Below are 72089 nucleotides of genomic sequence, written 5' to 3' on the forward strand. Positions count from 1 at the left end.
TTTTTTTTTTTGGGAGGAGGTTGGAAGACTTTAAATGATTATTTCTATTTTCTTAGAGTTACAGGACTATGTAGATAGTTTACCTGATCTTGATTTATGGTAATTGGTATCTGTCTATAAAACCATCCATTTCATTTAGATTTTCCAATTTTGTGAAGTACAGGTTTTTGAAATAAGACATAGTGATTCACTGAATTTCCTCAGTGTCCATTGTTATCTCTTCCTTTACATTTCTGATTTTGTTGTTGTGGATACAGTTTCTCTGCCATTTAGTTAGTTTGGCTAAGAGGGTATCACTCCACTTGATGCCCTCTCTGCCGGAGGTGGACTCTACAAGTTCCCTCTCTCCATTGTTGTGCAGTTGATCTAAGATCACTCTCTTTGAGTCCCAAAAGTTTCTCACCTTCCACATCTCTGGTACATTCTAGAGGGTCCTCCAACCTCCTGAGCTTGCCTGTTTCCATTCATTCTGGTAGCTCTTTGTGCTTCACTCCTGCCACCCTTACTCCACTAATACATGATCATGTTTCCCTTTTCCCCTCTCTGTCTCCCATCTCACACTCAAGTACCTTCCTGCCTCTGTTTCCCCATCTCCAGCCCCCTAATTTCTTTCTTCTTCCTCCCAAAAGAAATTGAGGCATCCTCATTTGTGCCCTTTGGCTTGTTTAAACTTCTTGTGTTCTGTGGATTCTATCCTGGGTATTCCATACTTTTTTGGCTGCTTATTAGTGAGTACATACCATGCATCTCCTTTTGGGTCTGACTTATCTCACTCAGGAAGATATTTTCTAGTTCCATCCATATGCCCATAAAACTCATGTTGTCCTGTTCTTAATAGTTTAGTAGTATTCCATTGAGTTTGATTGTTTCCTTCCTGGTCTACTCCTTCTCATTGTGTTTGCATCCTTTTTCTTCTAGTATCTTCAGATGTACTTTTAATTCTTTAGTATGGAAACTCCAATTTCTTTGTGAGGGCACTTAGTGCTATGAACTTTCCTCTTAGCACTGATTTTATACTGTCCCATAAGTTTGGCTATGTTCTATACTCACTTTCACTTTCATTGAATTCTAGAAAGTATTTCCTTTCTTTCCTTTTGTTCTCCCTGACCCCATGGTTGAGTGGAGTGGAGAGTGGTTTAGTTTCTATTAATGTGTAGGCTTTCTGTTGTTTTTATTGTTAAAAAGTCAAGATTTAATCCATAATGACCTATAAGATGCAAGGAGTTATTTCAATCTTCTTGTATCTGTTGAGGTTTGCTTTATGATAGATTAAACGGTAATTTTTGAAGAAGTTTCTGTGAGGTGTTAAGAAAAAGGTATACTATTTTGTGTTTAGGTTAAATGTTCTATAATCAACTGTTAGGTCCATTTGAATCATAAGTTCTGTTAGTTTCTTGATTCCTCTTCAGTTTCTAAATGATGATCTGTTCATTGGTAAGAAAGGGGTGTTGAGGTTTCCTACTGCTAGTGTGTGGGGTTTGATGTGTGAATTAAGCTTTAGTAATGTTTCTCTTATAAATGTGGATTCCCTTGCTTTTGGAGCATAGAAATTCAAAATTGAGATGTCTTCTTGGTGGTTATTTCCTTGAGGAGTTCTACGTGTCCTTCCCTGGCTCTTTTGATTACTTTTGTTTTGAAGTCTATTTTATTAGGTATTAGATTACGATTTCAGCTTTTTTAACATGACTTTTTGGGCATATCTTTCTTTAGATAAGGAAAATTTTCTTCTATGATTTTTTTTTGTTTGAAGATGTTTTCTGGTCCTTGGACCTAGTAATCTTCTTCTTATATTCCTATTATTCTTAAGTTTGGTGTTTTCATAGATTCCCAAATTATCAGTATGTTTTGTGTTATAACAAAGATTTTGCTTATTTATTGGTATATTGATATATTGACTTCTTCTACTTTATTGTCTATATGTGAGATTCTCTCTTTAATGTTTGTACATTTTTGGTGCTTATGTCTGTAATTCCTATTTTTTCCTAGGTATTTCATTTCCATAATTGCATCAGTTTGTGTTTTTTTTTATTGATTCATTTCCCCTTTCAGGTCTTAAAAGTTTTATTCATATATTTCATCAGTTTGATTGTATTTTCCTGCATTTATATTTATTTGTGTATTTTTTTATGTTTGAATATATTTTCTGTATTTCCCTAAGGAATTTATTCATATCTTTTTTAAAGGCCTCTATTATCTTTATATGATTGTATTTAAGATCTTCTTTTTGTGCTTCAGTTTCATTAGGATATCCAGGGTTTGCTGTAACATCATTGCTAGGCTCTGGTGGTGCCATATTACCCTGGGGCTTGTTGATTGTGTTCTGAGCCTGGCCTTTCAGAATCTAGTTTTCTCTGGTGTTGGCTGGATGATTCTGATGGCAGCAGGTCTTCTTGAGAAGGTGGGAGTTAGGGGGAATGGGCAAGACAGCAGTGTTCAAGATACTCTTTTCTGTTAGCTGTGCCTTAAGTAGACTCTTCCTTGCTGGCTGTGTCCCAGTCAGACCCAGTTGGGTTGTTGGGAGGATACAAATCCACAGGTTATGCTAGGCAGACCAGCTGGAATAGTTGAAGGATCCAACTTTCATGGGTGTTCAAGCAGTGTTTCAAGCAGGTTAATTTTGATGTCACTCAGAAGGTTTCCATGGGACATCAGTATACTCCTGGGGTCCTGCAAAGCTCTTCCAGACCAAGAAGCAAGGTAAGAGCAAGACAATGGTGCTCTGGGGACCACACAGGCCACTCAGATTTCTCTGTATACTTGTTATACCTTGATAAGTATCTACTTCTTTAAGTTATAAAATTTTTCCTCTATAATTTTGTTAAAAATATTTTCTGTCTTTCACTAACATTATTCATAGATTTGATCCTTTTATACTCTTCCAAATTTCCTGATAAATTTCAACTATTCCTCTTTTTAAATTTTCTTTGATTTCTCTTCTGTTTTATTTTCAATGTCAGATTTTCACTTCCATTTCTTTTATTCTATTAGTGAGGCTTGATTCTTGTCTCGGACCATCCTTTCAATGTCGGAACCCTCACTGCCAAAAGCCTTGGGGACTAACTTGTTAGCGCACACTGCCCCAAGCAGCTCCAGTCCACGGGTCAGAGTTCAGCAAGAGTGAGAGTGAGGAAGGACTCGAAGAATGGAGACCAGACAGAGTACGATACAATCCCATTTATTCTTCAGTCTCTCTTCTTCTCTCCAAGTCCCTAGTTCCTAGTCCCTAGTTCTTAGTTCCTAGTGCCTCCAAGTTCCAAGTTCTTTCTCTAAGTGCCAAGTGCTTAATTCTCTGTTGCAAGCGTCTAACCTAATTCCTAGTTAAAGTTGTACTATAAGTTGTTCTCTTCCAAGTGTCTAATGTCTATTCCTACTCCTAGTGTCTGAATCTCTGTTACTCCAAATTGTTCTGAACTCTCCTGTCTGCTTCTCGAGTTTTATATGTCTCACTTCTAAGCCACAACTCTAAGTCACACCTTTAATCATGCCCTTAGGTCTTGTCTCTAAATCTGATCTCTAAGTCATGCCCTTAAGTCACACACGTTTAATCTCACACACCCAAGGGAAGATCCTGGGTATCTAAAGCAAGATGTTATCAGAGTGTGCTCAGCTATTGTAGGCTGATGTAATCAAATCTCTTGTCAGAGTATATGGCTCAAGATGGCTACAAGGATGATAGCCGCCTTCTGTCGGCTCCCCACAGACTAGATATGGGGAGAATGGGCATCCTTGTCTTGTCCCTGATTTTAGTAGAATTGCTTCAAAGTATAATTTCATTTAATTTGATAATGGCTGTTGGTTTGCAGTAAATTGCTTTTATTATGTTTAGGTATAGGCCTTGAATTCTTGATCTCTCCAATACTTTTAACATGAAAGGGTGTTTTATTTTTTCAAGATCTTTAAACATATAAGCAAAAAGATAGCCAACAGTTCTCCCTCTTGAGAGGAATGGCCTTCCACTTGGACTGACTTTTCCCTATTTCCCCCACTATCCTTTCTAAAGGAACTATTATTACCTTTGAGATATTTATGTCTTTACTAAGATAATAATATTTTATTTTTAAATACTCCCATAAAATACATTATAATACTGCTTTCAAAAGGAGAAAACTAGATGATCTGAAACTCAAAAAAGAAGAATCTGTAAAAAACAGTATTTTTATATTTGTACTATTTAAAACACAATGTGTGTGGGTTTTCTACACCAGTATGCCAGCTAGGAGTGAAATAACTTAAGAATGATTCTGACACTAGTCACTCAAGCTACTACAGATCATGCAGAAGGAAGGCTGGGCCTCAGTTCAGACTCCAATTTTTGGTGTCAGATGTCAAGGCCTCATAAACATATATCAGATTATTTATTATAAACTAGGGAAGATAATTTATTAGCATATAGTAGAAGTTATTACACAATTATGCAAAATCATCAAGGTTAAGGGGAAAATAATGTTCTAAATGATCTCAAACATCTAACTGCATTGGTGGAGTTCTCCAACCTGGGAACATATTGGTGTATAGAGGAACCCACAAGTTCTCATGGTAGCATTTTGAGATGTTTATAGAAGCTGTAATCTTTAAGATGTGAAAAATTATGAATTTAATCAGGACCACCTCTATCCAGATGATAGTACAGGGTTGCAATCTCCAATGTTCTAATCAAGCTTTGTTCTTATTGCTGTATTTTTCCTCTTAAATACACCAAGGTACACAGGAAGTCTGCTTTTAGCAAAATCCTGTTCAATCCACAAAAAGTAATGTATACATTATTCATTTTAACCTCATTAATCAGGAAGTTAATAGGGTTTTAGAAACTGTGCCAAACACCAATTGTTAGGAAAAAATAAATAATAACAACAAGAACCAAACAAACCAAACAACCTAACAAACGAATAAAAAAAAACCTCACATGCTCCTCTCATTCTTGTTACAAAGATATTTTTTTAATTTGTGTCAGAGAACAAGTGTAGACTTCAAGTCTCTATTTTTTTAGTGCTTTATAATATATTAGCATTTTCACAATTAAATCTTCACATGAGTTTTGTTTCTAAACAAATAGACACCCAACCATCATTTCCTTCTTTCCTGTTTTAAGTGAGAAACAACATCCAATTGGAAGTAAAACAAATAAATTATTTTATCTCATTTCTAAACTAATTAATTCACAAGAAGATTACAAAAATATCCTTTAATCAACTAAAGTGGAAGATTAATAGCAAATTTTTAGTACTACCTTGGAGTCATATTCATTTTTAAATTAAATGTTTTCAATTGTCTTTTTAATTTTTGCTCACAGAGTATGATGCTTTGTATATACTTGGTCAGGAAATGATACTATTTGAAGTTGTGGCCTTGTTGGATGAGGTGTATCACTGTGGGCATTGGCCTTGTCCTAGCTGCCTGGAAGCCAGTCTTCTCCTAGCAGCCTTCAGATGAATATGTAGAACTCTCAGCTCCTCTTGCATCATGCCAACCTTGATGATACTGGACTGAACCTCTGAACCTATAAGCCAGTCTCAATTAAATGTTATCCTTTATAAGAGTTGCTTTGCCAACTGGCTGATCCAAAAAGCCATCTTTCCATTGTTCCCAGGTCTTGCTCTGGTGCTCACTGCAATCCACCTTCACTGCCCACCACCTCCTGACAAGAGGACTCTGGCAGCTTTCTCACCAGAGTCCTCGAACTCCACTAATTCCTCACTCGCTGCAGTGGACCACCGGCATGCCTCACCATGTCAGACACAGCAGTGGACACCAGCTCCCAGATCACCACCAAGGACTTGAAGGAGAAGAAGGAATTTGTGGAGGAGGCAGAGAATGGAAGAGAGGCACCTGCCAATGGGAACGCTCAAAATGAGGAAAAATGGGGAGCAGGAGGCTGACAATGAAGTATATGAAGAAGAGGAAGACAGTGGAGAGGAAGAGGAGGAAGAAGAAGAAGGTAACTGAGGAAGATGACTGAGATGAAGATGAGGAAGCTGAGGCTCCTATGGGCAAGCAGGTAGCTGAGGATAAAGAGGACGATGATGTTGACACTAAGAAGCAGAAGACTGAGGAGGATGACTGGACAGCAAAAGGAAAAGCTAACCTTATGCACTGTGACCTATTCACCTTCCACTTCCGGTCTCAGAATTTAAACAAGGTCATCTTTGAGCAGAGAAGCAGGCCCCACCCACAGTGGGCAATGCCATCCATAGATGACGTGCAGAAACCACAACATGATTTGGCAACATGGAAGGAAAAAAGAACCAGAACTTCCCAGGCCCTGCTTCTTTTTTCTTAAAAATACTTTAAAAGGAAAAATTGTTTGTATTTGTTATTTATAGTTTATATTTTTTGTACATATTTTTAGGGAGCCAGCCATTTTTAATTGATAATGGGTGACCAAAGCAGCCTTCAGAACATTTTCTGTCTTACTTCAGACTTTACTTGTGGTGTGATCATGTTCATTATAATCTGAAAGGAGGAAAAAACCTTGTTAAAAAACAAAAACAACAACCACAACAAAAACAATTTTATTCCGAGCATTCCAGTAACTTTTTTTGTGTATGTACCTAGCTGTATTATAAGTAGTTGGTTTGTATGAGATGGTTAAAAAAGCCAAAGCCAAAGTTTTTTTTTTTCCCTTTTTTTTTGTCTATGAAGTTGTTGTTTGTTTATTTATTTATTTAGGCCTGTTTGATGTATGTGTAAAACAATGCCCAACAATAAACAGAAATTTTATTTTGCTGAGTTGTTATAAAAAACAAAAAAGTTGCCTTGGACACTGTGTCTTTTCACAGCAGTATAAACCTAAGTAACACATATGGCTAAAATTTTTTATTTATGAGGAATTTATTGTGAATGAATGTGTGTGGAGGCCTCAGATGGACAGTATGCTGCAGTTAGTTACTTCATACTATTTGGGATCAATGGATAAACCTGAGTGTGCTAGCTTGCTTGCAAAGTGTTACAAGCTAAGATAGCTTGCTGCCCCTTTATCCTTTCTTATTGTTAATACAAGTATGGTTGTTAAATGTTTCTAAAATATCCATTAACTTTGGGTTTTGAAATCATTAGTTAGAAAAATTATATTTTTAAAAAAGCATTGATTGTGATGTGTTTATTGATGTTATTGTTTATTATTTGTCCCAGATGTGAGACAGAGACACTGGGACAAATGGTCCCGTGAAATGAGTGCTTTTCTAGAAATTGCCTAGTACTTTCCAAAAGCTCTCTAGTCTTGTTTATGTGAAAGAAAGTTCTTCACTGTAAACTACAGGATCAAATCTCAGTTTTGTCTCACTGACTATTGTACTGCAAGTTCCTCACTGTGACTAGGAACTGCTTCTCGGCATGTTTTCATCACACTTGTTCAAAAATATATTTGCATGTCTCAGATAAATTTCATTAAAATTATTTTTAATCTAAATTGCCTTTTTGAGATTTTTTTTTCCTTCTTCTAGTATGGATCATTTTATCCTTGTTTTTGTAAAAAAAAAAAAAATCATGCTGATTCTTTTTTTTTCTGTTCTAACTTACAATGTGTGAAGCAGCTTTGATCAGTCTAATTAAAACTTATGGGAAGAACAGAAAACAAAGTATGTGATGGGAGCTTTCTGAAGTTATTGGAAATAATGCTAACATCAATGCTCTAACTGGTTGTGTACCATCAGGTATGTGCAAATCAAAGTAAATAAATTTCTTGCATTTTTCACAGTATAATTAGTATTAAGGTACATTACACTGGTGACTTGAAAGATCTTTCTAACGAACAGTAATGCAAATATGTTAAGAAATAATTCCAATGATGATAGAGATTTTACAAATAACTAGTTTTGAAGTGGTACAAAGCCTTTAAAATAAATAAACAGGATGAATATGATTACATACTTTATTCTTTTTTTTCTATTACTTTTATTTTCTTACAGTCTAATTGCTACCCTACTCCCAGTTAGACCTCTCACAGTTTTTCAGCACATACTTTTTCTGCTCTGTGTCCAAGAGGATGTCTCCAACCCACACCATCCCTACCAGAACTCCCCACTTCCTGAGGCCTCAACTCTCTTAAGGGTTGGGCACATCTCCTCCCACTGAGGCCAGAACAGGCAATCTTCTCCTGTATATGTGAAGGAGGGTTCAGGCCAGCTCCTGTAAGCTGACTGGTTGGTGGCTCAGTGTCTGAGAGATCTCAGGGGTTCAGATTAGTTGAAACTGCTGGTCTTCTTTTTGGGGTCACTTCATTCTCAGCTTCTTCCTTCCTTTCCGTAATTTGACCACAGAGATCCCTGACTTCAGTTACTTGATTGGGTGTAAGTATCTGCTTCTATCTCAGACATTCATACTAGGCTATTCTCTGTAAGAACATCATAGCAACAATAACAGTGTCAGTCTTAGAGTCTCCCCTTGAGATGGATCCCAAGTTGGTCTGGTCACCAGATCACCTTTTTCTCAGTCTGTTCTCCATTTTTGTCCCTGCAGTTCTTTTAGACAGGAACAATTTTGGGTCAGATTTTTTTTGACTATAGGATGGCAACCCCATCCCTCCACTTGATGCCCTGTATTTCTACTAGAGGTGGACTTTACAAGTTCCCTCTCCCCACTGTTGGGCATTTCATCTATTTTTATTTGATAAAAAAATAATAATACAGGAAGAAAATGAAGTCAGACAAATGTGAATAATGTGTAAAGGAAAAGAACAAAAATAAAGTCCAGAATTCTGTTTCTAAAATAAAATCAGATATATTTTCACAGATCAAATCTGGGGCCAGTAGTACAATTTAATGAGGGGTTTTCAGCACTCAGGTTGATCTTTTCGAGGAATAAAAAAAAAAGGAATGAGAACAACAAACAAGTCTCTAAATCTGGAGCATTCCTTGTTGCTCTTTTGTTCCTCAGGCACTGAGTTCCTTTCTCTTCTTCAAGTTTCCAATACCAGATATGCTGGGTGTACCACTCTTAGAGTTTCTGGGGCAAGCACATAAAAGCTACACTAGTGTTAAAAAAATCACAAAACTCATCTAAAAAGTTTTCTGTGGTCATGGAGAACAACACTTTTACATAGGATGGTCTATTACCGACAGATTAATCCTATGCTAAACATTCATTAAAACCATTAGGTCAGACATTATAACAATAAAGACCCCACTGTAGACTTAGATTTTTTTCAAAAACTAATTTAATTATTGTTCTTGAATGCTTCAACCTCCCTTCTAGCCCACCACCAGTAAGAGGTAGGGGAGTAGAAAGGTTAATAGGAGAGGGTACTTGTGGACCTGTTAGAAATAGTCTTTTGAGGTGAGTCCAATCTTTGTTGTCAGTAGTTCAGTTAACTTGCAAAATACCAAACAGGAATCATCAGCAGCAAGTCCAGACTCCTAGGAAACACCAAACATGAATCGCTAGCAACAGCTAGATCTAGGAAAAAAAAAAAAAAAAAAAAAAAAAAACAAGAGGTTTTACTGATCTGACCAGCATGAGTCAGCAAAAGCAGCAAGAAGCACCCAAAATACCCCCAGAAGTTCTTTGGTATATTTCTCTCCAAGATGTCATGGCAAGTGAAGATCAGCAAAGAAAGCAAGGTGAACCAATGCAAGAACATCTTCAACAAAGACCAGCAAAGCATCGCAAGGAGAACCAATGCAAGAATATTGTCAGCAAAGACCAGCATCAACAAAGCTCAAAGACTACAAGCAAAGAGTTGCAAGCCAAGCCAATGCAAGAGTATTGCCCACTGTCTATTGGGTTACACTAATATTCTTTCCAAACATCATGGGTCCTCTCAAGTGTATGCTCCAGTAAAACATCACATACCCTTTCATCAGGCAATTTCTAGAAAAACACTACGTGTCTGTTCTCAGCAAAATACCCTCTCACGTGTCTGCTTCAGCAAAACTTACTCTTATAAGACAGTTTCTAGAAAAAAAATCAGGTGATACAACTGAGTCTCCAACAAAACCAGAAATATCCAATTCATCTAACTATTAAGTACATAAAAACACCAAATTCTCAGAATTTAAATAATAAAAAATTAAACTGATTATGAGATAATGCACATTGACTTATATATTAAATATATTATTATAGGATATTTCTGAACTCAATAAGTATATAAATGTGTATAGCATTATAGTATGGATATAAATCCTTTTTGTGCCAAGAAAATATATTTTTACTTAGATTAAAAAATCACATATACATGGTTTAAGCGATGCTGGTATTGAATGCAGTCATTTATGAACTTCTTATCCATCTCTCCAGCCTGCAGGCCTGTGTTCTAATTGCAGCTGACAGAATCATTGCAAACATTATATTTGTGGAATATATACCAGAGTCTAAACATATATCAATAGTCTTTTGAGTTTCTTAATCACTAAGATAGATCAGTTGTACAGAAATTACAATGAAGGCAAGGAGGCATATACATTTCAAGTTAAAATTGCTCAACATGAAAGTTCACATCAAGAATAATTAACAGACAAATAGACAACATATACTATCACTTTAATCAGATTCTGGCTGAAATAAAATTTTAAATTGACTTTAACATTCTATGCAGAATATTTTAAGGTGGCAAATATTTTTGTTTGCATTCAAAAAAAATGAAACCTCCGAACAAACACTATAGCTTTTGAACTTCTATAAATATCTTACTTTGACTTAAGACTTGATTATAATAGGTATATGGGTGAAACTTGAAATTTTTATCTAGGTACTAAATATATAATCAAGGTTTATAAGATAGAGAATAAGATTGTATGAGTTTACATAAAAGACATATCTTTATTATGCATATTTGAGCACAAAATCAGATATATGAATATTCATCTTGCTCTCAAAACACTCTATCTCAACCCAGCTCTTTAGAAAGGTCTATATGCTTCATATCTAGATCCTTTTATGTCTCATACAGACAAACACTGTTGTTATATGGAATTTATAGATTATCCTTGGTCTTGTAGCTTTTAGTGAGGAAATCATAATGTATAGCGAGTGTGTATATGTGTGTATGAGTGTGTGTATGTGTGTGTGTCTATGTCTGCATGTTCAGGCATGCACATGTGACTCACACACATGAATGGTGACATACCAACATGCTTTGGAATTTCTTTTTTCCTACAAGTAGATCCTCACACAAAACTTAAATACAAACATTTTCTATTGAGTTCTGTTGTCCGGAATATCAAGGTGAAAGAATGATACAGAATAAAAACTGGCCCTGAAAGGTACATTGTAGGTATCCATGGCAAATAGCACACAGAATTTAATTCCACTGGATACTCTTACAAATGATAAAACATTACACTAGTAATTATTCCACTGAGTGCAAGAAGCTGCTATATTTATTCATCAATTCCCTAAGTCATTATTTTTTTTTGGGCTGCTACCAGCATGTTATGAATTTCACATTCTCTATACTCAGAGGAAGAGTAACTTTCATGTCTTCAAGAAAAAAAGCTCCCAGGCAGAGATCGACACTGGGACACTAACCATAATATTTTGCACTGTGTGAAGTAATTGAACAGAACTTGGAATACATACTTCTGTTTTCACCTTACAGAGCTCCAGTCACCATAGGAACTAATAATAATTTCACAGTTCACTTAATATTACTACTTCTTCAAGTTTGGTTTTTTGAGATTTTAAAACAAAAACAAAACCAGTAGACTTCCGACAACCAATAAACTAAACACAAACTTCAGCCTTGACGTTGCAGTTGGCCCAAGTCCTGTCAAGGTTGGAGCTCTCCACTTCTATTGCTAAGATTGCCCTGTTGTTTTCTGTTTAGCCATGGGAATTTGTCAGTCTAGGAAATGATAATTTCAGGTCTGAACATTTTGATCCTTGCCTTATCAATTGCCTTTTTAGATCCTATATCTTGTTACTGCGGTTTAAAACTGGAGCTGGAGAAATGGCTCTATGAAAAGTGCATACTATTATTGCATAGTTTGAATCCCAGCACTCATACCCAGCAGCCCACAACTGCCTAATCCAGGTCCAGAATTATCAGACACCTCTGATCTCTGTGGATTTCACACTCATGTGCACATACCTCATATGCATACATAAATTAAAAATAATTCCTTAGAAGAAAAATACCATGGCTCCAAAAGAGATAAGAGCTCTAAGGGATCTCTATGTATCCAAAGACTCTTTTTTTTTATGTCTATTATACCTTAATAACCAATGTGATCTTCAGAATTGCAGTTATCCATTGCAACCTACTACCTCCTCTTTACTAACATTACTGAGTGGGGTCAAGCATTTAAATTAATGGTGATCCTTCCAGAGTCCAGCCCTGATGGGGATCAGAACCCAAAGATATGTAGAATTGGTGAATGAAGACTTGGACTTTTTTTTAATTTTTGATATTAAAATATAAGGACGTCATTTCTTCCCTCCCCTTTTCTCCCTCAGACCTGTCCCCAACTTCTTATTCTCTCTCAAATTCCATGGCTTATTTTATTTTAATTGTTATATAATAAAGTCAAATCTAAGTTAATGGATTAATGCAACATATACTATTTCACAAACGTTTAATTTGTCAAATCAAAATGTGATGACATTCAACTAAATTTTACTTCTGGATGTCTTTTAAAGCACAGGATGCTTTTTGGAAATAGTTACAACAGTGGAATTTGGTCTTTGTAGTTTCAATAGATGAGTTCAATGCATAGAATATTATAGACATAAAGAAAATTTGTAATGAATAGAAAAAGTAAAAAGGAAATTTTATTTGAAAATAAAATTATAGTATTCCAAATTTGTGTATGTATTCTGTTGATAGCTAAAAGTGAAGACTATCTTAACTTATAATATACTAAAATATTATGCTAAAGCATTTAAAAATTTACCAACATTTCATGTGTGTGCATATGTATGTTTTTGAATGTGTGTTAGTTACTTTATGTGGAAGCATATACATGTGACCCCTGAGGCTGACAGCACTTTCTCAATCATTCCCACTTTCTATTTGATGTGTGGTTCTCAGTGAAACCAAGAGTTTGCAGATTCTACACGCTAGTGACTTAGCTTGCTCCAATGATCTCCAGTCTCCAGCTTCTGAATTCTTGGAGTTACAGATGACCAGTGACACACCATACTCAACCACCACCTACCTGGGTGCTAGGGATCTTGATCCTGGCTCTCATGTATGCATAACAAATTCTTTATTTGAATAATAAATTCCCATATTCCTGCATATCACTTTTAGTTATATATTTCAGCAACAAATATAAAACTTCATTAACATGAAATCTACTACTTTCATACACTTGAGTTAATATTCAGATGTGGATATTTATTATTTTGGTTTTTGGAAATAAAGTGTTGTGTCTATCCTGGTCCTGAACTACTATACAGCTGAGATAACCTCAAATTTTTAATACTTCTGCAGCTTGCTTGCAAGTGAATGGATCACAGGTTGTGCCATCAAAGCAAGCTTATATGGTGTTGGGATTTCATGCATGCTATGAAAGTCCTCTACGAACAGGACTATATCTCCAACCAGCAGATGCTAATTCTAGATTATTCCTACAGTATGTACCCTATAGATAGCTTCCTCATTAATGTAGAATGTGAATATTATCTTTGTCAATTTTCATGAAGGTTACAGAAAAAAACTTGTAATTAGTTCAATAAGTGAAAACAAATTCCCGTTTGAGCTCAACAACTGTTCAATTAACTTAATTGCTTCACTGACATCGAAGCAACAGGAATAAATATCACAATAATGAAGGCCATATATTTTTAGATACATTCTCCATATTCAGTATTCTGATTCTTTAAAAGTAAGTTAGTTTATTTCTAATGAGCCTGACTTCTGTATATTTGCTACACTTCACAGTTAGACTTTTACTAGTTAAGCAGAAAAGTATTCACCTAATTCCAAAGAAGAAAATATCAGCCCATTCCAGAGAGGGGAAACAAGTGTGAGACTCCCATATTGTCTTGGAAAACTAACCAGACTCAGGAAAGAAATAAATTGAAATGAATTATGTGAAGGAAACCACGGAGTAAAAAATATTCAATCTGTTGTCTATGTGCAATATTAATATGGTTTATAAAATAATCTTGAGTTAATGGGCAATCTATTTGTTTGAATGAAGTACATGTTTTGCTAGAAAACATATTTTAATTTTTATGAAATCATAACTTATTTTTACTTTTGTTAGTATAAAACCTACTTTAGTAGATGCATAATAGTTTTTTTTTAATCAATCATGTTTAACATCTTCTTACATTAGAAAGTAAAGAGTCTTTCATGGAAAGACCGTAGTACTTAAGGGGCACTGAAGGCCTGCCTACTTTTCTACACAGGGAACCCCAGTCATCAAATGCTAGGAGATCTGATGTACATCTTGGACTACAGTCCTTTACATAAGACATTTAAACAAGAGAAACCACACATGCATAATGCATTACTATTAATAAACTATGCAGATCGTATCAGGTGAACAGCAATATATGCTCTGTTTGTAACCTCTTAACTGTTTTATAAAAGATCATTTTGACATTTGGTACCAACTTAATTAAAAACCTAATTTAATATCATACTCAATTGCTGGAAAGCAACTTCTGATATTGTCAATGCTGAAGACACGTTAACCTGAATGGTAATCCTGCATTACTCGCAAGGTGCTACTGCTCAGTATAAACACTGATGCTCTGATATACGTATAGAATTTAGAAGAAACAGCTGATAGGAAAACAGAAAAAAATGTTGATCAAGCTTTTAAGTGGGCTTGTAACAAAGCCTGAAATATATGAATAGGTTCATTTTCTATCTCATGCCATTAAAATGCATTTTGTTAGTTATTAGAATCTGCTAAGTTTCCTTATATAAACCTGCTAAAACATATGTCAGGTTATCAGTACCAACAATGTTCTACCATGCTTAAAATTAAGAACACTCCAAATATTATGATGTTCTTAATTGGGCCAAGCAATTGTTAAAGACTTATATAGAACCTCCTTCACACAAGTACTTTTTTCTTGTTCAGAATTCCAAATATTATTTTATTGGCACACACAGAGAGAGAGAGAGAGAGAGAGAGAGAGAGAGAGAGAGAGAGAGAGAGAGAGAGACAGAGAGAGAGAGAGAGAGAGAGAGAGAGACAGAGAGACAGACAGAGAGAGAGAGAGAGAGAGAGAGAGAGAGAGAGAGAGAGAGAGACAGACACACACACATTAAATTACGTGCTAGCTAGTTTTATGTCAACTTGATATAAGCTAGAGTCATTGGAGAGGAGGGAGCCTCACCTGAGAAAATGCTTCCATAAAATCCTGCTCTAAGCTAGCCTGTAGAACATTTTCTTAGTGATTAATGTAAGAGAACCCAACTTACTGTGATTAGTTCCATCCTTGGGTTGGTGGTCCTGGATTCTATGAGAAAGCAGGATAAGCAAACCATGGGGAGCAAGCAGTCAATAAGCTGGTAAGCATCACCCAGGCATGGCAATCACATTGTTATTTTGCTGTCTAGGTTCATACATGGTGTGGGTTACTGTCCTGACATTATTGTTATGATGAACAATTATGTGGATGCATAAGCCAAACAAAACCTTTTCTCTCCAAGTTGTTAGGATCATGATGTTTAATCAACGCAACAGAAATATTAACTGGGACATAGTTATAGAATAAATGAGAAGGGGAAGGGCTAAATGGATGATGAAATGATGGAGATCAAAAGGTAGTTTTAATATAAAAGTAGATTTATGTAAACCAGTCTTGAACAGTTCTCTGTTCAAGAATATATATTATATTATCTTTATAGAATGAAAAATTGGAAAACTCAAGAAAATTTTTTATATAAAAATGAGTGAATTTAAATTACTGCACTTAAAAACTTAATGGGAATGCATTAGTATACTAAATGTATGAATAACTGTTGTGATTAAAACACTATGTGTGGTAAATTTGTTTGGAAAAATACAGCATTTTGGTATTATAGAATTGCTTAGGTTAGATATGAAAAAAATTGTGTTATAATAAAGTAAATTGTTCAGAATGTACTTAAAATAAGTACATTTATAGAACTTTTAACTAGAATGGGGGATTGATAAAAGTATAATTAATCATGGGAAATAAGAGAAAAGCTAAGCAGAATGTGAAACCACCTGAGAGAATGGGTGTAGTTTTTTCAAAGTACTGTCACAGAAAGGCAAATACACCTCAATGTGGTAAAGAGCAACTCAAAGAAGAGCCGTTGCTTCTTCTCTCATCTTAATCTATCCTTATAGGAATATGTCTAGCTTCTGAGATTCCATAAAATAAAATAAACCATAATTTGAATGTGATTGGGGAAATGAATTAAATAGTATATAAACACATGCTGGTTTTCTCCCTACAAGACTTCATCTTTACAACTCTCAAGAGTATTCCTTGCTGAAGATATTGTCTTGTTTCTTCCCAGTCTACCTGTTTAGTATCCATTCAATATTCATTATGTAGTAGAAGAAAGTCACAGCAGAAGAAAGAGAGAGCAGAAGAAAGAGAGAGTCTCAGCAAAGAGAGAGAGAGAGAGAGAGAGAGAGAGAGAGAGAGAGAGAGAAGGAAAAGAGTGGGAAGAGAGAATTAAACGTAATGATGTACAACGTCAAGAAAAACAAGAAACATCTGAAGTGGAGTAAGTGAGAGTAGTGAGCTAGCATCACCTAATTATACTCAAATACTTATTCAGATCAAAGTGGTTTTCCTCCTGATAACCCGTTCCACATTTATTACAGGTGAATTAGGCACTTGATTCAATACTGCAATTCAGTGAATTGAAATGACAATTACTTTAATAATAACCAAATAGCAATAATACTTTCAAATCAAAATATTCAAACCTATGTTTTAGTTCAACAAATACAACACACTAAAATGAGGAAGATTATGTGTCATGTAGACTTTATAACAATAGCCCATGGTATATTTAAACAATGTACAAGTCTGCCATTTTCTAACCCAAGAGAAAGTTATACAATAGTGATCTGTAACATCTGTTTTGTGCTTACTTAAGAAAATGCACCTTAACATGGCAAACATATGAGTCAAATAAAGAATCGTGAAATGTAATTTATTTTATTTTCACTGATTAAAAGATTTCCTTAAGAAATCAACAAAATATTTTGAAATTATTTCAGGGCAACGTTAGGAATCAAAATTTCTAAAATGATCCCCAGATTGCAATGTATTTTTCATTAATTATTTTTTTACTTTGTGCACTGATAGCCAAGCAATTTCGTTGCTTTTTGAAGCTTTTTTCAAACATTCTTGGCAGTGAAGTGTTGTTGATGAATAATGTAATAATTTGCAAAAACACCTGGTGTTTCTTTTTTAAGTTGGTCATAAACTCCTGTTACCCACTAACCCATGTAAGTGTTCCATCTGTTGTATGGGCAATATCAGAGCAGGGAATATTTCCTTGTGAACCTATTTTAATGTTGTTAAAAATGACAAACTGATTTGCAGAGCAGTTTTCTAAAAGATTTCTCTGTTATTCTTTTTCTCTCTGTTTGAAATTTGTGAACAACAACTGTGATATGACACATCCACAATTTTATTTTTCCTATTGATTTGTCTGAAAACAACGTTGTATATCAATACATGAACTGCTCTGCATTACCATACAAATGACTTCTAATACATTTGCTATGATTAATTTTCTTGATTACCAAGAGAGTCAACATATTTTGCATTAATTGTGCTTTTTGCGTAAGGAGATAAATTCAGTTGGTTTTTAAAATTTTGAAACATTCAAATATCAATGTAAACATTGTTAAATATCATTAAATGTCAAAATTATACTACCATGTTTCTTTTGAATGTGTCTACAGAGTGCCTGTCCTGCTAACTGACACACTTTTAAGTTCTTTTTCACAATGGTTAGTTTAAACCATCTTTATGCATTTCAAAATTTAAAAAAAAATTACTCTATAATATTTGTTAAATGTCTACTATTTACTGTTATCACATACTTAGAGGCAGATACTCTCACAATTCCTTGTGTCCCATAGCTGATATTACTTTCCTATCATGAAGAATTCTTCTACCTCTTCACAAAGCAAATGCAATCTCTCCTTAACTTCCTGGTAATTGTTATTGATATGCATGCATTTGGTGTGGATTGTGTTATTCATTTACATGTGAAATGGATGTAAATTCCAGGCAACTTAAACACTCTGCCTCAGCCACTTTGATATGACTGTTTTTTTTGTTTGTTTGTTTTGTTTTGTTTTGTTTTTCAAATCTGGCCTGAGCTAGGATGATCAGCTATCTAATTGTTTTGTTAATCTAAACCTGATCTTTTCTTCATTGCCATTCACAAACATTCATACACTCTTGCCAATATCAATGTAGACTCACAATCCTCCTTCTATATTTTCACACACACACACACACACACACACACACACACACACACACACACCTACTAGAGAGTAAACATACTGATACAAGAAACTTCCTTCCTGAAATTGCTCTATCCTACATACACTTGACATAAATAAGTATCTGGAAAATAAATAGTTTTCATTTTCCTTCTTTTATTTGATTTAAATGCATTGCTCTCTAAGTGAATTTTATACAATTGCTTATAAAAAATTGCTGTAACAATTTTAGAGCAATTCAGGAAAATTGTAGTATGATTAATAGTTCTTGCTTCTTATGTGGTTATCGTAACTGCAACTTGGTTATTTTAACACTAACTCGAAGAAAATGCATATTTAAATGTGAAGGCAGTTTTCAAATTCAAAAATTTGAAATATAAAACCTAAATGAACCAACAGTATTAATCATTCAATCTGGTATCCAAGAGGCTCTTTTTCCCCCTCTCTCCAATAAGAAGAAATTGTTAAAACTAGAGGCATTGAATTTGACAGAGATTAAGGAAAGGTATATGAGGAATTTGGAAGGAAGAAAGAGAAGATACACATAATATAGCTATATTAAAATCTCAAAAATTAAAATAAATATTTTTTTTTAAAAAAGAAACATTATCATGCCACAGTCTGAATAATACACAGACCTCTGTATCACGCATTTAGCATTGCAGTGTGCCTCAGGAGTACAAGAGTGGCAGAGTTGCTCAGGCCTGCATATTTAGATTAACAGTACATTTCTGCAGGGCCTGTACAATAATTAGAACTTAAATAACATTGCAGGGCATTATCAAAGAGAATGAAAAGACCCAAAGAGAATGTCTGTCATTATACAAAATGCCTAATTAAGTACAAGTAATTTAGCTGATAATTTACATGTTCATTTTCTAATAGAAATTATTTAGTTTTAGGTCCTCTTTATATTTCTAAGGTAATGTTGACTCAAGGGATCACTGACTATTAGAAGGGGTATAAATTTTAGAATAAGACATATGTTTAGCTGATGCATACAGCTTTTGTTATGCTAATGATTCCTCAAGCAATAATTGCATAATGAAACATCTTTTTTTAAGCTAATAATGCTCATTGCTTCTTATATCTGCTGTCACTTTACAACATTAATGGAAAAGAGTCCTAAGTTCTTGATTACTTTTCCAAGGATATATACTGGTTTAAATTAATTTTCAGCAAAAAAAAAAAAAAAACCATTAATACCCATATTACCCAGCAAAGTTTTCTTACAAATGTGGATGCCCAAAAAGTAGATAATAATTCAATAGTTTATTAAAAGCATCAATGCACTCCTGAAATATTCATGCAGATAGTACACATGTATATATGATTATGCATATACATATATACTTCTAATACAAAATCCATACAAAAAATTGAGTAGGTTACACATTGTGTGCTATTTAATAGCTATTGACTTTATCTGTAAGTGCGATTATTTTAGTACTGCAGACAGGTATTTATAAATTCTGACTTTACCTACATTTGCTAGGAAATGTTACTCTAACATTACTTAAGTGGGATATGAAATCACACTCTTTTCTCAAGATCTCTTGTGAGCTGGATAATTGTTTAGAAATTTAGGTTTTGTTTTGTATATGTATATATATGTACATATATATATACATATATGTGTGTATATATATGTACATATATACACACATATATGCATATATATAAACTTATATAGGTATATATAAAATCAAAAACACCCTAAGAGTAGTAGAGATTTAGTTCATTCAATACTCGTAAAACAGTAACATAAAATGTTGTTCATTTACATAAGAACTCCCACAAAACTTTTTCTGGATTATATTTGTTTTTATAAACTTATTGTTGGTTTTAAATCCTTATTTAAAATTTAAGATTTTCTTTCTCCCTTTATCTCTCCTCTCTTCTCTCTCTCTGTTTTTCTCTTTGTGTGTATGAGAAAGAGCAAGAGAGAGAGAGAGAGAGAGAGAGAGAGAGAGAGAGAGAGAGAGAGAATAGCTCCACATGATGAACAAGCGGAAAAAGGAAACAAGCAGGACAGGTTATGATTGGAGCATTTCCTGCATATCTGATTGCTCAGTTACTGCAGATATTGTTTGAGTGAGACAGAACTTCCTACCAGTTCATTTTCATAAAGATAACAACGTTTTTTTCTGAATGGCTGTTCTAAGTTTATAAAAGTTTGTTGGAATGAATAGATTTTAGAACTGCTAAATTTTTATCTGTGTTTAATTTTTTAAAATACAATTAAAATTATAAAATTTTAGAAACTCTTTTAAGTATTGATGATTTTTGTACATAAATAAATTCAGCAGTCATTTACTCACAAACAAATTGAAACAGTGTTTGTTTCTTGTGATATATAACTTCCTGTTCATTAAAATGCTTAGCCTTTGTGTGGGACAGGGAACAATTCACTTCAATAGAGCATAAAGGAACCTGGGTTATTTCTAGAATGTTGAACTAGTAGCATTGAAACAACAAAAGAACAAAAAGATAACTGGGAGTAAGACAACTAAGTCCCCTTGACCTTAGTAAGAACTGCATCCTATGTAAGAGCAGAGAATGCCAAGACTGATTTCTAGGGAAGAGAATACTATCATTGAGTTTTTAATTCCAATATTACCTAAGTGGAGATTAGAGCAAAGAGTAGAAAACTGTTGTTTTTGCAGAGCAACAACAGACTGCTTTTCGATCTTCAAAATGTTTTCAAAATATTATGAGTAAAATGATAATGAACACAGTAACTGTTAGCATTCCTTCTAAGCTCACACCCCCTCCCCCCCCAGTTACCCTGACTCAGTGTAAAAGGAGATTCTTGCCCCTTCCTCTCTTGCCCTCCCGGTCTTCTCTTGCTCTCTTTCCTTCTTCCCCCTCTGTCCATTCTCCTTCCCCTTGCTCTCCACATCCTCATGGTCAGATTTTATATCTCTATTCTTCTCTTTGCCTTTCTCTGTCTCTACTACCCCTTTAACTCCTGTCCTCATGCCCTAAATATACCTTTGGGTGGCTGGTACCTCATGTGGAAGGGATGCCTCAGCCTTCATCTGCAGAGGAACCCCACACTATACAGCACCTCTACCAAACATATCTCTGGCTTCTCTCTCTCTTTTTTATAAAACACAACAGTGACCAGTTGCATTAGAGTCCATTAAAGATTCCTTTCTCCTCTTTTTTGATTGTGAGATATTAGAGAATGTGCTAATGAGACGAACTGAGGCTACACTGAACTGAAAGTTAAGAAAGCAACAGCTTAGAAAGTGTGATCTGTACAGATTAAGTTCTGACCCTTTGAATCTTTTGATAACTATGTGTTTTGGTAAGTCAGGTGGCTGAATTGAATCGGATCTGTTCAGTTGTGGTTTTCAATGTGCTCTCTCTTTAGCTCCATTAGGTTATGCTGTCAAACAGCAACATGAATCCTTTGACCAAATAAAACAAATTGTGTTTCATACTTACTACTGGTTTAAACCTGCTTGATTTATTCCCCACAGTGATTATGCAAAAGAAAGTAGGAGGAAATCATTAGCTTTAGTGTTGTATACTATTTGTAAAACAGAAACAAGAAATCTATAAAAAATGACTAAAAAGAACTGTCTGTAAGTAATTTTAAAAGTTGAGAAAATTCTAATTTATGAATACAGACCATGAAAACGATCCTAGGTTACCGTAATGAATACTCTGTATCCATTTAGATCCTATTTCTCCCTGTTAAAACCTCATTCCACAGAAAACTTGGAAATTGATACATATGACAGTGGCATATCTCTTTGAATATCTGTACAAATGCTAAGAAACAATAATTGAGGAGGGTGGTTTCTAGAAAATATCATTGCCTTTTGATTAAAGCTGGGTCTGTGGGCCGATAGGCATGTTCATAACCACCACGTAAGTGGCAGATAATATAAGCCAAGATTTTGAAAGGGATGAGCAAGGAGACTCCAGCAAAGATAGACAGAAACCTGACCCAAGATGACTGAGGAGCCTTCACTCTGAGTATTTTCAGAAAACAACATACTTTTTCAGTTTGAGTTAGTTTTTCTGTTAGTAAAAGCCGAAATAAAATCATAAAAAAACAAAAATATACAATCATTGGTATGTATTTAAAATCATATTATGAACCATATTTCAAAATAAAAGAGAAAAAATTATCCTGAACACCCAACATTTTACATGAGTTTATGCTTTTTTTTTTTTTTTAAATTCTTTATTTATATGCAGTTTGTCACTCAAGCACTTACGTGAGGAAGTTATGCCTCATTTCAAGGCACATAGAATGCAAACCTTATCTCACATTGGCTGTACACAACATGTCTTTGGGTGGTGATAGAGTAGACAACCTCCATCAGCTGGAGCCTCCATAGTAAAAGGTTGGAGGCTATTGCATGGGAGGGGGAGGGAGAGAAGGAACAGAGCGAGCACACATGTATGTTCCCTCTCATCTAGTGATGGTAGGACCATTCTTAGACTCTGGTAAAGCCATCACAAAGATTGGCCTGTCAAACTTTGATTTATAAGGTATCATGCATTTTTTTTGACATTTTTATTATTGTGCTTTAATGATTTCATACATAGAGTACTGGTCTGAACTAATATAACAGTCAACTCATGAAAACTGACTATGTATCAGAACTGCTGCTGAATTCCCGATCCTTTCATTGTGAATCAGTCCAGAACCAAATTTCAGGTCATAGACTCATGAAACCTTTAGAAACATAAAACATGAACAACTACACTTAGAAACAGAAAATTACAATGAACATTAATAACTTCAGACATATCCATCATTGACAGGCTCAATTTTATTTAGTATTGTCTCTTTAGGTTTAGAAGAATATAGAGAACATTCAATTATATTTTAACAATTTCCATTTGACTTTTGAAAACTAGAACAAGGCACATATGTGCTACATCACCTGTAAAACACAGTCACCCATACAACAGATTTGGCAGTGCATGTGGAGGCATGGAGATACTGACTGAAAGTTAATCTGTTTGGATTGGCTTTTACTTATTAATAAAGCAAAGATTGTCTTTTGTGTTCAAGGCACTTGGGTACAAACATTTTTTAATTTGTGAAAAAATGTTAATTGGGATGATACAATGTATTTGTTGAAACATTCACACATGCACACATATGCATATGTTCATGCACATGCACAAACATGCACACAATTTTAGAATGAATAAAATTTAAAAATTGAAGGGAATGGACTGACGAATTTTATGATAAATACTGGAAATGTACAATTTCTGCTAAGGCATTAGGATACTGCATTATTAAGTTGATACAACAATATGTCTGTGTACTTGGTAAACTGTTTGACTAGTTACTTGTGCACCATATATATATATATATATATATAGTTTATCAATCATGTGGACACTTTTACAGATTAAATATCCCAGAAAGTATTGTCATGACCTGACACACATGTGTACTGTCTAGACCTGGCAAGTTATATGGTTCTTCTGATATTAAAAATACACATTAAGGTAGATATTCTGCAAGCCAATGGATTTAAGTGCATACATGAGTTAGTTTATATCAGTACTAACCCAAACATAAGCTGCTTATAAATTTAGAGGCAAGACATATCTAAAAGACTTATTCTACTTTTCATACAAAATATAAACAAGTTTTGTTTATAAAAATATTGATAACATGAACCGTACACATTAATAGAAGACAACATGGATTGTATGTATATGTCTCCCTGTTTCCATGTTTATGCTCCATACACATGTACATGTACCTGTGTATACACAGACATTTTGAAGTATTTAGAACAAATCTCAAGAAAAAATATCATCTCAATAAGATACTGGAAAAGTTGAGTTCACAATTGGCCTTTGGAACAGCTTTCCAAACTGGAAACAAAGGGAGAACATCCGTAAGGTAAGTTTAAAATATTTTGACGTGAAATAAATTCATGGAAATACAAATTACTCAAGAGAAAAAAATAGCTTAGGTTCTTAAAAACCTAAATTTACAAGTATTGAAATATTAATGCAATGGATACAGGTGAAACTTTGACAATTAAAAAAAGAAAAAAAAAAAAAAGAAGAAGAAGAAGAAGAAGCTTGCCGGGCAGTGGTGGCACACGCCTTTAATCCCAGCACTTGGGCAGAGGCAGGAGGATTTCTGAGTTCGAGGCCAGCCTGGTCTACAGAGTTCCAGGACACCCAAGGCTATCAGAAAAACCCTGTCTCGAAAAACAAACAACAAAAAACAAACAAAAAAAGAAGCTAAAACCATACAATAAAAGAATCGTGGGGATTTGTCATAACTATACTAAATCTGCTAGATGCTAACAAAATATTTTAGGCCCCTGGACAATATGAAAATTTGCATTTGCCTATACTTATAATGAAAATGTTATTATTATGAAATATCTGTCAGGCATTTGGGCAATAGATCAAAATAAACTTTAAATTGATTTTAAGTCATGAATTAGTTTATTTTTGCAGAAAAGAATTGGAAACATCTCGGTAATAGTTGGGAAGAATGCATACCTTCAAGTTATCTTGGCAGAAAACAAAATCAGAAGAAGCATTGCAAAGCCATCCATATTTCCCAAGAGTTTAGGAATCATGGAAAACCCACTAGCCAGTCAAAAGCCACTAAAGTAATAGGTAAATCGTTCCTTGAGTAAGTTGAATTTGAGCATCCCACAACATCAAATCCACAACAGTAATTTTGAAGAAAATTGTTGATGTTGCATTTCCTAAATCAGCTCTTAGTGTACACATAAAACGTTAGAGACAATATACAGCAGATTTTAGCTTTTATTTTTTACTCTTTTCTCATTGAGATTAGAAAAGTGTGCAATATATAAAGCCAAGAAAAAAAGTGTACTTGTAAATGAAAAGGTGGTAGTAAGAAATGACCAAACAATCAAAAAACAGAAAAGAACCAAAGAACCAGAAAGAATCGAAAGCAGCAGAATCAACAAGGGTTTTCAAACCTTTGGTAACCTTGTAAGGTAATGAATAAGTTTTAAATAAATAACTCTTACCTCTTATTTCAAATAGATTTGAGGTAGTCCATATGAAAAGCCAATATAACAGTGTCTTTGTAAAAATGAGCTAATATTTATGGACACAATAGAGACATCATGTGGGAAAAGTGTCAAAATAAAACATGCTAAAAGACACAGCAAGTAACATAACCACACATTTGTCAGAACAGCAGCTAAGGCCAGGAGCAAACGCCAGAACTAACACAGTCTAATAAAAGGAGGTGGAGATTTATAAAAATAAGGCACTTATATTCTGAACACTGGAATAGATTATTATAACATGAAGTTTTTTTTTCAAGATTGATGCTATATGGAGTTTCTGAGTTGCATAGATATGACTTTCATAACATCAACATTTAGTGAAAACCTAAAAATGCATCACAGTGAACCACATGGGTGTGGTGCGATTTAAGATGACGTTAAATGTCCATGAATAGCATACATAGATGTATATAACATAAAGAAGTAGAAAAGTAAGGCTTTACTATAGAAGTAAAATTAGACATTAAAAAAAAAAAAAACTGCAGGTTACAGTAAATACACAAAAAGTGTAAGAACCAAAGCAAAACAAAACTACAGAACGCTCTACCACCATCTTAAAATAGAATAAAACCAAATACACTAGAATATGTGCATGCACACATATTAGAACTTTGGCTTGGAGGGATTAATCCAGAAGTGAAATTTGAGATTTAACTGAATTCTGTCTATCAATTTCTAAAATTTTGAATTGCCCCCCCAAAATAGTGTTAAGATTCCTGTTGCCTTAAAAAAAATAGAGATTTGTCTTGGATAATTTTTATAGAAGAAATTAAAGCTCACATCACTATTGCCCTGAAAAACAGAAAATATTCAATAAATACAAGTATGTGCTTCACTTATTTCAAAACATGATACAAATGTAACCAACTAAACAGTTCTAAATGGTAGAAAATAAGAATATTTTTTAAAAAAAAAATTGAAGATGTGCCCTGTAAAACAAACCAAGCTTCTAATGCACCTTTTTCATTCACATAAAATGAAATGTTTCTGTATACACATTTCCTTGCACGATTGCAATGAATTAAGCAGCCTCTGGGTTTTGAAGATTACCCTTCCTTATAGCACCCGATAGATGGAGAGCAGTACTGTTCTCCTAGCTGCTGCTCAGATTGCGAGGTAGGATCATATTGGGCTCAGTGCTTCTGACCCAGAGCAATGTTGAGGGGCTTGGAGCCGAGGATCCGGCCATTCATCTCAGCCATTGCTTTAGCAGCTGCCTCTGGGGAGAAGAAGCAGATCAAACCAAAGCCTTTGCTCTGCCCTGCTTCCTTCATCACTTTAACTCGGCAGATAGACCCAAAGGCAGAAAATTCCTTGCGCAGTGTTTCATCATCAATGGTGTCATCCAGGTTCTTAATGTAGAGCTTAGCTGCCTGACGTGCACGGATTCTTTCCTTCTTCATCTGCTCAAACATTTCCTTTAACTCAGCCTGTCGTTCTACCTTCTTCTGGGCTCTGCCTACAAAAACTGTCTGCCCGTTTATGTCCTGTCCATTCATGTCTTCAATTGCGTTTTTCGCAGCCTCATGGCTATCGAAACTCACAAATCCAAAGCCTTTGGACTTCCCAGTGGCATCTTTCATTACCTTAACACTCAGAGTTTGGCCATATTTGCTGAAAACTTCCCTCAGCTTCTCATCGTCCACATCATCCGCAAAGTTTTTGATATAAACATTAGTGAATTCGGTGGGTTTCTCTCTGAGCTCAGCCTCCCGATCCTTACGGCTTTTGAACCTGGCCACGAACAAAGTGCTCTCTCTCAGCAGCTTCCCATTCATCTCCTCAATGGCCCGGTCTGCTGCTCTCTGGTCCTGGTAGTGCACGAAGCCATAGCCCTTTGAGCCTTCTTCATCGGCCATCACCTTGGAGGACATGATCTTTCCAAAAGGTGAGAAGTGTTCATACAAGGTCTTGTTATCAATGGACTTGTCTAGATTCTTGATAAACACATTCCCGACTCCCGATTTCCTCAAGCAAGCATCCCGTTGAGACCACATGAGACGGATGGATTTACCTTTGATCACATCAAAGTTCATGGTTTCTAGGGCCTTTTTGGCATCATTCACTTGAAGAAAATTGACATAGGCGTAGCCTAGTGAGCGATGGGAAATCAGATCCCTGCAGATTCGTATGGACAACACCGGCCCCACTGTGTTGAACTTCCTGAACAGCACGTCCTCGGTGACATCTTCGTGGAGATCACCCACATACAGGGAAGCTGCACGGTACTTAGCTTCAACACTCATGTTTTTGTTCTTGGCCTTTTTGGTTTGTTTCTTTTTTTACCCCAACAGTACAAGTCCAGCAGCTCCCAAGGATGTATCTTCCTGCAAGAGGGAAAGAGGGGAAGCACAGTCACAACTCAGGACCTGCACAGTGGCCTCCAATGACCACTTAAGAGTCCAGCTGCTGGGTCAGTTGCACTTTCCCCGAGCCAGGCAACACCTCAGAAACCAATGCCCTCCCCTGGTGGTAGTCAGCAATCTGCCTTCAGCTCTCAGTCTCAGACTTTCCTTCCCTTCCAACTCAGCAACAACTTACAAGTGGCTGGCCAGGACAGGCCCTCCATCTGACTCCATCCCAGCAGCTGGTGGCTTGTTTCCTCCGAGAGCACAAACAGGCCCTGTGTTCGGCTGGCTTAGCCTTCTAGCCAAGCCTGGAGCAAGCAAGGCAGCGGGGGCGTGCAGCCCAGGCCCGTGGCTGGAGGCCCCGCTCCGCCCCGCGCAGGGAGCCGGACCCACACCGCCCACCACGCCGCTGAGAGCGCGCCTGGGCCGCGTCCGTGGCCACCCACCCCGCACCCCGGTGGCCAGAGGCACCCAGGACGAGCCTGGCTGAAGATTGAAGCTCACCAGGTTAAGGATTGCAGGCGGCAGGAACACGGAGCTCGCTGGCTAGCACTGTTTGCTCTTTCACACTTTTGGGGGGAACCGTGTTCCTCCCCCGCCCCTCTGGCTCGCTCCCCAGCCTCTGCCGCTGGGCTGCGGGAAGGAGGCGGTGTCAGGGGTGGAGAAAACGGCTGGGGGTGTGGCCGGGCAACCCACCACCGGGCTGCTCCCCCCAGGGTCTGTTTTGTCCACACCAGTCGTCCCAAGCAAAGACCAGGATCCCGCAAGTCCTGGAAGCACCCAGTGATGGCTTTGACCAGGTCCGGACAGAGCAGCTAGTCCAGCAACTTTTTGCAGAATCTGCATGCCCTCCTTCCCAGGAAACTCCGAACCTCACTTGCTTTTTCTTGTGAGGTCAACTTTTAAAAGGTTTTCTTTTTAAACAGCAGATTCAACCCTCCGCGAAGAAAACTTTTCCCAGCATCCCTTCCCATAGTCTAGGTTTCTCTTTTTCACACAGTTGCACCATCTCACGATCTCATACCTGAGTATAACAGACTCCATTCCAGAAACATATGTCATGTGTATTTTGTATTCAGAGATTTCTGGAAATGAGTGATTTATTAAAATGGTGTCCACTATGTATTGAATACTTCACCTTGTGGAATAGATGAGGGAGTTACTGAAGCTATCTGGAGATAGTGGCGCTTAACTCAGTGTGCAGCAGATGTTAAATAAATTAATAGATTTAAAGATGTTGATGAAGTATCAAGAGTATAATTGATTTCTTGTAATAGTGCCTCCACTTCCTCTTACATTAAATAATAATAATAAAAAAATGATTCCTAGCACATCTTACAATTTGAAACATGATAGCCTTAGAAAATTAAAATTATTTACCTGAAGAACTGAACTGGACACAAAACAAAACAACAACAATTTTAATACGTTGCAAAGTTTAATCAACATAGACATTGCCTAAAAACTTTAGTTAAAAGCAGATTCTGGTCCAATAACTTAGACGGATGGGAGACTCAACAGTTCCAACTAATGAGACAGTCTGTGGTACTCTGTTTTACATGTTAGGTAGAAGGATTTTGTGTCTAATGAGTCCAGAATTAATGGGGTGTTTTCTAATGTAGCCAGAAAAAAATAATATGCATTTCTCCTAGGGAAGAAAATGGCATTGTTTTAAAAGCCATTGTCAATGCATATTAAAAAGTACTCCAATTTTCACTATAAAATAGAAATGTATGTTAGCCAACTTAAAATTAATTATGTAAGAGACAAGAATATCTCATCCAATATGTGACAGACTGTTGAAGAACAATTATAAATAAACAATATTATGAAACTATCTCCTCTCTAATGATTTATCTGAAAGGAGAACATAAATTTTCTACATAAAAATTCACTGGTCTCCTCTTTAAGAAGAAACACAAAGTCAATCACTGAAAACAACTTGAGAACATTAGGAGGCTGGGAATGATACCAGAGGCATCTCAATTATTAAGGAGACTATTTGCCTAGTATCTTGCCTTGCAAATATTTTGTATCTACAGACTGGATACCTTTCTCCATTTGCTTTCCCAGTTCTGTGAAAATACTCTGTTCTAAACTGGAACTCAAAACCATTCCTGTGAAATCTACTCATTAGCTGTATCTTCCACTATAAAATGGATCAATAATAAGTGGGCATTTGCTTTTCTTCTGTAAATCTATTTCTTGTTAATGGATTTGTTCTAACCAAGGGTCTATAAAGTTCTGGGAAATGTTATTTTAATATAGTAGTGGATTTATGATTACTTACAAGCCAATCTTGGTTGACCATATTTGTCTTCAGATCATTTATGTGTTGTTTCTTCTTAAAGAATTGTTTGTAAAAACAGGTGATTGTGTTCTAAACTGTAACTTTCAAGAGGTAGACAGCACAATAGCATATTAGATACTATTACAGATTTGTGCAATATGCCAGCATGAGTTTTAAATTTGAGACAATGACACTGAAATCAATAATATATAAACCCTTTCATTTTCTTTTATGTGTAATAATTTGAGGAATACTAGTATTAGTTCTTCTTTCAAAGTCTGACAGAATTCTGCACTAAAGATTTTTCTCCCTAATGGAAAGTTACTTACAGCCAAGTGGGTGGATTCAAGATTAACTCAAAACAAACAAACAAAGAAACAAACAAAGAAACAAACAAATCTTCCTATATACAAAAGCAAACAGTAAATGAGCTTAGAATGATATCAGGGAAACAACTTTCACAATAGTAAGAAATATTGTAAAATATATTGGGCCAACTCTAACCAAACAAATGAGAGACCTGTATAACAAGAATTTGAAGTCTTTAAAATAAGAATTAAAAGAAGACATCAGAAGATGAATCAGAAAAAGATCTGTCATCCTAGTGAACAGTAAGAATAACATTGTAAAAATAAACATCCAAACAAAAGCAATCTACAGATAAAACACAATCCCCATTAAAATTTCAACACAATATTTACACACTCTGAAAGAACAGTGCTCAACTTCATATGAAAACAAAAAAAAAAAACAAAAAAAAAAAAAAACAAAACAAAAACCAAAAAACAAAATACCCAGGATAGCTAAAGCAATCATGAACTGGAAAAGAAATTTTGTAGTTATCACTATTACTGATTGCATGCACTACCACAATGCCATAGTAAGAAAATCCACATGATGTTGACAAAAATGTAGAGAATTTGATCCATGGAATCAAATCATAAAACCAGATATAAATCCACAACTTGTGGAGACTTGATTCTTTTTAACAAAGCCAGAAATATACAATGGAGAAGAGAAAGCATATTCAGTTAATGCCATCAATCTAAATGGATGTCAGCATCAAGAATGCATCAGACCCAAATCTATCTGGATCAGAGTCTTCAACATAAAATTGGATACAGTGAATATGATAAAATATTAAATTGGGAATAGCCTTGGATTCATGGACACAGGATATAGCTTCTTGAACAGAAAATCAATAGTGCAGGCACTAAGATCAATGAAACTGAAAAGCTTCTGCAAGTCAAAGGATACCATCAGTAGAACAAAATGAGAACCTACAGATTGGGAAAAGATCTCCACTAACCTTATATGCAACAGAGGGCTAATAACCAAAATATATAAAGAACTCCGAGTCTCTTAGCAATGGGAGTTATGAAGCCTGGCCATTTTCTCAAAGCAGATAAGACATCCAGTAGAGGGATTTTGACACCAACCCAGACACAAAACCTTCATACAAATTGTTCTGCCTGCAAGATTTCCTGGGGTAAAAGTGGCATGGAAATTGTGGCTAAACAATGACTGGTTAAGGTTAACACACTTGCCTTGAACTGGAGCCTTCCCTTCCCCCTGAAACTGCCTAGAGGGCCAGGACACAGAAACTGGATTAGCCCAGTAACCCGGATAGAACTAAACATGTCTGGGAAAAATAAAGTCAAATGAAATGATTTCTTATGATATTCTACTGCAGTCATAGAGTAGAGCCTACCACAATCTTCTTCACAGAGGCTTCATCCAACTACTGATAAAAACAGATAGAAAACCCATAGGCCAATATTAGGCAGAAGTCAGGGAATCCTGTGGAAGAAGGGGAGAAAAAATTATTAGAGCCAGATGGATTAAAGACACTACAAGAAAACCCACAGAATCAACTAAACTGGCCTCTTAAAAAATCATAGAGCCTGAACTGACAACCAGGAAATTTCCCTACTTTGAACTGACCTAGGCCTTCTATATATATGTTATGTTTGTATAGCTTTGTCTTCTTGTGGGACCCCTAACAGTGGGGTGAGGGCTATCTGTGACACCTTGCCTGCTTTGGGACCTATTTTTAAAAACTCAGAAAAAACGTTCATTTGTGTTTTCAGATTCATCAGTTTGTTTCTGTATAAAAAATTACATTCCTGATTGACTGAGCACCTCTAATGATATTCCCAGACAGAAGCACACTCTTTACTCAGAAGAAGTTAAGGTCATGTCCTATGAAATTAGAAGTTTATGGTTAAACACACATTTATTACTGATTTCTGTAATAACTCCTTTATAACTCTCATTCCTCTCCCTAAACTAGCTGTAAAGGAATTTTAATCCAGCAATATAGCTTGTCCAGCAAGGGATCATATCCAATGTTATGATCTGTCTAGAATACAAATAAGCCTTTAGTATACTCATTTAATCTCAAACATTGTCAGCTAATCTAGGAGTAGTTACCAAATAACAGAAAGTTGACCAATCAGAGAAAGATTTCACTAAATGATTCAAAGATGTATACATCCAATCTCACCAAACATACAGAAAAGAGAGGTTATTTAAGAGAACTGAGGGAAAGAAAGTCAATCAGTTCAAAGAATTTGGTTTGGACAGTTCATTTCAGCTCAGTTTGGTTTGTAGAGTTCAGAAACAGTCTTTCCAAGTAGAGCAATTTAGTCAGAAGCTGAGACAAGACGAATGAATTATCATGGAGATGAGTTTTGGCCATAACAACTGAGTTAAACCAACCATCCAAAGTTCACAAAGAGTAGAAATGATGAGATTATTGAGCAGTAAGTTTTGAAATTTGAAACAATATAGACATAAGTTAGCAAATGGAGCCAGGACACTAAAGGTTTGTGCTTAGCAATTAGATTGTACAGATGCTAGAAGCTTCCAGGCCTAGTCCTAGGGATAGCCCAAGCCATGTGTTTATAAATCTTGGGTATAGTTCTTATCTCATAACTTCATCTGAGGAAAGTAAAGCATCATTTACAACTAGCTAAGGCTATAACATGTTTAGAGTGTGTGATTACCTTTCCATCACTATGCCTAACTATAATGGGTAAGAATCACTAAGGATACGCTAACATTTTACTTTGGTATAGCCCCAAGAAAGATCTAGTGTTTTCCTAATTGCTAATATTGTTCTTAAGACTTGACATCATTTTCATGCACTTTTTACTTTTATCCTCAAACCAAAATCCTTCTTGCGGGAATAAATTTTTGGAATGTCAATTTGATATGCATCATAGTTTTCTGATGCTTACAGCTATTTCCAAATGTCCAGAAAACAAGTAATTGAGGGATCTTTCATTTGATCAGCTTATTAATATTCATGTTCTTTCTACCAATGTTAGGACACATTCAAAAATAGAGGGAAGATTGTGCCATACTCACTTATTGCTATATTTTCACAACTAGGAACAAAGGTTGACACATCATTTGTTCTTGGATCTTGAGCTCAGAAATTTGCAGACAATTCTGCACAAATCTCACATTTTTTTCATTAAGTTATAATTTAAGATACAGAATTATTTGTTGTTGGATATGGTTTATAGCATTAGTGTAGGTAATAGCTTTCAAAATAGGGACAATTGTCTTTGAAGTAAAGAGCCAGTGTGTTTACAGTCTTGCAAGCTAGAAAGTTATTTTCTCTTTGGAGCACTTAGAAGACACACTTTCTGTCCATTCTAAAAGAGTCAGTTTTTTGAAGTTCTAAATTACTCTCCTCTTTTATTATTTGTGTATCATGGAACTGTGTACACCATTCAGTTTCAGTGTGAGGAAAAGCTTAGGAAAGTTTCATAGGCAAGTGCTATCAAACTGGCTACTGATCTTCCCATTAAAAATAGTATTGAATTGGACTTAGTAGCATTGGTTTCTTTTATCAGTATCCAAGAAGCAATGGACTGTAATGTTTTTTTTATAAGTAAAGCAAAATCCAAGGTCCTTCCTTACTCTTTACATTATTGGCAATGAAGATAGAATCCTGACAAAGCCAGAGCTTTCTAGAAAATACGGACTGAAGATAATCAAGAAAAGACATATGGCTTGAAAACAGGAGAATTTACACTTGACAGTAAAATTTTGACCAAGTAGAATGTTCAATTAAAGAGCAAATAGATTGTCTTTTTTCTCAAAAATAAACTGTATTCTCAGTGCTATTGAAATATGTTAGAATCAGCTCATGTTTTATAGCTGCATAAACTCACATGCTCAACTCACAGGTTTTTTTTTTTTGGTTCTTTGATAGAAATGAGGGTCCAAAAAAGAAGTGGAGGTTATAGGAAGCTAAGGTAAATGAAATAATGGTTATATGTAGATATTGAATAATTTATATCTTAGACTGCTTGTTTTTTGGCCTGAACTGACTAGTACTTAAAGAACTAAATTTATGTTATTAAATTATATTAACTATTTAAATGTTCATACACAAAGGCATATTAAAATTAACGTTCAATGAAAAATTGTCCTCTGATCATAGACAGTTGCAACTTAGAGAATATCTTAGGCTCTTGGAGAATACCTGTATTAAATATCACTTACTCAAGACATTGAACATCAAACCCATGACTGCATTTCACCAAAAGATTGCCATCAATGTTCCAATAGGTATGTAGATGTATTTTATATTTCATAGCCTAGTGTTTCAAAGGCTATGGTATATTGTGTCTATTTCTGGTAATTCTGTAGAAGTGACTCCTATAAGATTGTTCTCTACTTCTCAATAGTCTCTGAACCACTTTCAGAAGATAGTATTACTGTTTTGTTTATTGTCTACTGGGACCACATCATAGCTTTGTTAACCAGAATATTATACTTTATTGTTGACCTTTTGACCCAGGTAGCTTTGTAGTTTGGTGAAGGAAACCTCTTATCATGAGCTTATTCAACAAGACCTGACATTAAAGATATTCAATGGCATTTCCTATCCCATCCTTTCTGAAAATATCCAGTATCATTTAGATTTGACATATTCTCAGATTTCCTTTCTCAATTATTCCTGGCTACAAATGTAGAAGGAATTTTGGACCTTAAATGTGGCTGTTGTCAGTCTGTGAAAATTTCCTTTGACTACATCAAAGATAATGCTCAGATTTCAGCATTAGAAACTATATAGACCAATGTATCTTATAGGATATCTTAGGCTCTCACAGAACACCCTTGTATTCTCATATACTAGGCATGTACCTGTACAGTCTCAAGGTTATCATTTTATTCTACATGTAATTATGCCTTTTCTGTCTTTTAATGTCACCACCATAATAGGCTGATTGCCAACTGCTCCTAGAATCAGCCTGTCCAAGTTGTGCTCAGTATGGTCAAATTTTACTCCATTGCAGCCAGTTGGATACTCTTGTTTGATTGGCAAGTTTTTATGCCATATTGATAATGGCCATTTATTTTCTGCACGGCACCAAATCCTTCAATTCTCATCCATTCTGAATATATTAGTAGCCATATGGACATTGTATGTTTCATAAAATGTACTTATCTCTCACATAACTTCCCCTCATGGAGAAAATGTTTGGATGCCAGTAGGGGATGTTTGTAAAAATGTGGCATTACAGTTCCTAAAGTGGACAATAATTCTGTGTTCATGATAGTAACATCTTACCTACCCAGAAAACATGAAATTTGGGAGAGATCTTGTGAAAAGAGAAAGATTAATGTTCTTTTTCTCTTCAAAATACTCGGCAAAGTTATTCACAAAGAAAAGTGAATTGTGAAGAAGGGAAAAGGAACTGTGAAAAGACCTTACTTAAATAACTGCTTCATCTTGAATTGTCTGCTACTTAAAAACCTGACCAAGACTTGGATGGTATTCCATTATACTCACTGTGCAGTCTGTGAAGGTGATAGCAGGAAACATCTGTTCCTGCACTTACAACACAAAACAAAAGTGTATATTTCAGATGTTGCCCGTCTTACATAGAGTTCAATTATTTAATGTAACAGACAAATAGGACACAGGTATGGGCCACCATAAGATCGTTGGTCGAACTGACTGAGGGCAGGCTATTTTTAATAAACAACACTCACTTTGAAGTGAACTTGAAATTTTAAAATGTACCAGGTACATAGAAACTAACTCATGTATGGTCCCATTGAGTACAAATATTTCAATGATATAATTCCTAATTCTATCTAAATAAACTGTGTGAATTTATGGGGTTGTTTTACTCTACATTCATTTGTGATAACTAATACCTTTAAAAAAGTATTTAAGGCAATGTCCATCATGATGTAGTTCTTCACAATTTCTATAATATGAGACAAAACTTTGATGATTTTGCAGACAAGTAGCTGACATTATTCAGAAGTGGCAAGGAAATTTCTTTTGTTCCAATAGAAATAGACTGCTTGCAGGATTGAATAATTTGGTGGACCTAGAAGAGTTCTAAAATATTGCTAGATTTTACAACTCTATTTTGCAAGTGTACTTTGAACAATAAATACTGAACAAATTGAGTAGACTTATTTCCTCAATAAAACATATCAGAATTTGTTAGATGACATCTGTGGAAAAAATAAGGGGACTTTACTGTCAGGTTATAATTCACAAAGGTTGTTTTATTTGTTTATGTGGGTTTTTTTCTACAAAACTTGCAATCAATTGAATTAACTGTTATTTTCCCCCGACTCTCTGGACTTGGGATATGGCAGAAAATCATCGGAAAAACCAGGTGTCTAATCAGAAAGGAAACACAAATATAAATAATATTTTTTATTAAAGATACCCATTCCACAGCTATAATTTATTTTCCTTATAGTAATCTAATAAATATATGGGTTCTTGGATTCCTTCAGATGATTGATTGAATTTTATTTGCCAGAACTGATACAATACAATGCTTGTAAGTTGACTACTGCTGCTGTTCTAAGTGGTGAAGATACTATGGAATATCAAGTCTTTTTCCTTATCTTTGAAATTGTACCATACAAACATCAATTTGTTTTCAGTACAAAATATCAATGTCTTCATATGTTTTATATTGACACAGAGTAATTATTTATAATGTCTCTCAAGCATGGACAAAAGTTTTGTGCTACCACTGCTTTAGCATATTTTTCTGGGTGGGACAATTGTATATCAAAGGTTTTGTGTCATTTTTTAAAGTTTTTTATTACCGTTAATTTTTTTCTTTCTTTCTTTCTTTTTTTTTTTTTTTTTTTTTTACAGTTCAATCATTATTCCCTTTCCATTCTGTCTTCCAACAATTCCTCATTTCATTCAACCTTCCTTGTCTCCAAGTCTTGGTTAGTGATTATGTTTTACTTTTGTTAGCCTTCAGACTAATTTATTGTTCAAAAGTCTCTGGGGCATAAAGGTGAAGATTCCATGGAAGTACCAGTTCAACCACTTCATGTTCAATGAGCTTGTCCTTATTGCCTCTGGCAATGAGGACTTGTCTAATTGAAGGCAGCGACCTATTGTCTTTGCAATAGCCAGAGTTATTTGGAAATGTCCATGGGATCCGTATAAACAACAAATCAATTGGATATAACACAGGCCCAGTATTAGAAGCTACACTTTGTGATAAGAAATGACCAGTTGTATTTCTGTCATCTTGATTACATGGGTTCTTCATAAGAATTGCCTTCATAAGAACACCAAGTAGATTGGATGAAAAAAGAAAATCCTCCCCCAATAAAATGATCTAAACACAAAATCTACATAACAAAAAAGGAATATTAAAAGCTGTAAAGGTAAAAGACCAAGTAACATACAAAAGCAGACCTATAACAATTGCAACCTGACTTTTCAAAAGTGTTAGTTTCTAAAAGCTAGAAGGACCAAGATGTCTTACAGCATCTAAGAAACATAGATTATAATACCCAGTAAAAGTTTCACTCACCATAGATGGAGAAACCAAGATAATCTAAGACAAAACCAAATTTAAACATATCTATTTACAAATCCAGCTCTACAGAAAATACTTAAAAGAAAACCAAGGAGGTTAACTACAAACAATAAAACACAAGAAATTAATAATGCCACAAAAGAGAAAATAAAATGAGGGAAACACACACACACACACACACACACACACACACACACAAAACTGATACCACCCAACACAAAAATAACAGAAAGTAACAATCACTGGTCACTAATATCTGTAAATCTGTCAACATTAGTGGACTTAATTCCTCAGTAAAAAGACACAAGCTAACAGAATGGGTGCAAAAATAAGACCTCTCTTTTTGTTGCATACAAGAAACACACCTAAGAAACAAAATTAGACATTACCTCAGAGTAAAGGGCTGGACAAAGTTTTTCAAGCAAATAAACCCAAGAAGCAAGCTGGAGTAGCCATTATAATATCTAGTTAAATAGACTTTCAACCAAAATTCATCAAAAGATGGGGAAAGGACACTATACACTTGTACAAGGAAAAATCCAAAGAATTGACATCTCAATTCTGAACAGACATGTCCTAAAACTAAAGTTTACATGGAATATGGATCTCTACACATTAATACTGGGAGGCTTCAACACCCTACTCCCAATAATGGACAGGTCATTGAAACAGAAACTAAATAGAGAATGAATGAAACTAACCGAGTTTAATCAAAGTGACCTAACAGATATCTAGAGAACATTTAAATTAAATAAAAAATAAATACTTCTCAGTACCTCAAGGAACCTTCTTCAAAATTGACTGTGTAGTTAGTTGATCACAAGCAAGTATCAACAGATACAAGAATTCAATGTAAATGAAAGCACAACATACTAAATTTTATGGGACACAATAAAAGTAGCATTAAAAGGAAAGTTTATAGTACTAAGTGACTTCATAAAGAAATTAGAGAAATTTTAAATTACTGATTTATAAGTATGTCTGAAAGTTCTAGAGCAAAGAGAAGCAAACACATGCAAGTGGAGTAGATGACAGAAATAATCAAACTGAGGGTTGTATCAATCAATTAGAAGAACAATACAAAGAATCATCAAAAGCAGGAGCTGGTTCTTTGTCAAAATAAATAAGATAAACAAAATGTTAGTCATAGTAACACAAATGCAGAGAGAGAGAGAGAGAGAGAGAGAGAGAGAGAGAGAGAGAGAGAGAATCTAAGTTTAAAAAATCATAAATGAAAAGGGATACATAGCAATATACACTGAGGATATGCAAAGAATTACTATGTTTTACTTCAAATCCCTATACACCAAAAACTTGGAAAATCTAAACTTGGATGACTTTCTGATAGATAACACTATCTAATGTTAAATCAAGATCATGTAAATTAAACAATCATATAACATATACAGGAATGGGAGAGGTCATTAAATGTTTCCCAACCAAAATGAGCCCTGGGCCAGATGATTTTATTGCAGAATCCTATGAGACATTCAAAGAAGAGCCAAGATCAATACTTCTCAAACTATTCCACAAGATAAAAACAGAAGGAACTTTGCCAAACTCATTCTATGAGACTACAGTTACCCTGATAACTAAACCACACAAAAAATCAAAAACGAAAGAGAAACAGACCAATTTCCCTCATGAACATTGATACAAAAATATTCAATAAAATACTCACAAAGTTATTTCAAGAACAGAACAAAAACATCATCTACCATTATCAAGTAGGTTTCAGTCCAGGATTGCAAAGAAGGTTCAAAACTCCATCAATGTAATCTACTGTTTAAGAACTGAGAAAAAAGATCATATAATTATCTCACTATATGCTGAAAAACATTTTGATAAATCTAGCAACCTTCATGTTAAGGACACCATCACGCTAAGGACACCATCAATAGGACAAAACATGAGGCTACAGAATGGGAAAAGATATCATCATCCCTGAATCTGACAGAGGATTAATATCCATAAAATATAAAGAACTCAAAATAATAGACATCAACAAAACCAGTAAAACAATTCAAAATTAGGATATAGAACTAAACAGAGAATTCTCAATAGAGGACTCTTGAATGGCTGAGAAGCACTTAAATAAATGGTCAAGGTCCTTAATCATCAAAGAAAAGCAAATCAAGACAACTCTGAGGTTCCATCTTACACACATCTGAATGCCTAAGATCATCAACTCAATAGAAAGAACATGCTGGCCAGGATGTAGAGCAAAGGGAACACTTCTCCATTGCTGGTGATGGTGCAAACTTTTACAATTACTTTAGAAAACAGTTTTTATACTCAACAAAACTGGAAAATCTGGATGAAATTGACAATTTTTTAGACAGATACCAGGTACCAAAGTTAAATCAAGATCAGATAAACAAGATAAACAATTCCATAACTCCTAAAATATAGCAGCAGTCATTATAACGCTCCCTACCAAAACAAAACAAAAAAACAACAAAAAACCAAAGACCAGATGGTTTTAGTGCATAATACTATCAGACCTTCCAAGAAGACCTAATACTAATTCTTCTTAACCTATTCCAAAAAATAGAAACAGAAGGAACATTCTATGAAGCCGCAATTATTCTCATACCTAAACTACACAAAGACAAAACAAAGAAAACTTGAAACCAATTGCCTTTATGATTATCGATGCAAAAGTCCTCAATAAAATTCTCATGAACCAAATCCAAGAACACATCAAAACAATCATCCATCATAATCAACTAGACTTTATCCCAGGAATGCAGGATGATTCAATACATGGAAATCCATCAATGTAACCCACTATATAAACAAACTCAAAGAAAAATGCAAATGATCATCTCACTAGATGCTGAGAAAGTATTTGACAAAATTTATTACCCCTTCATGGTAAAAGTCTTGGAAAGATCGGGAATTCAAGGCCCATACCTAAATATAGTAAATGCAATATACAGCAAACCAGTAGCCAATATCAAACTAAATGGAGAGAAACTTGAAGGAATTCCACTAAAATCAGGGACTAAACAAGGCTGCCCACTCTCTCCCTATCTATTCAATATACTCAAAGTCTTAGCCAAAGGAATTCGACAGCAAGAGGAGGTCAAAAAGATACAAACTGAAAAGGAAGAAGTCAAAATATCACTATTTGCAGATGATATGATAGTATACTTAAATGACCCCAAAATTTCTACCAGAGAACTCTTAAACTTGATAAATGTCAGCAAAGTGGCTGGATATAATAATATTAATTCAAACAAATCAGTAGCCTTCTTCTACTTGAAGAATAAACAAGATAAGAAAGAAATTAGGGAAATGACACCCTTCACAATAGTCACAAATAATATAAAATACCTTGGTGAGAATCTAACCAAGCAAGTTTAAAATCTGTATGACAAAAATTTCAAGTATCTAAAGAAAAAAGTTGAAGATCTCAGAAGATATAAAGATCTCCCATGCTCCTGGATTGGCAGGATTAATATAGTAAGAATGGCCATCTTGCCAAAAGCAATCTACAGATTCAAGGCAATTCCCATCAAAATTCCAACTCAATTCTTCACAGAGGTAGAAAGACCAATTCTCAAATTCATTTGGAATAACAAAAAACCCAGGATAGTAAAAACTGTTCTCAACAATAAAAGATCTTCTGGAGGAATCACCATCCCAGACCTCAAACTGTACTACACAGCAATACTGATAAAAACTGCATGGTATTGGTACAGAGATAGGCAAGAATATCAATGGAATAGAACTGAAGATCCAGAAATGAACCCACACACCTATGGTCACTTGATCTTTAACAAAGTATCTAAAACCATCCAGTGGAAAAAGACACCATTTTCAACAAATGTTACTGGTTCAACTGGAGATCATCATGTAGAACAATGCAAATTTATCTATTCTTATATCTTTGTACAAAGCTCAAATCCAAGTCAATCAAGGATCTCCACATAAAACCAGATACACTGAAGCTAGTAGAAGAGAAGTGGGGAAGAGCCTTGAACACATGGACACAGGAAAAAAGTTTCTGAACAGAACACCAATGGCTTATACTCTAAGATCAAGAATTGACAAGTGGGACCTCATAAAATTGCAAAGGACACTGTCAATAGGACAAAAGGCAACCAACAGATTGGGAAAAGATCTTTACCAATCCTACATCCAAGAGAGGGCTAATATCAAAAGTATACAAAGAACTCAAGTAACTAGACTACAGACAACCAAATAACTATTTAAAATGGGGTACAGAGCTAAACAAAGAATTCTCAACTGAGGAAGCAAGAATGGTCTAAAAGCACCTAAAGAAATGTTTAACAACCTTACTCATCAGGGAAATGCAAATCTAAACAACCCTGAGATTCCACCTCACACCATTCAGAATGACTAAGATCAAAATCCTGGGTGATAGCAGATGGTGGTGAGGATGTGGAGAAAGAGGAACACTTCTCCACTGTTGGTGGGATTGAAAGTTGGTACAACCACTCTGGAAATAAGTCTGGCAGTTCCTCAGAAAATTGGACATAGTACTACCTGAGGACCCAGCTATACCACTCTTGGGCATATACCCAAAAGATGCTCCAACATATAACAGGGACACATGCTCCACTATGTTCATAGCAACCATATTTACGATAGCCAGAAGCTGGAAATAACCCAGATGTTCTTCAACAGAAGAATGTATACAGAAAATGTGGTTTCATTTACACAATGGAATACTACTCAGCTATTAAAAATAACAACTTAATGAAATTCTTAGGCAAATGGATGGAACTAGAAAATATCATCCTGAGTGAGGTAACCCAATCACAAAAGAACACACATGGTATGGACTCACTGGTAATCGGACAGTAGCCCAAAAGCTCACAATACCTAAGATAAAACTAACAGACCACATGAAGCTCAAGAAGAAGGAAGACCAAAGTGTGGGTGCTTCGGTCCTTCTTAGAAGGGGTAACAAAATACTAAAGACAGCAAGTATGGAGACAAGGTGGGGAGCAAAAACTGGAGGAGGGGCTGGCTGAAGATTGCCCTACCTGGAGATCCATCCCTTGTGCAGACTCTAACTGCCGGCAATGTAGTGGATGCCAGGAAGTGCAGGCTGACTGAAGCCTAATATACCTGTCTCCTGAGAGGCTCTGCCCAGAGGTGAATGCTGGCAGCTAACCAATGAAGTGATTATGGGGTAACCAATGAAAGAGGTAGAGAGAAGACTGAAGGAGATGCTGTGACTTGAGGCCCCATTGGAAGAGTGACAATACCAACCAACCAGAATTCCCAGGCTCTAAACCGCCAGCCAGGGGACACACTTGGAGGGACCTATGGCTTCAGCTGTATGTGTAGTAGAGGAAAGCCTTGTCAAGCATTGTTGGGAGATGGGGTCCTTGGTCCTGTGAAGGTGGGCATTGTAGGATAATTGGGGGTGGGGAAGGGGGTGTGGGTCAATGGGTAGGAGCAGTGTTCAATAGAAGTAACAGGAAGGAGGATGGAATAAGGGGTTTCTGGGGTTTGAAGGGGTAAAGAGGATAACATCTGAATGTAAATAAATAAAATGTGCAATAAAAAATAAAAGAATGTTATCTTTTATAAAAAGAAAGAGAAACCATGGATATGTTTGGTGGAGATGCAGTCAGGTTTGGGGGAAGATGGTGCCTCTGTGAGCCTATGCTGAGTCATCCTTCCTCCTCTGAGGTAACAGCAACAGAACAGTATATAGAATAGAGTTTGTTCAGGGTATGGGTAGGATAGTTGAGAGAATGGCACAGAAAGAAAGAGGGGGAGAGGGAGGGGGAGGGGAAGGGGGGAGGGGGAGGGGGAGGGGGAGAGGGAGGAGAGGGAGAGGGAGAGGGAGAGGGAGAGGGAGAGGGAGAGGGAGAGGGAGAGGGAGAGGGAGAGGGAGAGGGAGAGGGAGAGGGAGAGGGAGAGGGAGAGGGAGAGGGAGAGGGAGAGGGAGAGGGAGAGGGAGAGGGAGAGGGAGAGGGAGAGGGAGAGGGAGAGGGAGAGGGAGGAGAGGGAGAGGGAGGAGAGGGAGAGGGAGGAGAGGGAGAGGGAGGAGAGGGAGAGGGAGGAGAGGGAGAGGGAGAGGGAGAGGGAGAGGGAGAGAGAGAGAGAGAGAGAGAGAGAGAGAGAGAGAGAGAGAGAAAAGCAGGGGAAGGGAAGATGGAAGGGAAGGGAAGATGGAAGGAAAGGGAAGAGGGGAGGAAAGGAAAGGAAAGGGAAGGGAAGGGAAGGGAAGGGAAGGGAAGGGAAGGGAAGGGAAGGGAAGGGAAGGGAAGGGAAGGGAAGGGAAGGGGGAAGAAAAGGGACTGGAAGAGGGAAGGGAAGAGAAGGAAGGAAAGAGAAGGGAAGGGGAAGGGAATGGGGAAGAAGGGAAGAGGGAAGGGAAGAAAAGAAGGAAGGGAAGAGAAGAGGGAAGGGAAAAGAAGGGAAGGAAAGAGGGAAGGGAAGGAAAGAGAGAAGAAAGGGGAAAGGGGAAGGGAAGGAAAAAAAGAAGGTAAGAGAAGAGAGAAGGGAAGGGAAGGGAAGGGAAGGGAAGGGAAGGGAAGGGAAGGGAAGGGAAGGGAAGGGAAGGGAAGGGAAGGGAAGGGAAGGGAAGGGAAGGGAAGGGAAGGGAAGGGAAGGGAGACATCAGTCAGGTGCACATGGAGAAAGATGGAGGAGGGGTATTGGAACAGAGGGGGAAGAGGGTAAGAGAGCAAGAGTAATAGTGCAAGAGGGAGAGGAGGGGTCAAGAAGCCCCTTTTATAATGAGTTAGGCACACCTGACTGTTGCCAGGTAATTGTGGGTTGGTGCCTAGACTAAATGTCAACAGAGAGCAACTTAAGGATCAAGGATACCACAAGAAGGCCTACTGAAACCATAGGAAGAATGTAGGCCTACCCATATACCACCCCATACATAGGTAGCAGTTGTGCAGTTTGATCTTCATATGAATCTTCAAACAATATGTGCATGGCTGTCTCTGACTCTGTTGCATTGTCCCTCCATAAACTTCCCAGTTGGGCCTCAACTGGAGAGGAGGTGCTTAGTCCTTCTGGGATTAGATGTCCCAGAATGGGATTGTACCCAATGAGTGTTTCTCCTTCTCTAATGAGAAGGGAGTGTGTCATGTGGGGAAGGATTTTCTAGGGCAGTAGGAGGAGGAGAGGACGGAAGGGTTGTCAGTTGGGAGATAATGTGGATTTAAAGAGTAAATTATGGAAAATAGCAAAGACAAAATAATATAATTGTTTTAACATATATTTGGAAGTTTACATTGCAATAATTTTATAATATCCCTTAAATCTCTCCTTTCTTCCTTCCCTCAACAATATCTTTCCTTCCCTCCAAACTTGTTCTTTTTATTTTTGTCCCTCCCACATCCAGGTCATACATAAAATCAATTCTATTTCTGCCTCCTAAAAAAAATACATTTGTTCCTCCCAGTCTCTTCCTCTATACATAACCTCTATGGGTCTAAGAATAGTAGATTGATTATCACTTTTTAAAATGCTAATATATAGATATATGTGAATACATACCATAAATCTTCCTGAATCTGGGCTACCACACACAGGATAATTTTTTTCTAATTCCATGCATTTGCCTGCACATTTCATGATGTCATTTAATAGCTAATACTCCATTGTGTAAAGGTACCACATTTTCTTTATCCATTCTTCTGTTGAAAGATACCTTTTGTTTTATGTTTTTGTTTTGTATTGTTTTTTCAGATTCTACCTATTGTTAGTAGTATAGCAGTGAACATGGTTGAACAAGTCTCCTTGTGGTAGGATGGGTCCTTTGGGTATATGCTCAAGATAGGTATAGCTAGGTCTTGAGGCAGATCGATGTACAATTTTGTGAACAACCACCACATTGATTTTCATAGTGGCTATACAAGTTTGCACTTCACCAGAAATTGTGGACTATTCCCCTTATTCCACATCCTCAAGCATAAACTGTCACTTGTGTTATTGATCTTAGCCATGGTGACAGGCGTAAGATGGAATGTCAAAGAAGATTTGATTTGCATTTCCCTGATGACTAAGGAGGTTGAAGACTTCTCTAAGTGTCACACAGCCCTTTGTGATTCCAATACTGAGTGAGAATTTTCTGTTTAGATCTGTACAACATTTTTAAAAACTGTGTTATTAGACATCAGAGTGGAGATGGTGATTGGCTGTGGAAAGGACCGAGTTTCTCTTTGCAATTCTGTAACCTTATAATTTGCTGCTGACCTGTTAGGATATAGAGACAGGTATGCATTAGCCACACTTCTCCTCCATGATTCCTGGATTCTGTTGTACAGACTGAACACAGAGTGTCTATTGTATGTACTTACATATTAAAAGTGTGGGACATAGAATTCCATGTAATATTAATCTGAGATGATATCTTTGGTGTTTTTCGACAGCTATATCTAAAAAAAAGAGATGATATATTTTTGGTATTGTTAAGTTTGTGTGTGTGTGTGTGTGTGTGGTTGTATTGTAGAATATTTGGGGTTGTTCATGTGTAGTATTATATCATCTACAAAAAGGAAAATTTGATTTCTTTCTTTCCAATTTTTATCCCCTTGATCTCTTGCAATTGTCTTATTCCTCTAGCCAAGCCTTTAATTACTTATCTTTAGTAGCTATGAACAGAATGGACAACCTTGTCTTATTCATTATTTTAGTAGACTTGTTTTGAGATTCTCTCCATTTACAGATGCTGGCTATGCACTTGCTGTAGATTGACTTTATTGGTATGTTCCATGTGTCCCTAATCTCTCCAGGATTTTTTTTTTTTGAAGAATTGGTGTTTTATTTTTATTTTTGATCATGTGGTATATGTTTTTCAGTTTGTATAGATGGCAGATCACATTTATCAATTTTAGTATATTACGTCATCCTTGCATTAATGGAATGAAGTCTACTTGATCATTGTGGAAGATCTTTTTTATGTCTTTTTGGATTCAGTTTGAACGTATTTTATTGTATATTTTTACATCTGGGTTTTTTTTTTTTTTTTTGATTTTTTTTGAGACAGGGTTTCTCTGTGTAGCCCTGGCTGTCCTGGAACTCACTCTGTAGACCAGGCTGGCCTTGAACTCAGAAATCTGCCTGCCTCTGCCTCCCAAGTGCTGGGATTACAGGTGTGCGCCACCACTGCCCGGCCAATTTGTTCATAATTATCTTCCTTTGTTGGGTCATAATATCATTTTTGTATCATTGTAACTGTGGCCTCTTTATGTTTCTATTTTGTGGAATAAATTGATGAGTATTAGGATTTATTCCTCTTTGAATTTCTGGTAGTCCTCTGAGATAAAACCATCTAGAACTGAACAGTTTTTCCTGCTTGGGAGATTTTTAAAGACAGCTTCTATTTCATAAGGTCTTATATTATATCTTGATTTAACTTTGGTAATTGGTACCTGTAAAAGAAATCATACATTTCTATTAGATTTTTGAATTTGGTGGAGTACAGATTTTAAAGTATGTTATAATGATTCTCTGGGTAGCCTCTGTGTTTGTCGTTATGTCTCCTCTTTGTTTCTAATCTTGTTAACTTGGATATCCTCTCTCTGATTTTCTTTTGCTAGTTTGCATAAAAGTTTATATATTTCATTGATATTTTCAAAGAAACAACTCTTTGTTCTATCATTTCATTATATTGTTCTTTCTTTTCTTTCTTTGTTTCTTTCTTTGTTTCTTTCTTTGTTTCTTTCTTTCTTTCTTTCTTTCTTTCTTTCTTTCTTTCACTGTTTCTTTCATGTTTATTTCAGTGTCCCAGTTTGTTTATGTTTTGCCTTTTATTCTTAAATGTGTTTGCTTTTTTTTGTTTAATTCTAGAGCTTTCAGATGTGCTGCTAAGTTGCTAGTATTAGATTTCTTTAATTTCTTTATGGAGATATGTAGTTGTATGGAATATTTTATTAAAACAACTTTCATTATGTTCCACATATTTGTGCTTGCTATGCATTAATTTTCATTGAGTTTTAATTTATTTTGTTTTTTTATTATTGTCTTCACCCATTATTTGTTAAGCATAGAGTTGTTCAATTTTCATGAGTTTGTAGGCTATGAGTTTGGTGTTGCTATCTAGCTTTTTTTCATGTATAACAGTTTCTTTGGCCCGTGTATCTATTTCATCTATTGTATCTTCAACACCTGAGATCCTCTCCTCTATTTCTTGCATTCTGTTAGGCTTAGCTTTCCTTTATAGTTTCTGTTAACATTCCTAAGTTTTACATTCTCAGAATTGCAATTCCTCATTTTTATTGACTCTATTTCAGTTTTTTTGTGCTTGAACAATTTATTTTAATAGTTTGTGGGGGTTTTTTGATTCTTTAATGTATCCATTTATTTCCTTCTAGCATGTGTGTGTGTGTGTGTGTGTGTGTGTGTGTGTGTGTGTTTGTGTGCGCGCATGTGTGTTCTTAGATTTCGTATAGGGATTTATTTATTTCCTTTTTAATAACCTATATTACCCCCATGCAAGCTTGTTTAAGATTTTTTTCTTATGTATTAGCTGTTTTTTTAATATTAAAAGTTTGTTTTGGTATAGTTGCTGGGCTCTTGTGATGACATATTTCCCTGGCTGTTATTAATTATTTGTGTGTTTGTATCTAGACATCTGGGGTTGTGATGATTATACTTCTGGTTGATGGTTTCTAGTTTTGTCATTGATGTGTTGGCATTTTTTGGTTGATTTCTGTTTCATCTCTGTATTTTAAAAAAAAGTATAATAGTGATTTATTAGCTGGTAATAAATTTTCTATGGACGAGACAGGGATAGCCATCAAAGTTTCCAGTTAAAGTATGTTTCTCCAACTTAGAAGGGGAAACAAAATAATCAGGAAAGGCAGAGGGAGAGAGGAATCTGGATGGGGGAGAGAAGGGTGAGGGGAAAGAGGGGAATGATCAGATATGGGTGGAGACAGGAGGAAGCCCTGAAGAATGAATGGAAATATGCAGCTTCTTGGGGTGAGGGGTAGTAGAACACCTAGAAAGTCCCACAGACCTGGGATGTAAGAGGCTCCCAGGACTCAGTGGGTGTATCTTTAGCCAAAATACCCAACAGTGAGGAGATGGAACCTGAATTGACCACCTCCAGTAATAGTCATGGCCTTCAGTGGAGGGATGCGGTCACCAACCCACCTTCAAAGATTTTGATACAGAATTGTTCCTGTCTAAAAGAAATGCAAGGACAAAAATAGAACAGAGACTGAAGGAAAGACTCTATATTGACCAGCCCAATTTGAAATACATTTTATGGACAGGCAACTGACACTACTACTGATACTATGTTGTGCTTGCCGACAGGAGCCTAGCATGGCTGTCCTCTGAGAGGCTCTACTAGCAGCTGAGTGAGATTTATGCAGATACTTACAGCCAATCATTGAACTGACATTGGAGAGCCCTATAGAAGAGTTAGCAGAAGGACTGAAGGAGCTGAAGGGGATGACAACCCTATAGGAAGACCAACAATGTCAACTAGCCTGGACTCCTGGGAGTTCTGTGAGACTAAGCCACCAACCAAAGAGCATACACAGGCTGCTCTGAGACCACTGGCACATATGTAGCAGAGGAACTTCCTTGTCAGGCTCAGTGGGAAAAGATGTGCCTAATACTATAGAGACTTAATATCCTAAGGAAGGGGAATGCCCCTGGGAGAGGGGGGCTCCCTCTCAGAGGCAAAGGCAAGAGACAATGGGGAAATGGATTGAAGAATTCTGAGAGAGGAGACCAGGCAGGGACAACTTTTGGAATGTAAATAAGTAATTAAAAATACATTTCTGGATACTGGGAGCTAGCACTTAGGAATAGGGATACAATAGGGGTCTGAAGTGGTTTGCAGAAGGAGGAAAGCAGAGTGGTCATCTATAATCTGCTTAGTTAGTCTCTTTGGAATGGGGGTAAACAGTGAAGAGAAATCACCACAAAATTTCTGCTAAACTACTGTGCATGATACTGGGAGTGGATCTCTTTTCCTGGCTTGCTCTCCTGGTATATTCTTAGGGAATTCCTGTTAGGGTTGGAAGCTGAAATATTGGCATGAGTTTGCTTCTGAAGGAATGTTGAAGAGAAATATTTTGTCATATGTCAGTGATAGTATCATAGGGAAAGCAAGAATGTATCAGGTGTTCTGATACTGAGTTGGGATCTGAGCTTTTAAGATTAGGACTGGAGGAGCAGTATCAGAGGTGAAGATCTTCAGTCAGCCTAACTTGTTCCCTAGCAAGATTGACCTTAGGCGTATCAGGAAGCAGGGGGATTTGGGGGCTTAGATAAGTGACTGAGTAGGATGGTGAGAATGGGAAGATCTGTGAGGTTCACGGGAGACGATTGTGGGGCAAAGAAAGAGTACTGCAGATATTCTACTGTAAAGCTGGGGGTAAGGCTGAAGAACTGAGTCTGGTGAAACAGAGGGTGAGTTACATATCTGCAGTCAGTATACCTGGTTCCCTGGCAAAATTCTGTACTTCATCAGTTTCATATATGTCAAAAAATATTGAAGTATGTCATTCTAAAGGCGATAAAACCTGGAAGAATGGATCTGATAATCGAGGTGCACTAAAGTCTTACAGAATAGCCAATTTTATTCTGAATATATATAATGGCTTATATACATACATATATGTATGTATATGTGCCAATGAGTTCAAGGTTATTTACCACATTCTTTTCTATCAGGTTCATTGTATTTAGGTTGAGGTCTTTCATCCATTTAGAGCTGTTTAGATCTGAGTTTTGCACAGTATTTCGAATATGGTTTTAGTCCTCTTCTTTAATGTGCAGTCATCTAATTTGACCAACACCACTTGTATAAGATGCTATGTTTTTTGATACAGCTATTTCTGGCTTGTTTTTTCTAAAATCAGGTTTCTATAGAGGTGTTGACTTACATTTTAGTTTTGTATTCTGTTCCATTGGTAAATATTTCTGGTTTTGTTCCAATTGTATCACTATAGCTGTGTAGTATAGTTTGAGATCAGGGATGGCAATAACTACAAAAGTTCTTTGATTATTTGGACTTATTTTAGATTTCCTAATTGTGTGTGTGTGTGTGTATGTACATGTATCTGTGTTGTCATATGAAACTGCAGGTTGCCGGGCGGTGGTGGCGCACGCCTTTAATCCCAGCACTTGGGAGGCAGAGGCAGGTGGATTTCTGAGTTTGAGGCCAGCCTGGTCTACAGAGTGAATTCCAGGACAGCCAGGACTACACAGAGAAACCCTGTCTCGAAAAACCAAAAAAAAAAAAAAAAAAAAAAAAAAAAAAAAAAAAAAAAAAAACCTGCAAGTTACCCATTCAAGTTCTGTAAAATTGCGTTTAAAACTTGATCAGAATTTCTATGGGACTGTTGATTCCATTTGGAATCTGAATTATTTAAAATGGGGTCCAGCTTCTTTGAGCTAGAAATACCTACACTAACTCTGAGATATATCTATATCTATATCTATATCTATATCTATATCTATATCTATATCTATATCTATATCTATATCTATATCTATATCTATCTATCTATCTATATATGTATATATATATATATGAATTTGATAGGCTATTTATCTAAAAAATCCTAATATAAAAACTAAATATACTTTCAAAGCACTGTGGATAAGCATATATTTCTGTAAATTTTTAAAATAACAAACTCCCTTAGTTTGGTGTTTTAAGAATAAAAGCCGGCCTGGAGAGATGGCTCAGTGGTTAAGGGCACTGACTGCTCTTCCAAAGGTCCTGAGTTCAATTCCCAGCAACCACATGGTGGCTCACAACCATCTGTAATGAAATCTGATGCCCTCTTCTGGTGTGTCTGAAGACAGCGACAGGACAGTGTACTCACATACATAAAATAAATAAATAAATCTTTAAAAAAAAAAAAGAATAAAAGCCATAACCAAAACTTCAAGAAATTTTTGTACTTTCCTAATTCATTCTGCTCTGTATTTCTACTTGTTGATTCAATAGTCATTCCCAATGTCCTGCTTTAGTTTTGTATCTTTATCTCTATTACTCTAATTTATCTTTGTCTTACATCTTGACAACACATCTCTCCCTCCCCTATTCTAGCTAATTAGGAAATCTACAACACTGCAAAGTGTCAATTCCCAGTGGACAATGTGTCAAGGAGACATGGAGACAAGTGCATCAGCAGGCTAGGGATGAGGTTCTTGGAAGACAGGCTGCATTGATGGACAGGGACTTAGAGCTAATAAATTCCCCAAGGCCCTTGCCTACCCTTTGGAATTTACAGGCAGATACAGCTGAACTACTCTCCAGCTGTCCTTTTCTCATGAGAGGTAGAGGCTAATTTTAAATGACCCACAAATAGCCCTCTACTTGGGATGATTTCAGAACTCATCATCCAGAAGGATAAAAAAGGGGGTGTAGGAAGGAATGAAAAGGCATAAAGGGCCCTGCTCCAGAAACTCACTTAAGTTGAAAGAAGATTACATTCTCTGATTCCATGCTCAGACTTTAGCTAGGGTGTTCATAAGTACTATTAGTACGTCTGTATCCCAGTCAGTAAGCCATCGACTGGACACTGAAAGAATGATCCTGAGGAAAGTGCTGGAATCATGACCACTGTTTCTTGCACCACATTATATTCATCCAGTGTCCATAATGCTGATTTGAATATATACTTACTTTACCACAAAACTTCATATTACATCTAATTTTTAAATTTTTTCACTTATTTATTCTGTTCCTAGGCACATGTGTACATAAGCTTGATTTTTCAGTAGGCAAGCATATAAAGGTCAGAGAGTAAGTTGTGGGTGTCATTTTTTTTCTCCACCCTGTGTGTTCTAACAATTGACATTTTGTCTTTAATTTGTTCAAAAATCTTTAGCTACTAAATCATTTAACCAGGCCCCTGAAACTTTTTAATCTCCCAATACTCTTCCATAGACTTGCCTCTTTTGTCTCCCGGGGAGAGCCTTGATTTTTTGTTTGTTTTGCTTTTTGTTTTTCTCATTGCAGGATCTTTACAGGTGGAGATGTCGAAAAAAATACCTTTATTACCTAGCTAATCAAAAAAAAAATCATTCTACCTAAGTGTAGCTTAATTATGTGTGAAAAGTTACTTACAGAAGAATGGGCGACTTGGAAATGGCTTCTTCACAAAAAACAGCTCCAAGTCTGGTCAGTGACTGACAAAATTGCATTGGAGGTTCATGCACAGTGTGCTTGCACATCTGCCAATCAATACCCTTCTTTACTGGAGTTTCTCTTACTACTTAGAGAATCCAGTGGAGGAGACTGTAACCTTCTCAGCTCCTCAAGCTTTACATGCTTCCTGCCTACTCCCGGTTTGGAAACATTTCATTTGGAGGAAACTCATACACACAGCAGGCCAGACGAAGACAATTACCCTCTCTTTTTACTCTGCCCTTTGCCCTACTGACCCAGTCCAGAATTTCATTCTCTTTAATTCTTGTGTTTTCACGTTATAAATATCCACATTCTTCTTAATCCTCCCCACTAAGTTTTAAAAAATAGATATTTTTTCTCAGCTGTAAAAAAGAACAAATTTCTATCATTTCCAAAAATATGAATGTCACTAGAGATCATCAAAATACATATAGTAAGCAAGTATGAGAAAGACAAATGTTGCATGTTGGCACTGACTGCTTAAAATGCACTATATTGATACATAACTGTGGCTTATATCTGTATTATATTTTTTAATAGAAAAGTTTGAAATACCTCAAATTAGGTTGTTCATGGGGGAAGAATCGGTAGCTACCAGCCTGTTACAGTTTCTATTATCAGATACCCTGAGCTATGACAACTCTCTTTTTTATTAACCTTGTTTTATTGATTTTTATGTCATGTGAATATGGAAATGACAACAACTTGTCATCGAGTTTCTCACTCACATATTTTGTCTTTAAAACACTTCAGTTTCTTTCTCGTCTCAAGAAAGTGACATTTATTTCCTTTCCTATTATTGATTATTAGCTTCAAATTTTATACTTATTGATATTTCAATTCTTTATGGTCATTAGAACATTTCATTCAACTGGTTATTGTTGGTTAGCTTGCAAGTGAATTAGCCAATCAAACACAGAAACTGCTCTGTTTAATCCTTGATTTCCCATCTCTTATGCTGCCTTCTCATTTTGGGGACCCTGTAGGATTCTCCCTGAGTTTTTACACCCTGTCAGGTATACTCTATGGTTTTCAGTTTTATTTTTTTCTGCTTATGCACTTAACAATAGATATTAGCTTTTCACTCTATCTCTGTTATATAGCTTGCATATTTTGCAAGTTTTTAAACTATATACTTGTATCTTAGGGTTTCCATTGTTGGGACAAGACACCATTACCAAGGCAACACTTACAAAAAAATTTTTTTTATTGTGTCTGGCTTACAGTTTCAGATGTTCAGTCTATCATCATCAAGGCAGGAAGCATGACAGCATCCAGGCAGGCATGGTGCTGGAGGAGCAGAGAGTTCTCCTTCTTGAACTGACTGAAGACATGAAAAAACTGACTCTTCCTCACTGGGCAGAACTTCAAAGCCCACCCCCACAGTAACAATTCTTCCAGCAAGACCACACCTCCTAACAGTACCAATCCCTATGGGCGAAGCATATTCAAACTGCCACAGCTTGAAATTATACTTCCAAATACATGACTACAAACTGCTCAGTCCATTTAATGTTACCCAGGGGAAGACCATTTCTCCAATTCTCAGCATTCCCTCTTTGTTCATAGTTCTTTGCAGAGACTACTTGGACTTTCATCCCCTCCAGGTTAGCAAGTTTTTTGGTATCATTGTTCTTCCGATGCTGTCTAGGCAGGCATGTTGATGAGACCTCATGGGTGTAAGCCTCTCTGAGGTTTCTAAAAGATACATTCTCACAACAAACCCTTGTTCCTCTGGATCTTTCAATCTTCTCACCCTCTCATTCTCAATGACCCCTGAGCTTTATGTGCAGGTGTTGCAATTTTTGAAAAAGCAATTCACTTAAAAGTTTTGAAAATGAATGTGCCACAAAACTGCATACCTATAATAACAGCAGCACAATAAAGTAATGTTAACATTTGTTCTTTTCTTTAACGTTGAATGCTGATTTTTCTACTTTTCCTCTTAGAAATATTAAGCAATTGTTAGGACCTATTTGTGAGTGTGGAGAGCTAGCTAAAATAGGGCTTATTATATTACATATATTTGAGAAAACAAGAGATTTTTAACTTGGAAAAAGACAAGATTTACAGAGAATTATATTATTACTTAGGGAGAGATTTTTATTAATCTGTGTTACATACTGCAAGTAGAAATGATTTAAAGACATTTCAGCCTTCTTAGAGAATAGCTAAAAATTAGAGAAGTTTAAAATTGAGGAGTAGATTATTTTTATAGAAACAAGAGTCACCATTAGGCAATAGAAAAACAAAAACACAGTTGAAGTATTGTATAGGGAATTTTCTTGAATAAGCAAGCCTACAATACATGCTGTTTCCCACTGGAAACTGCTCCATTATTTTTGGTTTGTTTTATAATTGTATATGAACATTACATAAACAGTTAAAATTAGTTATCATGTTGAGATTAGCAGTCTGTGCTGCCACCAGGTGCCATGTTCCTGTTCATGGCCATGTTGCTACCTGAAGCCATTCTGATATCCATGCTCTGTGCTGCCCCCAAGGGCCATGATAGTGTCCCTGGTCCATGCTAAGGCTGAGTGCTGTACTGATAGCCTTTGTCTGTACTGCAGTTAAAGACTATGCTGATGCTCATGGTTCATGTTAAGACTTGAGGCCATACAGATCTTCATGGTCTATGTTGCCATATGGAGCCATGTGGATATCTAGGGTCTGTGGTATCACCAGAAACCATGTGGAAGTTCATGATCCATTCTGCTGCTAACTGTAGGCAAGGAAGCTTCATTTGCAGTGGTATCAATGACTGTACTCTCACAGTTAAGAAGGAGAGACAGACAGACAGACAGACATAGAAGGTCTCTGTGACAACCTCTTCCTGTGTCCCCCAACCTTCAAATAACAATCTACACAGGAAGTCATTGAAGAGAATGCTTAAAACTTGTGACAGGGTGCTGAAGTGTACCTTTTCACAGTTGGTGGCTTCTAGAGGGTGTGGGGATGTAGTAAGACTCATTTCTCTTTAAGGGATTGGCCAGTCGAAGTTTGACCATGTGCCAGTGAGTATATGGCAACATAAAATCTGCTTGGTATTTTTTTCTTTCTTTCTTCCTTCATCTTTTTATTTTGGAGGAGGTCACAAGGGAGGATTGGGAAGTGAATGTGATCAGATGCATCATGTGACATTCCCAAATAATCAATAAAAATATTGTGTTGCATAAAAATATCCAGTATACAAAATCATGTTTTTGCTCTGTAGCACCCCAAAACAAAAAAAAAGCAGAGAAAAATAACAAACTATATAATAATAAATGGTTAGATGCCTAGTTATAAATCTAAGAAACTAGATGAAAAGCCTGAATAAAGCAATTTTATTTTTAAAAACTATACTTTAGTAATTTCAAAGCTTAAATACTGTAATAAGGTATATTAAAAGTTAAAAACAAAATTTATAAAAAAGATTAGGTTGCAAAATTAACAAATTTTTAATTAGGGTATCTGCAGGGAAACTTTACTTTTGCTAGATACTTTTGAATAACTATAGAAAAATGTTAAATGTGTGGTCATTATCCATTATCATTTGCTAATTACATGTTTTCTTCATTATATTGTTTTCCAGGAAAAAGTATTTAATATGCATATTCTCAACATGATTTCTTTAAAATATTGAGAACATCTACTGTATTTGTTATGATAATTACATTTCAAATATTGGAACAAAATATTATTTCCACTATAATTTTTATATATTACAGGGCAGAATGCCCAAATCTATAATTCTAAGAACATTCATCAAACTACCCTTAGTATATATTGTTAGTTTTCAAAAGTAATTAGTTTACTTGTTCTCCAAAGTATAGGTCCTAAATTTTGAGAATTCAATTTTTTAACAAACATTATGTACAGATTTTTATTATATTTGGATTTTTATATAGCTATGAGTCATTACATACTTTTTTAAAAGCTTAGGGTAAAAATGAAGAACTGTATAATTCTATGTTAATAACATATAATTCTTTATTGAAATATATGGTATTTTGTGATTTTTTAATACATACATGAATTTGTACCAGTCACATGTTTTTAATGCACAATTAGTTAGATTTTGTTGAGCAATATGTTAAATTTAAGAGAAAAAAATGATGTTTAACACAGATCTTACTCACCAGTACTCCCAATTGAGAAGAAATAATTTAGTGAGTACCAAAGTGTTATGAGAATTACTTATGATTAGTTATTAATTAGTTATTTATTAATTAGATATTCACACTCAACCACCAATGAGTTCAAATAGTTTACACATCTGCTTTGGGATGGTCTAATGTTGCTATATATAGTGTTTGAATAGTTTTGACAAGAACAAAAGGTTCTGGAGTACTATTGAACCATTACAGTTGAAACAATATTTTATGCATTTTAAAGAATAGATTTACTACAAAAAACTATTAAGATAAACATAAGTAATACCACAGTTTAAATTGTAGTTTTGTATATATTAATATTTTAAGAAAATTATGTGTAATACATATATGTATATTATATATATGCCTGTTGGCAGACTTGTTACATGTAACTATTTAATTTTAAAAGGTCACCATAAAAATCATAGAAAATATATAATAAGAAACCAATAAATAAATTTAAAAAATTAGGAAACAGAAAAATAAGATGATATTAAAAGTTTGGAGTAATTCCCAGAAGAAAGCATATGGTAGAAAATTCAATTAAGTTAATAAGTTTAGCAAATAAGTTGTATTTATATAATTATAATATGATAAATGCTATTAATCAATTTTAATTTGTTTAAGTGTTACAGAGAAAATTCCTGATTAATATAAGTAAAGGTATAAAATAAAGTATAAGTCTTATATTTTAGTTTCAAAAAATAACATAACTAAAACAAAAATACCTTTTGTGATTTAAATGTCACTTCTTTCTTTTGTATATGAAAAGAAAGATGTAATTTTATAAAGGAACCATTGAAATTAACAATGACGCTCTTAAGCTCTTGCTCTCTTGCCTCTAGCTTCTCTGACCCCTCCCCCTTCTCTTCCTCTCTCTCCACGTGGTCATGGCCGGCCTCTACTTCTCTTCCTCCTTCTTCTTCCATCTTCTTCCCCCCACCTTTGCCCTATCTCCTGAATAAACCTCCCCCCCCCTTAGAACCGTGAAAAAAAAAAAAAAAAAAGAAAGAAATTAACAATGATACAAAACTGAGGTATAGAGGCATTGACAGTGTATTGCCCCCTGGGTAAGAAGTTAGCATTATGTTTACACTAAGCAAAACTGCCACTGAAGAGTATAAATTTAGAACATATTAGCTAGTAATAATGTGTCATTGATTCTTGATCCTTCTTGATCCTTGTGTGTTTAAAGAATACAGCAAGTTATTAAGCAGAATAGCTTTAAATTTGGGTTTATTTAATGTTTGACCATGTATTGATTCAAGTTACATTTCTGATGGGATTAGCACTGAAATGTCACCCTAACATTAAACTTTTAAGTAAAAAATGTGAACAATTTGTCGCAATATCATTACACTGTTCTTACCGCTTACTTATTGCACAATATACTAACTCTCATCTCAGTCTTAAGAACAGTTTAAAGTTAAAATTGTGAATGAAAACAACCTCCCTACGACAGCATAAATACATAGGGTCAATCAAAAGAAAGCCAATTTCACCATACATCTATGGTGTAACTATCAAATAGCAATTTTTGACCTGAAAAAATTGTTTGGAACTTGAGGTATATAAATGATTACTTAGAAAAGAGCTGGTTTTTGAGTGGTGCCCTGCAGATCCTCCATTACAAGATTCTACACGTTGCTAACCTGGTCTGTATTGTGAGATGGGAATCTGCACACAGTGTCTTCATCTCTGTTTCTTGAACTTGAACTCTGCCTATAGGAAACCTAATTCAGATGTCAGAACAAATTATATCTTCCTCCCTAACTGAGTAACTTCTGCCTTTTCCAAGGGTTGCATTTTGTTAGGATTGCAGCTTCAACAATGCAGCTTTCTGGACAAAGGTGTCCACAGACCCCCTAGTTGATGGAACTTTTATGTATCTTATTCTAAAAAGAACTAGAGAAAGTTTCCCATTATAAGTATCCTCTTTTATTTTATTTGTAAATAATTATTTTTACAAAAATATATTGATTAATAAATTTGATCATATTTACTGGTTTCTTACCAACAACAGAATCTAGAGCAATTTTATTTTCTCATATTTTTGTATTCAGAAATAATTAGTGTAAGGAATGGCTATTTATCTCATCCATTTTTATTGCTTTGTTTTTTAAACATGTAATTTTACTTAATATTTCTTTTTCAATATGGGGACATTCTATATAATTTTTAGATTGGATATTTTTCTCATAAAATACCTTGCCAGGGAAAAATTACTAACAATATACTGAAAATAATTTATTAAATAATTAATCATTGAGAATTAAAAATGTTCAAAACCCAGTAACAGTTTATGGATGTTATGTAGATTGCCTTATAATTATTATTTTAAACACTTTGTTGTTTCCACTACCAGGTTCATTGCTGAAATAAAATTCATTCATATGTAAAGTGCATGCTTAATGAATGTCTTGGAATTTTCTTCATTTATAATTTTGTAAGAAACATTTACTAGCCAAATGAAAATTCAACTAATTCTTTAGCTGCTAAAATTGTGTTTTTCAATAATTCAGCTATTGCCAGGCATGAATATCTAATGCCAGTTTCCAGATGCACTTTTAAAGTTATTTTTGCTCTTCAAATTTAGCAATATATATATATATATATGTGTGTGTGTCTGTGTGTACAGACACACAGACACACAGACACACACACACACACACACACACACACACACAAACACACAATATCCAGATATTGCTGCTACACTTCACTGGAGAAACCCCAGATCTTCCAAACAGCTGGTTGGTGTTAAATTGAATAGTTACATGCCTTCTCTAAGATTTGGTTAATCCTCTAGAAAGTAGTATTAGAATATCCCTATGATAAAGCTAGAATAACTTATGCTAATATAACCCTGGAACCCTATCTAAATTAACCTATACCTAGATAATATCAATTTTAAGGGAGATTTACAACTATGTATTCTTAAAATGACTTATTTGTAATGATTCTACAAGTAGAACAAAAAAGTAGATTTTCAATATTATACTTTTCACAAGTAAAGCTCTCAACTTTGATGTATCTATTTTAGAAAGTATGGCTCTCCCTTTTAATTATCATAATGTCAGTGAAAGATCACATCTCAGATGCATCAAGTAACATCTAGAGATTTGAATACAGGAGGCACCCATCTGAAATTTTCTTGCCAAAAGTTATGAACGTTGTAATTAAATGAATCAAAATAACTTAAAAGATAAAACACAGCAGTAGTTCTACTTATGAATATGTTATAAACTATTGGCCACTGATGTGCATGCCTTATTTCTCTTCAAAATATGAAAATGTCATGATTTTAAACAAAATATAAAACTTCTGCCTGTTAGCAAGAGCATAAAGTTTGTAATAACAAACTCTGGATTAAGATGTCATCACTTACACTATTGAGTGGTTTTAGATACCCATGGAGGGGCACTATCTAGCTCTGCATGTTAAATACTCTTTGAGAAGAAGAACCTTATAAACTTGTAACAATTATAGATGTTCTGTCTCAAATGTCTAGTTTTAGTTTACTGCTTGGACCCTAAGATTTCTCTGAACAATGGAGATCCCTAAGCACTTGATATGGGCATCGAAGTGCCCTTCTGAGTACATCCAATACTCAGGACTGGGGACCCGTTTCAGGCATCTTTTGTTTGCACAGAGTCTGCCACGTTGGGCACGTTTTCCTGCATCTTTTCCAGGGTCTTTATATTTTTAAAAACTTCTACATTAATTTACGTTTTCTTTTGCAGCATGGAAATTTCAAGATGATTATTTTTTGACAACTTCCTTGGGATATACCATTAAAGGAACAAAAGATTCATAGTAGAAACTGACTTTTACACTTATTGAGGCCATAAAATGGTAAAAGCATTATGAATGCGAGTTGACATTTCTTATAAACTAAACATAAAAGTAATGGAGATCATAGCTACTTGTTTTCAACTGTTCATCTACATTAGTAAAGATGTTTGCTTACAGTATTTTTTCTTTTACAAAAATCCATGAAGCTGATATCAAAGACAAGTTGTAATTCCGCTAGAGTGTGTGCATTTGAATCATGAAAGTTTCTTCGGCAATTGAAAGGAAATGATTATCAAAATGCAATTCAACAATGTGGAATGCTCCAATGAATTATGCTTCATGAACAGGAGTCAGGTTAAATCATTTGAACTACAGATTAGAAAAAGGGAAAACACCTTAATTAATGTCAAGGGCTCAAGGTGGAGAATAAATCTAGAGTGGTAAATCACTGAGAAAAAGTGATGACTTTCCTGTTGACGGTGGATCTGTTCTACCACACATTGACTGCTTGGTAGATAAGAAAAGCTGATGACAAGGTGTGCTTGCACCTGACTGAGACAGAGGCAGATACTTAAGGCCAAACATTGGAGCTCATGGCTACTTGTTTACAGTTGAGCCTGGGACCTCTCTGGAAGAGTTAGAGGAAGGACTGAAGGATTGAAGAGGATTGACACCCCGCAGGAAGCATAAAAGTAACAGCTAACTCCTCAGAGCTCCTAGGGTCTAAGCCCCCAACCTAAGAGCATACATAGACTGGTCCATGACTCTCCCCCATGCATGATATATGTAGCAGAGGACCTTCTTGTCTAGCCTAGTGGGATGGGATGTGCTTGGTACTCTGGAAGCTTGATGCTCCAAGTGAAGGGACATGCTAGAGGTGTGAGGTGGGAGTGGGTGAGTTGGTAGGGGAACACCCTCTTAAAGGCAAAGGGTAGGTGGGAGTGGGTGAGTTGGTAGGAGAACACCCTCTTAAAGGCAAAGGGTAGGTGGGAGTGGGTGAGTTGGTAGGGGAACACCCTCTTAAAGGCAAAGGGTAGGTGGGAGTGGGGGGAGTGGGTGAGTTAGTAGGGGAACACCCTCTTAAAGGCAAAGGGTAGGTGGGAGTGGGTGAGTTGGTAGGAGAACACCCTCTTAAAGGCAAAGGGTAGGTGGGAGTGGGTGAGTTGGTAGGGGAACACCCTCTTAAAGGCAAAGGGTAGGTGGGAGTTGGGGGAGTGGGTGAGTTGGTAGGGAACACCCTCTTAAAGGCAAAGGGTAGGTGGGAGTGGGTGAGTTGGTAGGGGAACACCCTCTTAAAGGCAAAGGGTAGGTGGGAGGTGGTGGAGGGCTTATGGATTGGGGACCTGGAAGTGTGACAACATTTGAAATGTAAAAAATAAAATAAAATAGAAAAGAAAAGCTACATGTGCTTTAAAATTACATACAGAGTAATTCATAAGATTAAATAAATGCTACTTTGTAACACTAAGGGAAAATTAAAGTATGTCAAGGAATTGTATCATGTCAGAATAACATGAAAAAAGATTATATAAATATCTCCTTGTTATATTTTAAAATTTCATGAATATGCACCTTATCTTATTTTTGTTTTAGCAACATCTTAAGAGACTCTGGTCTTCTGAGTAGCTCATTCAGGACAGGTGAAGTACTTATACAATAAAAAAGAATCTCCAAAACATAAACATATTTAAATGATATTAATATTCTAAACATAATGTTCCTTAATGTCATATCTACAATCAACTTAAAATTTTTTGTTAGCTACTAACATAAAAAATGAAAACAAATAAAATTAACTAGAGACTAAAAACATATTACTGTTCACTTGCAGAGATGAAAAAGGAAAAGTAAAGAAAAATATTAAAAGAAAAGAAAAATGCTACCTTAAAATTTATAAAATGGAAATTTTATGAGTACAAAAATAAACATTAATATGACAAAGCAGCTCCATATACGCACAATTGACTGATGTGAATCTAAGTTATAATCCCTCCCTCAGGCTCAGGGAATACTATAGAAAGTGTGTAAGAGCTAGAGGAGATGGAGGAAACAAAGGAAACCAGGGCCTTGGAACCTCTAAACACAGCAGGGCCAATACACATGTGAATCCACAGAGACTGAGGCAGCTAGCTCAAGGCCTGCACGAGTTTGTAGCAAATGGAGTACCTGAAATGAGTAGCAGAAAGGAGAAGTGGAGACAAACCCCCATCCATAACCAGAATCACTCTTCTAATGAGAATCACTTACAAATAAAATATAGTTTTCTCTAGTAATGTCTCACTGGAGAAACATATTCTTTTTGTTTTTGTTTTTGTTTTTTTGGTTTTTTTAGACAGGGTTTTTCTGTATAGCCTTGGCTGCCCTGAAACTCATTCTTTAGACCAGGCTGGCCTCGAACTCAGAAATCTGCCTGCCTCTGCCTCCCAAGTACTGGGATTAAAGGCGTGCACCACCACTGCCCAGTGCAAAACATATTTTTATGTTCATGTTCAGTGGTAGATGGCCAATAGAAAACAAACGCAGTGTCCTCTGCAGATTCCTTGTCTCATAATCTCATGCCAGAGCATTTTTGGTAATGTTTATTTGGTAATGTTTATTTGGTAATGTTTATTTGGTAATGTTTATTTGGTAATGTTTATTTGGTAATGTTTATTTGGTAATGTTTATTTTTATTTTAATTCATTTAATTTATTTTAAATATATTTTTCTCTTTTTAACCTTCTGATCATTTTCTTACATATTATGGCTTCCAGTTTAATGTTTTTATGGGCTTTTGATGTGTGGGAATGAGCAAATCTCTGTGTCTATGTGGTTTTTTTCTTCCTGCCTTTTCTTAGTATTTTTCCTTTTGTTTGTTTTGTCCTATTCTAATCTGTTATGTTTGTTTTATCTTAATTTTTTTATTTTATTTTATCTCTTATAATCCGGGTTATTTTCTAATGAGAGTCAGAAAGGGGTGGAGCAGAATAGGAGAGTAAGCAGGGAGAAACTGGGAGAAGGGAGAAGAAACTGTAATCACGACATTATATGAGAAAAAAATCTGTTTTTAATAAAAGGGGGAAAAGTTATCAAATCTGGAAATTCTTACAGAAAGATAATGGAAGGGGAGCTTGCTGCAAGCAATTTAGTAAAATTAGAATTAGTCTCCCATAATAGAAGATAGAGTCTCTGATTCTTTTACATAGGCACATGGGCAGTAGATAGTCAATATTGTAATTCTCAGTATTTTTCACTATTTAATAATATAAACTATATTAAATGATCCTGAAGTACAGTCTTAGGCAGTCTATGGTTCTTTCCATGAAATTTTAGATGGAAACATATTACAGTTTTATAGAATGTAGAGCTCATGTATGTGTGCAACATTTTAATGTAATTGTAAGATGCAAAATATATGTAAGATGAAAATCAGAAATGAGAAGAAATTTTCTTGAATAGCCGGTTTCTGTGATATTTGAGAGTAATTTTTCTTTATTTAGAGGGTATTCATTGTTTCACATAAAGATCGATATTTTAATGTACACTGACTTCCTAAACAGCCTTCTCAATAATTACAGTCAACCTCCTCATGGTTTGGTAACAACCATTGCTCAAGGCATGCTTGCTGAGAAGTAGTAAGTTATCAAATTTTTGGAAACTATGAAATTTTCATCTTCATCCAAGATCCAAGGATAACTGTATCCTATGTGCTCATTGACTGTTGATAAACAGGCTAATTTTTGAAATAGCTCAAGTACAAAAGATGTAGTAGGTATCCAAAGTGTTTGGTCCTGATGTAATTGAAATAGAATATATAGAAGTATCTTGACCATCCAAAACATGTTGCCCAAGATCATGGAGGAAAGAAGCTTGGTGTAATCCCTTCTCATCATGAGAGTATCCAACATGTAATGGCCACCCGGAAAATAGGCATACAATTAAACTTATATAGACTGAGCAGGGTGTAATTACTCAGGGTTTCTAGGAACACATACATGCAACCTAAATATAAATATGTAATTTTGTATAAATAGATTTATAAAAAAATTTCAACAGTGGGTCTATTCTGTGAAAATGATGGTTGTGTGCTAGATAATATGTTTTCTCTGATGAAATCTTCACACTGTCATAGAAGGCTTGATTGAGAGACATTTTGAACCTCAGGACATGTGCTTCTGTTTCAGATTGAAAATTGTGTGTGTGTATGTGTGCTCATGTTTGCGTGCATGCATGTGTGTGTGTGTGCGTATGTATGTGTGTAATAGAACTATTAATGAAGGAAGAGTCCATGTGTTTGAAAGTGGGCAAGAAGGGTTTAGAGGGAAGAATGAGAAGGAGGAAATAATTTAATTTTATTAATTTCAGATACTAACAGCAGTAATTAAAAATAATGAAGGGGGTTTTGTTAGAATGAACTGGTTTATTTTAACTCTCTGAATCCTTTTAAAGCCCCTACTGGTCAGCTCCTCTTTTAACATAAAATAAAATAAAAATCAATAATGTAGTAGTTGATTATACAGTGTTTAAATGATTAATGACTTTAAGAATAAACTTGTATGTTTATTGAAATGAATGAAGTGTGCCAAATAATGAAAACAATCAAGCAAAGTCATATATCCTCATGGGAAATAACTAAAGAAAGTAAATATTAGGCTACAAAAATAATTGACACTTGAAAATATTCTTTGTATCCAGATATAATTGTTGTGAACCATTTCCAATTCCAATAAGTCATTGCAACTTAAGTGTTAAGTTACAATGAAATAAAATCTAGTATAGTATTATATTTTTTCTTAGCTTCTGTATAAATAGATTTATAAAAATGTTTGAACTGTGGGCCTATTCTCTGGAAATGATGGTTTTCATGCTGGGTAATATGTTTTCGCTGATGAAAACTTCACATTGTCATGAGAGGCTTGCTTTAGAGTCCCTTTGAACTTCAGGACATGGTGCATTTCTATGTTGCAGATTGAAAACAAAAGTGAACGCGTGGTAGTGTTATTTGCCAAGGTGTTAGCACAGGCTTATTTTCCCGTAATAATGGAGTCCAGGAAGCTGGTGGGAACACTATAAAATGTCAGCTCTCCAAGGTGTCTGCACAAGTTGAAATTCAGTAACGGTTCGCGTCTGTGTAACGTAGCTATCTAGGCAGAACTGCACTCGGGACCACACTCTGTGAGACCACATTGAAGGTAAATGAGAGAACTCTTCACCTGCTCCCTGATGTTCTTTCTCCTCCTCACAGAAGCAAGACACCCAGGTTCAAAGCGCTGAAAACAAACAATTAGAAATCAAATCAAAGCCTGTTTGGCTTCACAATTGAAGGGCGAGATGCAGTAGGAATTTTAACAATGCAAAGTAATAGCCTGCCGAATTCAATGAATATGGCTTAATAACTTTGTATCACAGCAAGACTTGGGTAAAATTAAAAAGTAATGTGAAGTACCTCAGTATGCTGCGCTGAATTAGTATTCGCAGGCTTGTGGCTACTCCCTTTCTGTAATGAGAACTGCTGTTTCATTTCCAAACACCGGCTGCATTAGCTAGCGTTAATGTGTAAACCCTACCCAGGCTGGTCAGGAAAGACACACCAAATTTTCATTATGTTTCAGTCAAAAAGTGCTTGTTTTGCAGGATGGAGTCTTATGTCAATAAAATGGATTGAGTGTCACTTAAACCAAGTGACGTGCTAATCTTCTAGTGGCCTGTGTCCTTAATCTCTGCAGGACATGAGTCAGTTTAGAAGCGTGAGCTGTTCTCACAGGTAGCAACTATTGAGTTCTTTAATGTAAATTCAAAAGCAAAGCTTATCAGTGTGTTTCAGAAATGGCTTCAATATGGTTGCTGTCTATGAAATAAAAACGTCCTCTTACTCTCCGCCCCCTGTCCCCCACAATCCATGGGCAACTTCCAAGTTCTTACAGTGCCTGGGAGCACCCTTAATTACACAGAAATTGGTTTTGGTGATAACTGCCCTGTGACCAATGGGATTAAAGGCATTTCTTCTGGCTCTTATTAAGGTAACTTGACTATTGCTCGTGTATAGTAAGGCATGATGAAAATAGCAAATGGAGGTATCTCAGTTCAGAACTTCAACACTGGATAACCTCATATTTCTTTAATTCCTTAAAAGCGAAGGGCTAACTATCCATTTCATAACAAAAGAGCATAATAATGGAATTGGAATAAAGACTACTCTAATCTCTAGAAGACATGAAAGACAACAATGGCTCAGATTGTTTTTCTCATGTATATTACATTAATTATATTGGGTCATATTATTTATATTTGTTTCAGAACTTTCTGGTTTCTAATTTTATTTATTTTTTATTGTTTGAGAATTACATTCATACACACATAGTATGTTTTGATAAAATTCACCCCACATTTCCTTGCCTGAGACCCTGCAAGAAAACCTCTTGTTTTGAAATTATATTTGACTACCTGAGAAGATCAAATAAAACTATCACCAACCCTCCTGAATCAAAGTGCTAAATTGGTTGACACTGAGATCGTAGATACATGTAATCATGTGGAATTCTCCATCTTGTAACTTCTGTGTTTTATTTTCAAACATTAAGTATTATGTATTTTCTCCCATCAGTCTCTAGTGTAATTCTGTAAGTAGAAATAATGCAAGAACCACTGATAATAATGATGCTTATCCATGTGTGAAACTCCATATAGCAGTCATCATGCAGTTTTATTCTGTCTGAAAATAACAGGAGACTTTGCTGATTAAAGCACATAGGAAAATTGAAGGCAGGGTATGAGTCAAGTTAAAATAGTTCATATTAACAGGCCATCAGCAAAATAAAATAATTTTTAGTCTAACAACTTTAGAGAAATACACTATGCAAGGAGAATAATGGATATGCTTATATAAAATGACCTTTTAATTCAAATAAGGTATTTTTATTCATTATTTAGTGTGTATGAGTGTATATTTGTATGTGACAGCATAGATACTCACCTGTCACTGCCTGTACACAGAATGACATTTTTGGTACCAATCTTCATCTTTCATATCATTTTATGCATGGGTTCTTGTCATTAGAGAAATTTATTCTTCGGCCAAAAAAAAAAAAAAAGCAAGTGTGCAATGGGTGGGTATAATGGTTTCAGGATGAAGAACACCCATTTCTCTCTCCATTTTTCATATAACTTGTTTTATTCCCCTCTATTCTTAAAGGAAATGCACATGTATTATTTAGAAAATCAGTGAATATTGTAGCTCCTCTCAGTGATAAATTAGATTCACAATAAAAAATACATTTATGTTAATGAAATTAGTTTGATTTTCTTTTCTTATAAATAATTCTAAGTAGAAAATCTGTGTGTATTATTAAAGGACTAACACAATCATACTTGCATACTCATGATACAACTCAGATGCATGGTTACAAACTTCTTTATAAAGCGGATATTCCATATACTTACAAGGGATGCAGTTGTTACTAGCATAACATTTGTCCTGCTTGTTTGGGGACAAATATATTTATTTTGAATTAAATTTTTCAGGTTTAAAGTTAGTTATATCAACTTTTCATATTGCTTTAAATTAGTTAAGGTTAATAAAATGACAAGCTACCTCCACTAAGTTTATAGATAATATTTTTCATCACATTAGAAAACACTGACTATATTATATTTAGCAGACTTATGTATGATTTCTAACAAAAGTTCTAAATTGCTGATATTTATCCTCAGGATTAAACACTGAAATACATGTAGGTATTTTTATATTAAACAGTTTGACTAACCAACGATATCCAGTTGATGTTGATGTCTGTTATTTATTTAAAAAGAGAGTGATACAGAGTGAAGTTTGCTTTTGAAAGAAGAAACATGGATTTGACATTTGTCTCTAGAATTCATGAAATTCATATGACTTCTCTAGTGTTTTCAAGCCAATGACCAATCATTGCGAAATATTGCTTGTATCATATGCAGGTGTTTACAGTTGTAGGTGTCATAGACCAGCAGTATAATTTGTGTGTTGATTCACAGACACACAGACTTAAATTATAATTAATCCTAAATTGATGTGAACAGATAGAAACAAATTCCAAATTTGTGTAACCTTTTCTCTCTGCACTTGAGTTAATGGTATATTTCAAACATGTAAAGTCATACAAATTCATTTTTAAAAGTAAAGAAGAAAAATAAAAGGCAAAGATTGAATGATTGAATATATATAGTCTAATATATATATATATATATATATATATATGACTATAAGAGATTTATTTTTCTGTAAACAAATGAATGAATATGGATAAAAAATTAAAGAAAATCAGGTGTTGTTAACAGAAGCCTCAGTAGAGGAACAAGGAATACTGTATTTATGCTATAAAATATGGATTATGTTTATGTTTTTACCCTCATTGTGCCACTGCCTTGTTTCAGGAAATAATAAGACTCTTCAAAAGAGTGTCATTTTAGTTTATGTCCATACCAAGAAAGATACCACACTGGAGTAGCTCCTGCAAGATTAAAATAATTCAGCGGAAACCTGATGAAGCCTTGCTGTGCTATGGAGTTTGCGTACTAGTAAAATATCAACATTTCTTTTCTTTATTTAACAAAATGTCCTCTTGTATGATAAGAAGTTAATCTCAGGAGAAAAAGATTAAATAATATTCATTGCTAATGGAAATGTAGCACAGAGTGAAATCTCATTTCAAACACATAATTGCATTAGAGATGTGTTTGTTATCTCCATATTTTGTAGATGTTTAATTAGTGGCCTCAGACACTAATCCATGAATTTCGAGGATTGGACAGTGAAGATGTAAAGGTTTATCAACAGGACTAAAACAATACAGTACTAGTATTATACAGAGCTAGTATACTATTATTGAATTTATCCAACATATGTCAAGAGGTAATATATACAATTATAAATTCTAAATACATTCAAATTTGAAATTAGTTGGTGCATATGGCTTTTAGTAAAGAAAACTTGATATCAAACTAGACCATAGAAGCAGCATGAAACAAGACAATATTTGGAGGTTCTTTGATGCATTCCATGTTCCACTCACTACTGCCTCATCTAAGGATGACGAAACTAGGATATTATACACTGGCAACTTTATATAGGAAAGAGGAGCCATGGTATATTTACAGGTTCGAACCTTCAACAACTGAATGGAGTACTAATCTCTAACATGGAGGATGTAAGAACTGAATGGCGTACCACTCTCTATCATGGAGGATGTAATGATTGAATTCACAGAGGATGAAACAAGCTAATGGGGCAACACTCTCTGTTGGGTTATAGTATAAGGTTTTTGTGTGGTTCCCAGGTCAAACCCCCAAGGGGATAGGGCCACTGCTCAGGGAAGACAGGCACTGGAAGTTTGAATGTGCTCTCCCCACACCTTCACCAGGTGGGTGGGCATCGGCTACATGAAGTTGGTGGACCCTGCTCAGGGGTTGGGGATCACAGTCTGAGGTCCTGAAGGGGGAGCAGGAGCTTGCTAGTCTGGTTCTCAGAGGAAATCCAGCTATATCCAGCAGGGATGAAGAGTTCTCAGTGACTCCCTTGCCTGGCTTGGGTTGTGTAGCTATGCCAATCAAGTCCCAAAACTCACACTACACTTGATTTTCCATTTGTATTTTTAGTTTGTTCTCCTCTGCCTCACAAGAGTTCTCTCTGTATGTTATATTTTTTTATAATAATTGTTTTGTTGGTTTTCTGTCTCCTTTGTCATATAAATAGATATGTCCTGGCAAAGAAAATGTATTTGTTACCCGCTGTCAGGACTGGTAAACTATTAATCTCCACAGTCAATAATGATCTTGGTGTGCTTGGAATTTTATTGGTATTATGCCAGCTCACAAGTACTTCGTTCTCTTTGATGTTTAACAAATAAAATAATAACTTTTGCACTTTGAAAGTTGAGAACAAAGCTGAAGTCACGGCTGTTTCCCTAGAGTGACAGCTGAGGAAGAGGACATCTTTATTTGCTGTGCTCTATGCCTTGCTGTCATAATCAGAAAACTTAGAACTGTTTGTAATCACCAGCCGTCCTATATGGTAGGAAGAATCCTCTGACTTAGCAGTATGCATGTTCCCAGGGGTATAGGAAGGGCTCTGTAACTCCCCCAGCTACTCCCAAGTTGAAAACAGAATAAAACTTCCCATGGAGAAAGAAGGAAGTAGGAGAGGAAATGAATATGTAGAGGAAATGAATTACAATTTTAATTAAAATTTATTTACATTGAAACTTGTGCTGATTCTGAACATTTTAATAGATGATGACTAACAAATTGTTACTTTAGAAAATTCAAGAAAACACAAAAGGAAATGGCAGAAGATGTACTATGACATATTTGTAATAAATATTGTCAAATTATTTGTTTGTCTCTGCAAGATTTTAGATACAAAAAGATCTAGTTGATTATTTCCTGTTTTTCACGTTAGAGGTCAAGTAACAACATAAGAAGTCAACTGATTTGTTACAATTTAATTCAGTGCATGAAATACTGTTACCAAATGCCCCCAGATATCTGTCAGTTTTGATGACTGACATGAGCCTTGGGATAGATCCCAGTCACCACACAGGTGACATATCCACCCAGCATTTTATCAGATTCTGAGTATTTGAAGAGGATCAGCTAAGATAGAAATGCAGAAGCAAAGGCAGGTCCTGAATAATCAATGTTGAGATCAAGTAGTCAATGTGACACCCCAGACCAATATGTTAGAACTCAACATGGAGAATTTGTAATTTTAGGAGTCCTATAAGAACAAAAATAACACAACCTGAACTATGGACAGAGACTTAGTGACATTGAATAATGTATCTTTTAAAAGACTTAAGTCTAAATTCCAAATTGATTCTCCTCTAGGTTTGTATTGAACATGTACATATGTGGTATGATACCTACAGGCATAGGATGGGTCATTGTGTTGTTACTTAGAAAGCCACCTGCCAACATTTTAATATCCCACATTAACACAAGCAGTGGAGTGTCCTTTAACATTTACTTTGGATACATTTATTCTCTATTAAAATTATATGAATAATAAAGTCTGCTCCTTTATTTCTGTGATTAGTGAAAGAGTAATGCATGACAAGCTCAATGCAGGATATTGCACCTAGTAAGAGGCAAACAAATGCAAAGGCAGTGTCATCCCATAATAGTAGGGCAGAGCTATGGAGTCT

The 72089-nt window shown here is 35.6% G+C and overlaps 1 protein-coding gene and 1 pseudogene across 1 annotated transcript; one reads left to right on the plus strand and one right to left on the minus strand.

Annotated features, from left to right (window-relative positions):
• The first annotated feature begins 5726 nt into the window (after nucleotides 1-5726).
• Nucleotides 5727-6277, plus strand: LOC117706838 (prothymosin alpha pseudogene; annotated as a pseudogene).
• A 16846-nt stretch (nucleotides 6278-23123) lies between these two features.
• On the minus strand, nucleotides 23124-28384 carry Pabpc4l (poly(A) binding protein cytoplasmic 4 like). Its single transcript, XM_076932354.1, has 2 exons — nucleotides 28258-28384; nucleotides 23124-27732 (listed from the first exon to the last, which is right to left on the minus strand). The coding sequence occupies exon 2, from the start codon at nucleotides 27649-27651 to the stop codon at nucleotides 26539-26541; it is 1113 nt and encodes a 370-aa protein (XP_076788469.1). The 5' UTR covers nucleotides 27652-27732; nucleotides 28258-28384; the 3' UTR covers nucleotides 23124-26538.
• Between the last annotated feature and the right edge of the window lie 43705 nt (nucleotides 28385-72089).

The sequence above is a fragment of the Arvicanthis niloticus genome, chromosome 4, assembly GCF_011762505.2.
Source record: "Arvicanthis niloticus isolate mArvNil1 chromosome 4, mArvNil1.pat.X, whole genome shotgun sequence".
Taxonomy (NCBI): Eukaryota; Metazoa; Chordata; class Mammalia; order Rodentia; family Muridae; genus Arvicanthis; species Arvicanthis niloticus.

What these genes read in the sequence shown, in the direction of transcription:
- Pabpc4l (XM_076932354.1), bottom strand. Translation starts at nt 27,651, where the DNA reads ATGAGTGTTGAAGCTAAGTACCGTGCAGCTTCCCTGTATGTGGGTGAT.